The sequence below is a fragment of the Salvelinus namaycush genome, chromosome 21 (assembly GCF_016432855.1).
Source record: "Salvelinus namaycush isolate Seneca chromosome 21, SaNama_1.0, whole genome shotgun sequence".
In the NCBI taxonomy this organism is placed as follows: Eukaryota; Metazoa; Chordata; class Actinopteri; order Salmoniformes; family Salmonidae; genus Salvelinus; species Salvelinus namaycush.
The window spans coordinates 32894073-32966161 of record NC_052327.1 but is presented as its reverse complement, the minus strand read 5'-3'; the positions used below and the strand labels follow the sequence as shown (position 1 = coordinate 32966161).

General features: G+C 41.2%; 7 non-coding genes and 1 pseudogene across 7 annotated transcripts; all 8 read right to left on the bottom strand.

Annotated features, from left to right (window-relative positions):
* Positions 1 to 31116: 31116 nt before the first annotated feature.
* Positions 31117 to 39194, bottom strand: LOC120065862 (annotated as a pseudogene).
* Positions 39195 to 63210: 24016 nt separating this feature from the next.
* Positions 63211 to 63281, bottom strand: trnag-gcc. Its single transcript has one exon. It is a non-coding gene; the product is annotated as a tRNA-Gly (tRNA).
* Positions 63282 to 64489: 1208 nt separating this feature from the next.
* Positions 64490 to 64560, bottom strand: trnag-gcc. The gene has a single exon. It is a non-coding gene; the product is annotated as a tRNA-Gly (tRNA).
* A 1208-nt stretch (positions 64561 to 65768) lies between these two features.
* On the bottom strand, positions 65769 to 65839 carry trnag-gcc. The gene has a single exon. It is a non-coding gene; the product is annotated as a tRNA-Gly (tRNA).
* Positions 65840 to 67047: 1208 nt separating this feature from the next.
* trnag-gcc lies at positions 67048 to 67118 on the bottom strand. The gene has a single exon. It is a non-coding gene; the product is annotated as a tRNA-Gly (tRNA).
* Positions 67119 to 68326: 1208 nt separating this feature from the next.
* trnag-gcc lies at positions 68327 to 68396 on the bottom strand. The gene has a single exon. It is a non-coding gene; the product is annotated as a tRNA-Gly (tRNA).
* Positions 68397 to 69604: 1208 nt separating this feature from the next.
* trnag-gcc lies at positions 69605 to 69675 on the bottom strand. Its single transcript has one exon. It is a non-coding gene; the product is annotated as a tRNA-Gly (tRNA).
* Positions 69676 to 70883: 1208 nt separating this feature from the next.
* trnag-gcc lies at positions 70884 to 70954 on the bottom strand. The gene has a single exon. It is a non-coding gene; the product is annotated as a tRNA-Gly (tRNA).
* Positions 70955 to 72089: the final 1135 nt, after the last annotated feature.

Genomic DNA, 72089 nt, shown 5'->3' with positions numbered 1-72089 from the left:
ATTGTATTTTCTGTATTGTTCCCAGGGCACATTTGCAAATGAGTAAATAAATAAATTAAACATATATACGTACACATCTTTTACAAATATATTTTATTTTATTATTTTCCACTAACCCTACCACCCCTCCCCTAATTGGAGTAAACTAATGAACAACAACACTTAGGCTTCTACCTCCAGCTTATACATACTATATACATTTTACAGAGACAATCTATTTTACAATAGTTATTTTGTTTGTTTTTACTCCTATCCTTCTCTCCTACCCTCAACCCCTCTCATCTATTTTTGAAGACCATCAAGTAAAAGTTTCACCATCAGTCCACCCATCAAGTCCCACCCTTCAGCTCCATTCAACCCTTCCCATCTAGCTCTTAACACCATCCATATTAGATTTCTACTTGCCATATATGTTTCAACTGTCCTGTGATATTTTACAAATGTTCTGAACCTTTCTATTCTCATAGTTTCTACAGATTGTAAATTAAAGATAAACATTTTTGATAAAAGTATTATTATAATATTTATCGATTGACTATGTGTCACGTTCCTGACCTATTTTCCTTTGTTTTGTATTTATTTTAGTTGGTCAGGGCGTGAGTTGGGTGGGTTGTCTATGGTTGATTTTCTATGTTGGGATTTTGTGTTCGGCCTGGTATGATTCTCAATCAGAGACAGCTGTCAATCGTTGTCCCTGATTGAGAATCATACTTAGGCAGCCAGGGTTTCACTTGTGTTTTGTGGGTGTTTGTTCCTGTGGAGGTTTTGTTGCCACACAGGATGGTTTCGGTTTTGTCACGTTGGTTGTTTTGTATTTTGAAGTGTTTTGTTGACTTTCATTAAAAGAATGAACACTAACCACTCTGCGTTTTGGTCCACACCTTCTGTCAGCGAGGACAGCCGTAACACTATGACTTTTCCAATCACCCAGTAGTGTTATCTGCAGAGTTAGCTTCAGGTAAAAACTGCATAGTTAGTTAAGGGCTTGTAAACATTTCACGGTAAGGTCTACACCTGTTATATTTGGCAAATGTGACAAATAACATTTGATTTGTTTCCCCTGGAAGGAAGCCAATGAATTGGTGTCACAGATAGTTCTGCTTACTGTTATTTCTGGCACTCATATCACCTTAGGGCCCTTTAACCCATGTCTTTCTGGCATGCTTATTATTCCCACAATTAAGGTGGCAGTCCACAGATCCCTGTCCACCCACAAACACCGGACAGTACCCTAGCAGCAGGGGAACTAGTGTTTTCATCCATACCTGGCAAATAGATTGTGTTATATTGAGTGTGCCCAGTGTGTCACGATCGTTGTCTTGAAAATGACCGGACCAAGGTGCAGCGTGGTAAGCGTACATTTTTTCTTTATTTATAAATGTCGCCAACAAAACAACAAAAACGAACATGAAGCTCTGTAAGGCTATACATGCATTAAATGAAGACAACAACCCACAAAAGAGAAAAGGGAAAAGGCTGCCTAAGTATGATTCCCAATCAGAGACAACGATAGACAGCTGTCCCTGATTGAGAATCATACCCGGCCAAAAACAAAGAACCAGAAAGCATAGACTTTCCCAACCGAGTCACACCCTGACCAAACAAACCTAGAGAATAAAAGGATCTCTACGGTCAGGGCGTGACACAGTGCCCTTTCAATCATACCATGAGACTATCTGCCTTGACAGAATCTCCAGCCTACCTAAAGTGCAGTCTGGCTGAGGGAAGCTGCAAACTCCCGTCGTGGAGTGTGGAACTGAGGGTGAAATGTAAAATACACAAAAGGTGAATTATTTATGAAGGTAAAATATGTTTGTAGTGACACTGGTTGACTTGCAACAGTTAGGCTACGTTTACAAAGGCAGGCCAATTCTGATATTTTTTACACTAAATTAGTCTTTTGACTAATCACTTCAGATCTTTTCACATCAGATATTTTTCACAGCTGATCTGATTAGTGAAAAAGATCAGAATTGGGCTGACTGTGTAAACAGCGCCATAGAGGCAGATATAGCATGAGAGAGATGAAACCCAGGCTTTGAAGCAACCTCCTTTTGTTTGCAAATGGAGCACAATTATTGCCAAGTGTTGTGAATGAAAGGCAGCTCTTCTAAAATTAGTTATCTAAGCCATGTATGTTTTCAGTGTTTTATCTTCATAGGATAATCAGAAATCAGATACCAAAATAAGTCCTCAGTAAGCCTACAATGGCATAGGCAATGGCCCTGACAAAATTGCCCTGGCAATACACAACACATTTGAAGGCCAAAACCGACACATTTCCAGTCTGATTATTAAATAATCTGCTACATGTTATTCCTAATCATAACATATATGGCAACCAATCATTTGTGTGTGTGGTGTGGGTGTGTGTGCATGGCGTGCATGTGCGAGAGCCTCCTGTGACAGGCCTTGTGGGTAATCCTCAAACATGATGGATAATGATGGTGCTCTGACTGCAGAGAGAGGTGATCCATAGCCGTCAGAGAGAGCTTTAGGACAGATGAACAGAGTGAAATACAATGCCCATTTGGACAGATAAATAAAGCCCTTGATGCTTTCTGATCTCAACAAGATAAGTAATACATTCTACGTAATGATGCCACATCAAAACTTGAGCCATAAGTTTAAAGTCACCTTGGTATTGGCAGGTAGTCTACCGGTTAGAGCATTGGGCCAGTGAACATAAGGTCACTAGTTTGAATCCCTGAGCCAACAAGGTGAAAAATATGTCGATGTGCCCTTGAGCAAGGCACTTAACTTAATTGCTCCAGGGTTGCTATTGATAATGGCTGGCCGTGACCTCACTCTCCGAGGGTATATCAGGGGCAGTTGGGATATGCCAAAAAACACATTTCCAATTCACATGTGTATAATGCTGACTTGTACATGTGTAATATAGGACAAATATTATTATATATTTTTTATTTGTTACCCCTTTTTCTCCCTAATTTTGTGGTATCCAAATTGGCTGTTATAATCTTGTCCCATCGCTGCAACTCTCGTACGGACTCGGAAGAGGCAAAGGTCGAGAGCTGTGCGTCCACCGAAACATAACCCAGCCAAGCCAAACTGTTTCTTGACACAACGCCCGCTTAACCCAGAAGCCAGCCGCACCAATGTGTCAGAGGAAAAACCGTACACCTGGTGACTGTCAGCGTGCATGGCGCCCAGCCTGGCACAGGAGTCGCTAGTACACCGGCTGCGACAGAGCCTGGACTCAAACCAGGATCTCTAGTGGCACAGCTAGCACTGTGATGCAGTGCCGTAGACCACTGAGCCACTCGGGAGGCAATATAGGACAAATATAAGCACCCACCTTATTATTATTATTATTATTATCATATTGGATGTACATCCTTTAACACTCACAACCCTTTACAGTAAGCATAAGGTGATTCTTTGCTCCGCTAAATTAGATCTATGGTGTTTAAGGTCTGACAGTAATACATCATGATTCCTTGCGTTCACACTACATACAATATTGTTCTCTCTTGTAACGTTAAACGGATTTATCAATGGACATTGCCCATTGGACAATCAGAAGAATCTGTCAAATGTTTTAGGATAAACGGCCAAAGATTCTTGCATCGCAAGTTTCTCTGAATACGTTGGTGCTGTTACATTGGCTTCTTTGTAACATATCAATCTAAAAATCTCTCCCTGTAACTGTAGTCTTCTGAAGGATACATTTCCATATCTTTCATCAACCCCAGCCCCGAATGGAAAGCATGAAACAAAGGATAATGAGAGAAGGCAGAGAGATAGGTGACATGTCAATCACAACACCATCAGCACCTTTCAACTTCAAGACAAAAGAGATCCCATGAGCACCTATTTCCCGGTGTGAATAATTTCTACAGAGACCATGAAATGACATTGGGTGTCCTATTCTTATTCTGTACCTGGTTGAATAGAGAGGTGGAAGAGAAATATCTAACCCTCTGGCTGAAACCCTCTTCCCCCTTTTAGACTCTTAACAAATTGTTTTATTATAATCTACACTTAGTGTACAAAACATTAAGAACACCTTCCCTCCATCCTTTTGCCCTCAGAACAGCCGCAATTTGTCGGGGCATGGACTATACAAGGTGTCGAAAGCGTTCCACAGTGATGCTGGCCCATGTTGACTCCAGTGCTTCCGACAGTTGTGTCAAGTTGGTTGGGAGGTGGACCATTCTTGATATACATGGGAAACTGTTGAGTGTGAAAAACCCAGCAGCATTGCAGTTATTGACACAAACCGGTGTGCCTGGCATCTACTACCATATCCCGTTCAAAGGCACTTAAATCTTTTGTCTTCCCCATTCACACTCTGAATGGCACACACACAATCCATGTCTCATCAACAGTGATTGAAGTGGATTTAACAAGTGACATCAATAAGGGATCATAGCTTTCACCTGATTTGATTTGGATTCATCCAGTGTTCATAATGTTTTGTACACTCAGTGTATATACAAACAGATAAGTAAACAAACCCTGTTATTGCATGTGATACATGCAATCATGATGGGAAACCTATGTTAAAGGCCCAGTGCAGTCAAAAACCTGATCTTCCTGTGTTTTATATATATTTCCACACTATGAGGTTGGAATAATACTGTGAACTGTGACAATGATAATAATGCCCTTTTAGTGTAAGATACATTTGAAAAGAATGCCTGAAATCTCAGCCTGTTTTAGTGGGATGGAGTTTTGGCCTGCCTGGTGACATCACAAGGTGGTAAAGTTAATAGTTAATAGACCAATAAGTAAGAGTTCCAAAACTCTCTGCCAACAACAGCTAGTTTTCAGTTTCCCCTCCTCACTCAGACCACTCCCAGACAGTCCTAGCAAAATTCTTGCTTGAGAAATTGCTCTTTACTAAGAATGTATTTTTGTTTCTATTTGACCATTTTAATTGAAAACAATCACAGTAAGGTACTTAACTTTTACTCAGAAATTATTTGATATTGAGATAAAAATGGCTGCATTGGGCCTTTAACATGTTAAGTGATACAGTGATGTATCCCATTTGACCTATAGTAGCCCTAGAGTTCCAATTAAAAGTTAGACCATGGAGAGAGACAGGAGGAGAGGGATTGGTATTTCAACAGAATATTAGTTAGACAGTGAAATAGATTTGGAAAAGAATCCATGAATACGTTAGCATTCGATATACGACATTGCCCTGTTGATCCCGAGTTTACAGGTCGCCATGGCCACCAACTGGAGGCACAAGGTGATCTAATGCCTAGGATGTCTTAGGCATAAATAATTACTGTTCCTTTCTACAGAGTGGAATGTTAGCTAAAGAGATTGGTACTCAGGCTACAGTCTGCCTGGTAAGAAATTACATTGGGCTGCCTAGATGGCTCTGGCGTAGTAAATATAAATGTGCCAGTGAGCCTGAGAAATGATGACAATATGTCAGAAGAATTATTCAGCTGAGTGAAATGTAATAAAGCAATATGAAGGATACCGAGCCACAGCGGACAACCCCTGGCATCTGGCGATGTGTGTATTCTTCATTTTATGGCTCTCAATTCATCATAAGCTTGAATTTATATGAATGTTGTTATTCTGAGCTGTGCCTTGGCCGCCAAGTGTTAATTACCCAAGCACCCACGACTTAACGGTAATTTATTGTTGCAATGGAACACTAAGTCAAAGTTGCTAATTAGTAAGATGGGGATGAAATGCTACTAGATCTACATTTGGATGTCTTCCATTCCAATGTGATGGCTACAATACCTAAACCTAAACCTGAATAAGTTCTGTAAGATAAACTATAAACCCAACAGTTTTGAGTGTGTTTGTGGTGTTTTTCACCTAATCCCGATAGGAGTGGCTACTGGCTACAGCACAGCACTTTGCAAAAGAAAGAAGACAGAAATTATACTAGCAATGCTATCCCTTAATCAGTCGTTAATGTATTTGATTTGGGAGCGCCGAGAGTGTTTCCATCCCTTTAAAACCTCTTGGAAATAGGGGGCGCTGTTTTCACGTTGGGAAAAAATCGTGCCCAAATTAAACGGCCTCGTACTCTGTTCTAGATCATACAATATGCATATTATTATTACTATTGGATAGAAAACACTCTGAAGTTTCTAAAACCGTTTGAATTATATCTGTGAGTAAAACAGAACTCATTTGGCAGCAAACTTCCAAACAGGAAGTGAAAATTCTGAAAGTGGGGCTCTGTGTCAGGGCTTGCCTATTCAATTGCCTTATATTTATGGATCTGTATGCACTTCATACGCCTTCCACTAGATGTCAACAGGCAGTAGAATGTTGAATGGGGTGTCTAGCTTGATGTGAGACCGAATGAGAGCTTTTGGAGTGACAGGTCCTCCCTATTGGCAGTATTCAACTGCGCACCAGGGAACCCCACATTGTCTTCTGAAATGCGCTAGGTATACACGACAAAATGCTCCGGCTCGGACTTTATTGGATACATATGAGAAAAACATCATAAAGATGGATTTTCAACCGAGTTTGACCAGTTTATTCGACGTTTATTGTGAATTTTGGAATGTTTCGTTCCATGCGCCAAGAGTTCTTGGACATGTGTGCTCCACAATGCTAGCCAAAGTTGCTAATTCAACAGAAGAAATGGACATTCTAAAACAAAACAACGATTTATTGTGGAACTAGGACTCCTTGCACTACATTCTGATGGAAGATCATCAAAGGTAAGAGAATATTTATGATGTTATTTCGTATTTTTGTGGTATATGTTGGCTCCAACAAGGCGGAGAATTGGTGGGCGCTGTCTCACAATATTGCATGCTGTACTTTGTACTAAAGTTATTTTTTTTAAATCTAACACAGCGGTTGCATTAAGAACCAGTGTATCTTTCATTTGCTGTACAACATGTATTTTTTAGTAAAGTTTATGATGAGTTTTTTGGTTAGATTACGTGACTGTCCAAAATTTCTCCGGACAATTTGGTGCATTATGGCGACGTATTCACAATGTAAAACCAGGATTTGTAGCTATAAATATGCACATTTTCGAACAAAACATAAATGTAGTGTATAACATGATGTCATAAGACTGTCATCTGATGAAGTTGTTCAAAGGTTAGTGATTAATTTTATCTCTATTTGTGGGTTTTGTGAAAGCTATGTTAGCGGTGAAAAAATGGCGTTGTGTGTTTGGCTATTGTGGTGAGCTAATATAAATATATATTGTGTTTTCACTGTAAAACATTTTAAAAATCGGAAATGATGGCTGGATTCACAAGATGTTTATCAAGTTTATTTTTTTATTTTATATAGCCCTTCGTACATCAGCTAATATCTCGAAGTGCTGTACAGAAACCCAGCCTAAAACCCCAAACAGCAAGCAATGCAGGTGTAGAAGCACGGTGGCTAGGAAAAACTCCCTAGAAAGGCCAAAACCTAGGAAGAAACCTAGAGAGGAACCAGGCACTTTCATTTGCTGTATTGGACTTGTGATTTCATGAAATTTTATTATATGATATCCCTGTGGCGCTAGGCTAGGCTATGCTAGTCAGCTTTTTTGATGAGGATGATCCCGGATCCGGGATGGGGGGTCCGTAGAGGTTTTAATGAGAGAAGAAGTTGTATCTAAAGAAGAGAAGGCCACTGGGCAGACTGTAACAGGAAGAGAAAATGAGACAGTTGGATGTGTCTGTGTGGCTGTCAGGTGCCTAATTTGCTCCTATGTGAATCTTGTGGAAAACTTGGCAGAGCCTCTTACCCCAGTCTTTAATTAAGAGTAAGTGGCCTTGCAGTGCCCTGCATTCACACTCCATGCTTCTGTAGTCTTTCTGAGCATAAATACCAACTCATGTTGCTCTGGCCGGCTGTATTTAAATCATGAGATTTTCACTGGTCTGCTTGACACTTGTCTTGTGCTTCCAAATGTTGAACGGAAATCTCCACAAGCGAAGGTTTTCTGCTGGGATTTAGCTGAACAAAAATTGAAATATTTTTATTTCAGTAAGTTTGCGACTAATACTAGTCCTTAGATGGTTGAGGAGCCTACTGGCACAACGTCAGATAGCAGAGTTGGGATTAGCAAAGATTGTCTATAGATTTTCCAGTGCAGGCAAGAGGATTACTCTGTTCCAAGGACTTCTAGATTGTATCTCCAGAATGAGAAGAACTACTTTTAGTTAAAGATGAGGACACCTGACATAAGGTCTATCCCTACGCAAGTCTAGTCCTGATCAATATCTTGTGTAAGAGTATCCCTCTAGAAAGTAAACATGTTTGTGAATGTGTACATCCAATGCCCATGTTGGACAGTACGATGAATTCAATAAATACAATCTAACAGTGGAAGTCCTTGGCAGTCTGGAACAACTTGCAAAAAGACATCAGCCTTTTAAAAACTTACTTGTAAACACAAACAATCAGATTCTGCTTGACTTGAATTTACTACCCTGCTCTCAATCTCACATTCAGTTTTATCTGTTCATACTTCACTATGCACTAGAGTTCCCATGTTATATTGACTTTGACAGGCCAAATTCCCTTAACTTCTTTGGGCTGCAAGCCCGAAGCCGGGCACAATATGACAACAGCCACTTCAAGTGCAGGGCGTGAAATTCAAAATATATTTTTTAGAAATATTTAACTTTCACACATTAACAAGTCCAATACAGCATATGAAAGATAAACATCTTGTGAATCCAGCCAACATGTCCGATTTTTAAAATGTTTTACAGCGAAAACACCACATATATTTATGTTAGCTCACCACCAAATACAAAAAAGGACAGACATTTTTCACAGCACAGGTAGCATGCACAAAGCCAAACTAACTAACCAAGAACCAACCAAACTAACCAAGAAACAACTTCATCAGATGACAGTCTTATAACATGTTATACAATAAATCTATGTTTTGTTCGAAAAATGTGCATATTTGAGGTATAAATCAGTTTTACATTGCAGCTACCATCACAGCTACCGTCACAAATAGGACCGAAGCAGCCAGAGTAATTACAGACACCAACGTCAAATACCTAAATACTCATCATAAAACATTTCTGAAAAATCGATGGTGTACAACAAATTAAAGACAAACATCTTGTGAATCCAGCCAATATTTCAGATTTTTTAAGTGTTATACAGCGAAAACACAATATAGCATTATATTAGCTTACTACAATAGCCTACCACACTACCGCATTCATTCATCAAGGCACGTTAGCGATAGCAATAGGCACGTTAGCGATAGCGAATAAACCAGCAAAATATATATAATTTTTGACTAACCTTGATAAGCTTCATCAGGTGACAGTCCTATAACATCAGGTTATACATACACTTATGTTTTGTTCGAAAATGTGCATATTTAGAGCTGAAATCAGTGGTTATACATTGTGCTAACGTAGCATCTTTTTCCCACAACGTCCGGATATTTTTCTGACACTCACATATTCTGACCAAATACCTATTCATAAACATAACTAAAAAATACATGTTGTATAGGAAATGATAGATACACTAGTTCTTAATGCAATCGCCGTGTTAGAATTCTAAAAATAACTTCATTACGATATGCAGTTTACGTTATGGCGAGAGCGTGCCCAAAACCTGGCCGCAAACTACTAGTACACATGTACGACAGATATATGAAATAACATCATAAAATGGGTCCTACTTTTGACGATCTTCCATCAGAATGTTGTACAAGGGGTCCTTTGTCCAGAACAATCGTTGTTTGGATTTAGAATGTCCTCTTCTCCAGTCAATTAGCACGGAAAGCTAGCAAAGTGGCGCAAAGCTCTCCTTCCTGAACATACGCAGACAAAGCAACACGCCTAACGTCCCGAAAAAATTTCAATAATCTAATAAAACTATATTGAAAAAACATACTTTACGATGATATTGTCACATGTATCAAATAAAATCAAAGCCGGAGATATTAGTCGTCTATAACGACAGCCTTTCAGAAGGCAATACCAGGTCCCTTCGCGCGCGCTCCAGAAAACAGGAAACTGGTGACACGTCATACAAAGAGCTTTTATTCGACCCCAGATCAAGTTATACACTCCATTTCTTCTCTCACTGCCTGTCGACATCTAGTGGAAGACGTATGAAGTGCATGTATACTGATATATATCAACTTCGCACAGCCATTGAAGAGGAGTGGGACAACATTCCACAGGCCACAATCAACAGCCTGATCAATTCTATGTGAAGGAGATGTGTCGCGCTGCCTGAGGCAAATGTTGATCACACCAGATACTGACTGGTTTTCTGATCCACGCCCCTACCTTTTTTTTTAAAGGTAACTCTGACCAACAGATGCTTATCTGTATTCCCAGTCAAGTCAAGTCAATAGATTAGGGGCTAATTAATTTATTTCAATGGACTGATTTCCTTATATGAACTGTAAACTCAGTAACATTTTTGAAATTGTTGCATAGTGCGTTTATATTTTTGTTCAGTGTATTAACCATAAAGACTTGATATTTCATGATATTTCTGGAGGTACTGTTGTAGGGGAATATCCTGGATCAAACAGCAGCTGTTTGCTGTAATTTGATATTTCATAACTTTTTAGATTACAGTGTATTGATTCAGAAAACAATCCATGAGAAAATAAATTGGTTTAGCTATATGAGCCAGTCAAGTGGGACAAATACTTTACTTGTGATTTGTTGATTAACTTCTCAGAACTGGTTGGGAAAGCCAAGCTTTAGCAAGAGATGTTATTATTTTTTCATTTTACAGAAACTGTCTTTAGTCAGCAATGTGTTCTGTGTGTAATAGCTGTAGGGGATAATATGAGAAACAAAGTGTTACAAAGACAAAAGTGAGCATTTAATTCCTATTTAGTTTAGGGTAAAGTACAGAACAAAAACTGTAATCCCTGTCTATGTAAGTTAGGGTCAGAGAATGATCATACACATGTACTGTATGTCCATGGGACATTTTTCGAGTTATGAAATCAAAAGTATTGCATAAAGTATAGATTGGCAGTGAACCAACTAAAACCATGGACTGTTTAGAGTTCTGTACAATACAGTAAGGATCCAACCAGAGAGGAGGGGAACTAGAAATACTGAATGCGTTCTGTTCTGCCAAAGCAGTGGGCCTTCAGGCTCTGCTTGTACAGCGTACAGGAGGAAAGAGAGCATCTGCACACTGCATATCAAAGCTCCTCACCACACACAATCCATTTTTAATTCCATATCATCAATATCCCGGAGGAAAACATCAGTGTTCACATGAAAAGCGTTTTTCACTCTGACCACATTTGATCAAAGCACAAGAGCATCTGAATGAATAAAGATTTTTCTTGTATTATTAGAACTGCCAAATCTCCTAAAACGAATATCCATGAAATGGAAATGCTTCAGTAACATTGACATACAGTGTTATATCTTCTGGGGTAAGGCAGGTAAGGAGTTGAGAGTATTTGGTTTGAATAATAAAGAGACACGAATGTCAAATAGGATGACACAAAATGTATAAATTAATGGTATATGTTCTATTAAATGCACGAATAACTGCATACAGTTTAAAATAATTTACTGGATCATATTGTATCTCCTCCCACAAGCAGATTTTAAATGCAGGTTTTCATTATAAACTTCACCACCAAAGCTATAAAGTTTAATTAATGAATTCAGCAGGGCTCAAGACTCCAGAGCACCTGTACTCTGATGATTAGATGGCTTAGTTTATTGGAAATGGACCATACAGTATAAATTGCCTAACCTATGTTGGTTCTGTTTTTCTGTGCTCCGTTTTATTTACTTAACAAATAAGGAACACTCAAAATGTGCACTTATAAATCATAACAATTTTAATCAAAATACAGCTGTAGACAGAAGTCAAAGATCAAACATCACACATACAACTGATTTCTCTCATGAGCTGCCCCATAGGAAAAGTCCAAGTTGCTTTTATCATGCTTGTAGTCAACCCCCTGTGATGTCACTGCATACGTCCTTACCTGCTACTCCTCAGACCAAGCCCATGCATACACAGCTATACAAACTTGCAAGAGATACAATAGTTCCAGTGTTTTCTAAGGCCTCAGCAGTAAATGTCCACTCCCCCAAGTTGATTTCTAGAGGTATGTCTGATTAGCCTCCTATCTCTCCTACTCCCCTGCAGGGCTCTATGGTTACCTTTAAAGTGCTTTCTCACTGACCCCATGCAATAATTCACACATTTCTCAGATCATTTCTTTATAAGAGGCAGAGACTTAGAAAAGACTGTGGAACAATTCTAAAACCTTACAATGAATATATATATTGCTAATCTGTAGTCCAGGACCCTATAAATGTAGAGGAGGAGGGATCCCATAGCCCCTCCACTTCTATTAATACAACATAAGCATAATCAATTCTTATAATACATCAAACATTTGGTGCAGCCCCTATCATGACCCCAATTTGACCCCATCACCTATAAGCCAATTAAAGTACCCAGACATTCACTTAACTGGACAACCAGGAGTAAACAATTTTGAGTTCTCATATGCAAAACTTTGAATTGTTCTAAAATCTGTTTGGCATGTTAAACACAGGCAGACAATTAAGATTTTTTCCCTCCACTAATTGATATTTTTTCAAATCAGATATTTTTTAGAAATCAGAATTGGGCTGCCTCTGCGCAGCCTAAGAGCAATGCATAATGTGAAGAAATGGATAGGAAAACACTATGACTGCGTTTACACATGCAGCCCAATTCTGATTTTTTTCTCACTATTTGGTATTTTGACCAATCAGATCGGCTCTGAAACAACTCTGATGTGATTGGTCAAAAGACCAATTACTGGAGAGAAAAGAAAAATCACAATTGGTAGTTTGTAGAACCATTCAAGACATTACTTTTTTCGTGTCTCATCAAAAATTCAGAACAGTAATTGCATCTTAATAATATTTTGTACTCTGGAAACATCTGAACATACTGCTCCAGAGACTTCTCTGCCCTAGTTTCCTCCACCAATCTTTGAAGGATTACCTCAAATGGTTGTACCTGAGTAAATTCCACCTTGCTGGTTTTGATTACCACCAGGTTTAGCTGCTTGACAGGTTTAGCTGTTGACAAATATACTTCCCATGACACCAACCAAATGTTTCTGTCAGCACAATAATCTGTGGTGTTTAACACACATTTTTGGAAGCAGATAACAAAACACCAGCATAGCTTGTGTGCTGCAGCTCATTCAAGATGGCTGTGCCTGTCTACCTTTTAAGGTAACTATGTTTCTATTTTAGTTTTTTCTTCACTTCTAAATTTCAATTTGATAGCCTAGTAATTATTTTGAAGTGATTTCTGTCCTCTTTTGCAGCATGGTTCTGTTTTGCCTGTTCGGTGTAGCAGTAAACTGCATCTTTTCCAAGAGGTATGGGAATGTCCAATTGTCCCAAAACATTTTTTTAAAGCTACAGTCTGGGATTGTCACATCCATGAAAATAATTATTATTCTTGAAGAATATAACCTCAAATGTTTTGTACAACTGTTACCCCCACCTGAACCCAAAATATAATTTATGCTGTTTTGTAAACAATTTGTTTACAATGATATCATGTAAAGCGTTAAAACATGGTTAACTTAAATTATAATTTCGATCTCATGGACTTTCAATCCCTGCATCTAGACTACAGTCTATGAATTTGAGGGATTACATTTTCCTAGCTTCATTCCTCAGCTGATTAATTTTTCAAGTGGTGGAATGGCTTCTTTAGAAAAATGTCATCCCAGGATGAGCCTTTTTAACCACTAGGAGATTGCACATAATCTTAGAACATCTGCATTTATTTGAATCTCCTAGTATGTTATACTAAAAGTATTCATTTATTTCAGGCTGCAATTATGGCTATGCTGAGAGTGGACAGCGTCTTACTGAGGAGCCCCAGTACTACAGAGCTGCACATTACCCCAGCCAGCATGACCAGGTCCACAGTTCCTCAGCCTGGAGTAGCACTTTTCCTGCTGACCTCCGGTCAAAAAGTGCTCCAGTAGATTTCCACCTAGCTATACCCTTCCAACGCCTCTCAAGTCCACCGTCAACCTCTACCAGTAGTCCTGGCTCTAATCAGAAAGGCGGCGCACCTTGTGCTGGTCCTTGTGCTGGTCCCAAACCAAGATGAGTCTGCCCCCAATGGCTCTGACACCCAGAGAGAAGTTTCCCATAGCCCCATTGGAAAGATTCAAGGTGTAAAGGGCTGTTGGGTTTTTATCCCAGATAAGACGGCGCTAACTGATTTGACCAAAACCCAAACTGGAAAGACCAGCTCTGCCATTTACCCTATTCCCTTAGCCACTGGTCCCCCCCAGTATGAGACAAATCCCAGTGGCTATTACTCGCATACCACAACTTTCCCCATGTATTATTCAAACCCAACTTCTTCAGTTTACCCTGTTCCAATGTGGTATGGTCCCACTCAGGATGTTAAGGTTCCCAGTGGTTATAACCCAGGTCAGGTAAAGCCTCCCACCTCTAACTTTGGCAAAGGACAATTTATCCCAAACCAATCACTGCAGCTGGTCCTGCACCGGTTGGCTCAAGAACCCCTCAGCCTGGAAATGTTCCCAGTGGACATTACCAAGGTCTGAAGAACCCCACTACCACCCAAATTGGGACACCCCAGACTGGAGGAGGACAGTCTGATAAGAAATCCTCTCCTGTCCAGACAGGAAGTAAACCTGATTCCTCCAGAATGGAAAGCTCTCAAAACCATAGACATGCACTCCAGAGATATACCCCCAGCTATGGCCCTCCTTATAGTGTAGGTCAATATAAATATAAACCCCCAACTCCAATCAAACCTGACCCTGTGCCCACCAATGTTGGCACAGGAGCTCCTAGTGGTTGGCGACTCCATTACCCGCAGTATTAGACTTAAAACGAATCATCCAGCGATCATACACTGTTTACCAGGGGGCAGGGCTACCGACGTTAAGGCTAATCTGAAGATGGTGCTGGCTAAAGCTAAAACTGGCGAGTGTAGAGAGTATAGAGATATAGTTATCCACGTCGGCACCAACGATGTTAGGATGAAACAGTCAGAGGTCACCAAGCGCAACATAGCTTCAGCGTGTAAATCAGCTAGAAAGATGTGTCGGCATCGAGTAATTGTCTCTGGCCCCCTCCCAGTTAGGGGGAGTGATGAGCTCTACAGCAGAGTCTCACAACTCAATCGCTGGTTGAAAACTGTTTTCTGCCCCTCCCAAAAGATAGAATTTGTAGATAATTGGCCCTCTTTCTGGGACTCACCCACAAACAGGACCAAGCCTGGCCTGCTGAGGAGTGACGGACTCCATCCTAGCTGGAGGGGTGCTCTCATCTTATCTACCAACATAGACAGGGCTCTAACTCCTCTAGCTCCACAATGAAATAGGGTGCAGGCCAGGCAGCAGGCTGTTAGCCAGCCTGCCAGCTTAGTGGAGTCTGCCACTAGCACAGTCAGTGTAGTCAGCTCAGCTATCCCCATTGAGACCGTGTCTGTGCCTCGACCTAGGTTGGGCAAAACTAAACATGGCGGTGTTCGCCTTAGCAATCTCACTAGGATAAGGACCTCCTCCATTCCTGCCATTATTGAAAGAGATCGTGATACCTCACATCTCAAAATAGGGCTACTTAATGTTAGATCCCTCACTTCAAAGGCAGTTATAGTCAATGAACTAATCACTGATCATAATCTTGATGTGATTGGCCTGACTGAAACATGGCTTAAGCCTGATGAATTTATACGAAATGCTTCAGTCTGGTTTTAGACCCCATCATAGCACTGAGACTGCACTTGTGAAGGTGGTAAATTACCTTTTAATGGCGTCAGACCGAGGCTCTGCATCTGTCCTCGTGCTCCTAGACCTTAGTGCTGCTTGTGATACCATCGATCACCACATTCTTCTGGAGAGATTGGAAACCCAAATTGGTCTACACGGACAAGTTCTGGCCTGGTTTAGATCTTATCTGTCGGAAAGATATCAGTTTGTCTCTGTGAATGGTTTGTCCTCTGACAAATCAACTGTAAATTTCGGTGTTCGTCAAGGTTTCGTTTTAGGACCACTATTGTTTTCACTATATACACTGCTGAAAAAAATAAAGGGAACACTTAAACAACACAATGTAACTCCAAGTCAATCACACTTCTGTGAAATCAAACTGTCCACTTAGGAAGCAACACTGATTGACAATAAATTGCACATGCTGTTGTGCAAATGGAATAGACAAAAGATGGAAATTTTAGGCAATTAGCAAGACACCCCCAATAAAGGAGTGGTTCTGCAGGTGGTGACCACAGACCACTTCTCAGTTCCTATGCTTCCTGGCTGATGTTTTGGTCACTTTTGAATGCTGGCGGTGCTCTCACTCTAGTGGTAGCATGAGACGGAGTCTACAACCCACACAAGTGGCTCAGGTAGTGCAGCTCATCCAGGATGGCACATCAATGCGAGCTGTGGCAAGAAGGTTTGCTGTGTCTGTCAGCGTAGTGTCCAGAGCATGGAGGCGCTACCAGGAGACAGGCCAGTACATCAGGAGACGTGGAGGAGGCCGTAGGAGGGCAACAACCCAGCAGCAGGACCGCTACCTCCGCCTTTGTGCAAGGAGGAGCACTGCCAGAGCCCTGCAAAATGACCTCCAGCAGGCCACAAATGTGCATGTATCTGCTCAAACGGTCAGAAACAGACTCTATGAGGGCCCAACGTCCACAGGTGGGGGTTGTGCTTACAGCCCAACACCGTGCAGGACGTTTGGCATTTGCCAGAGAACACCAAGATTGGCAAATTCGCCACTGGCGCCCTGTGCTCTTCACAGATGAAAGCAGGTTCACACTGAGCACATGTGACAGACGTGACAGAGTCTGGAGACGCCGTGGAGAACGTTCTGCACAACAGCATGTGAAATTTATTGTCAATCAGTGTTGCTTCCTAAGTGGACAGTTTGATTTCACAGAAGTGTGATTGACTTGGAGTTACATTGTGTTGTTTAAGTGTTCCCTTTATTTTTTTCAGCAGTGTATTTTACCTCTTGGGGATGTCATTCGAAAATATAATGTTAACATTCACTGCTATGCGGATGACACACAGCTGTACATTTCAATGAAACATGCTGAAGCCCCAAAATTGCCCTCGCTAGAAGCCTGTGTTTCAGACATAAGGAAGTGGATGGCTGCAAACGTTCTACTTTTAAACTCGGACAAAACAGAGATGCTTGTTCTAGGTCCCAAGAAACAAAGAGATCTTCTGTTGAATCCGACAATTAATCTTGATAGTTGTACAGTCGTCTCAAATAAAACTGAAGAACCTCGGCGTTACTCTGGACCCTGATCTCTCTCGACGAACATATCAAGACTGTTTCAATGACAGCTTTTTCCATCTACGTAACATTGCAAAAATCAGAAGCTTTCTGTCCAAAAATTATGCAGAAAAATGTATCCATGCTTTTGTTACTTCTAGGTTAGACTACAACAAAGCTCTACTTTCCGGCTACCTGGATAAAGCACTAAATAAACTTCAGTTAGTGCTAAATACGGCTGCTAGAATCCTGACTAGAACCAAAAAAATGTATCATATTACTCCAGTGCTAGCCTCCCTACACTGGCTTCCTGTTAAGGCAAGGGCTGATTTCAAGGTTTTACTGCTAACCTACAAAGCATTACATGGGCTTGCTCCGACCCATCTTTCCGATTTGGTTCTGCCGTACATACCTACACGTACGCTATGGTCACAAGACGCAGGCCTCCTAATTGTCCCTAGAATTTCTAAGCAAACAGCTGGAGGCAGGGCTTTCTCCTATAGAGCTTCATTTTTATGGAATGGTCTGCCTACCCATGTGAGAGACACAGACTCGGTCTCAACCTTTAAGTCTTTACTGAAGACTCATCTCTTCAGTAGGTCATATGATAGAGTATAGTCGGAAAGGCTCTGAAGCAACGAACCGCCCTTGCTGTCTTTGCCTGGCCAGTTCCCCTCTCTCCACTGGGATTCTCTGCCTCTATCCCTACTACAGGGGCTGAGTCACAGGCTTACTGGTGCTCTTCCATGCCGTCCCTAGGAGGGGTTCGTCACTTGAGTGGGTTGAGTCACTGACGTGGTCTTCCTGTCTGGGTTGGCGCCCCCCCTTGGGTTGTGCCGTGGCGGAGATCTTTGCGGGCTATACTCGGCTTTGTCTCAGGATGGTAAGTTGGTGGTTGAAGATATCCCTCTAGTGGTGTGGGGGCTGTGCTTTGGCAAAATGGGTGGGGTTATATTCTTCCTGTTTGGCCCTGTCTGGGGGTATCATCGGATGGGGCCACAGTGTCTCCTGACCCCTCCTGTCTCAGCCTCCAGTATTTATGCTGCAGTAGTTTATGTGTCGGGGGGCCAGGGTCAGTCTGTTATATCTGGAGTATTTCTCCTGTCTTATCCGGTGTCCTGTGTGAATTTAAGTATGCTCTCTCTAATTCTCTTTCTTTCTCTCGGAGGACCTGAGCCCTAGGACCATGCGTCAGGACTACCTGGCATGATGACTCCTTGCTGTCCCCAGTCCACCTGGCTGTGCTGCTGCTCCAGTTTCAACTGTTCTGCCTGCGGCTATGGAACCCTTTCAACTCTCTAGAGACAGCAGGAGCGGTAGAGATACTCTCAATGATCGGCTATGAAAAGCCAACTGACATTTACTCCTGAGGTGCTGACTTGTTGCACCCTCGACAACCACTGTGATTATTATTATTTGACCATGCTGGTCATTTATGAACATTTGAACATCTTGGCCATGTTCTGTTATAATCTCCACCCGGCACAGCCAGAAGAGGACTGGCCACCCCTCATAGCCTGGTTCCTCTCTAGCTTTCTTCCCAAGTTTTGGCCTTTCTATGGAGTTTTTCCTAGCCACTGTGCTTCTACACCTGCATTGCTTGCTGTTTGGGGTTTTAGGCTGCGTTTCTGTACAGCACTTTGAGATATCAACTGATGTAAAAAGGGCTATATAAATAAATTTGGGAATGGGCCAAGCTGGTAAGAAACCCTCTCCTGCTCCAATGACTGAACCTGTTTCCGTTGACGGCCAGAGATGGTGAATTTGTTTCCTCCAACTTTGAAAGCCCTCAAGACAGCAGACCTGCACCCCTACATTATATCACCAGCTATGGTGTTCCTTATAGTGTGGGTAGCCAATATAACCGCCGAAGGCCAGTCAATCGTGACAAAACAGACTATCATCAAGACCTTGTGCCCTCCAATGTTGGCTATGGCCAAAATGTAGCTCCTAGTAGCTACTACTACTCTGGTCAGGAACAACCCTCTACCAGTTATCTTGATAAAGCACAGACTGGACAAACCAGGCCTCCCTAACGTATCATTGACGCAAAACTTACCCCAGCCAACCTTCCTCGGCACAAAGTACAGCTGACCCAAGTAGAACCTCTGCTGCCTGACCTTCTGCCAGCTCTGCTGGTCAGTATAATTATCAAAGGCCAGTAACACCTGACCAGCATAGAGGAGCTTCTAGTGGCTACTACTTGGGTCAGCAACAACAATCCATCAGTTATTTTAGTCGAGGACAGACAGCCCAAACCACATGTCCCATACCAATCATTGATGCTGACCCTGTCCCCTATGCTTCTAACCTCTATCAAACCCATCAAATCCAGGGCAGACCCAACCTTCCACCACCAATTCAGGAGGAGGCCAGGCTGGTAAGAAACCCTCTCCAGGTCAGCAAGTTACTAAACATGGTTCCCCAGAAGCAGCAGACCTGTGCCCCGTAGTTATAACCCTGGCTATGGTTCACCTTATAGCACAGGTGCCCCAAGGCCAGTAACAGCCCAAACAAACTACTACCCTGTGCCATCCAACATTGGCTATGGCCAGAATGGAGGAGTGTGTCACGGTCGTCATAATGAGGAGACCAAGGCGCAGCGTGTTAAGTGAACATAACTCTTTAAAAGAGAGAACACTGAACAGAACAACAAAACAAACCGTGAAGCAATATGGCTAGTGCAGAACAGTCAACTAAACATAGAATAACAACCCACAAAATATCCAAGGAATATGGCTACCTAAATATGGTACCCAATCAGAGACAACGATAAACAGCTGCCTCTGAGAACCAATCTAGGCAACCATAGACATAAAAACACCTAGACTAGAAAACCCCTAGATATACAAAAAACCCTAGACAATACAAAAACTAAACAAACCACCCTTGTCACACCCTGACCTAACCAAATAATAAAGAAAACAAAGATAACTAAGGTCAGGGCGTGACAGAGTGCCTAGTAGCTACTACTACTCAGGAAAACCCTTCCACCAGTTAGATATATTGAACAAAACATTCCTCCCAAAACGTTCATTAAAGTAAAACCTTACCCCAGCCAACATTCCTCTGCAGAAAGTATAGATGACCCAAGTAGGAACTCTGCTGTCCAACCTCCAGCCACCTTTTCACAGCACTTGGACCACAAACCTGCTTTGGAAGTCAACATGTTTGCACCTTTTCACAGTGGATTAAACCCAAATGCAGCCAACCAGTTCGCCCAGATTACCAGTGATTCAAGCAACATGGATGCTGAGAGTGGTGAAGAGCCTAGTCCTGTCCAACCCACTCCTGAATCAGATGAAGGTACAGGTCCCAGAGGATTTATACCACAAATACTTCCTCAGAGAAACTACGCCCAGTCCTGGAGTGGAGGCTCCCGTGGTGATGTCGTTCCAGGAAGACCTGAATTCAGGATGAATTAAGTTTATTTATTTTAATTTTACCTTTATTTAACTAGGCAAGTCAGTTAAGCTTATTGACATCACAATTTTATTTAATCAATGTTTCTTTCCATGCAGTTTCAAGATTAAGTTAATTTGTCTGTGTATTCCATCGATGGAAAGAGGACTAATATTTGTATCTGTGCCATTACGGTGTCTGTGATGGTACCATTGTGGCCATCTCCATTTTAAAGTAGTGAATTTTCATATTGTTTTAAAATAAACAAAATAAATGTAATGCTAATAAGGTATGCACAGCATGCAGTGCTGGAGTGCTGAGCCAAATCTTGTCATTTATTGTGGTCACTAGATTGTGGTGATGCAGCTTAAAGACATTTACAATTCATGGGCAACCCCATTTTAAAGAATGCTCTGATCATTGGCTAATCACTCCCAACCTATAGGAATCACCAACCCAGTTGACTACTTTAAAGTGGTGGAAGCCCTCAATGGCAATGTCATGCTATGACTGGTTGTATCAATCTAGAGCCTTCTTTCTACCTCTATGGTCTATTCACATGTAATTCTGGACACATTCATAAAGCAGAGTAAGAGTGGTGATCTGGGATTGGTTTTAGATTATAATGAATGGACAATGGGGACCTCATCCTAGATCGGCACTCTTACTCGGAGACACTTGATGAATATGGGATCTGGTTTCTTATGGTCTAAAGGTATTCCAGTTTTGCTGTACCTTATTGTGTACTATATTAACTATACTTTGTATCTGACAGGCTCGGCGATCTCCTGACCATGGACTTCAATTCTCTACAGCACTTTGATTACTAATAAATAATTCTATATTTCACTGGAGGTCCTTTGTCTATTAACTATGTGGGCTATTTGCTCTGATCAGTAAGAAACTTGGTCTCAACATGGCTCTTAAAGCTTTAGGGGATTTGCGTGTCAAGAGTATCCAATATGCGTTACACTCAACCCAAGTTAGAGAAATCTTTCTTTAGTTGGTTTAAATGCATCTGCAGGGGTCTCATTACTTGCTTTGTTCTTTAGTAGTAAATGCACTTAAATTTAATTAAATCTTTCAGATTTGTGCAGCCAAAGCAGTGTTGGGAAAAACTGCATGTTAAAGGCCCAGTGCAATCAAGGTTTTTCTGTGTTCTATATACATTTCCACACTGAGGTTGGAATAATGTGAAAATAATGCAGTTTTGAAAAGAACGCCTGAAATTTCAGCCTGTTTTGGTGGAATTGAGTTTTGGAAGTTAGACCAATTACTTTCAAACCTCTGTCAATAATGGATAGTTTTCAGGTTACAGATCCCTTCAATAAGGCCCTTCACTCAGTCCTAACAAAATTCTTGCTTGAGAAATTGCTCTTTGCCAAGAAGCTTTCAAAAACCCATTTCTGACCATATCAATTGAAGATAACAGTATGAAGGTACTTCATTGTTACCTGAATTATTTTATATAGAGGTAAACTGCTGCATTGGACCTTGAAAGAATGGCATAAGCTTATGAATGCACTAGGTGTGAGGAAATACCATTTGATTTTTGTTCAAACATCCTTAACATTTCTGGGATTACATCTTTATAATGAGGACAAGTAACTCCACAGGGCTTAAGCTAACACTGCAATTACATTCTGTACATATCAACTGGATTTCACAGATTTGTGAAATACAATGGATGTCAAAAGTTGTCATGAGGTGCCTTGCTCTATGGTCCATATCAGCTGCTAGAAACCTTTTGGCACCATTACAAATGAGGATATTGTCTATTCAACCATGTATGATTTTGTCACTCAATGAGTTGTAGCTGTGGGAGGCAGGTGTGGTAATTTGACTTGTCACGTGTATGGCATTTATGTGATAAGATGTCGCACGGCGCAGTTGCCGACATTGCATAGAGGGTGTGTTCAAAAGAACTCCAGATCAAAGAAATGCTCTTTTATTGGGGTGTCTCACAGGAGACACGTTAACTTCAAAGACTAACGAGTTGGAGCTCTTCCTTTGCTTGTTGCTATAGGTCTGGGCGGCATCACTGAAGCACATCAGCTGTAAACAAACCCTGCATATTCATAGGAACTGACATACCATGTCATCATTCTTGTCTAACATGAGCTCCCACCTGTTTGGTCCTGTCCCACTTGTTACTGCTCTGGCTGCTAGCTACTGTATGACAAAACATTGTCAGCTAGCTACATACAGAGTGAGGATAGTGGTATGTTGGCTGTAACTGTTTCAGTGTTTTGTTTTGTGGACCCCAGGAAGAATCGCTTCGGCAAAAGCTAATGGCGATCTGAATAAAACTTGCTTCTAATTCCTTGTATCTTAAATGGGCTAAAAGTGTAGTTGTGTAAATTATTTATTGGGAATCTACATAACACCTGCCACAGATCAATCACTATCCATAAAAGTATGACTGACGCCACCTACTGTTCAGAAACTGATGCATAGAGTATACGAGCTAATGGAAAGTAAAATTATTACACATGGTCCACTTTATTTTTTAAAGATTCACTTGATAAGACATCTGTCTGCAGAAGGGTTGCCCAGAAAGCAGATGTTAGCAATAAGAAGAGGAAGGTAACAAGCGTTTGAAAGAGAAAAAGGCTGTCAGTGAAGGGAAGAGACTGGCTGAAGAGAGGAGTATGAAATTAGAATGTGAGAGAGGGGAAGGATGGATGGATGGATTGGGGGGCAAAAGAGAGGTTTTAACACTGTTCACGAAGAATGACTTGAATTCAGGTGAGGGAGTGTCCAGTTAAGCTTTGAGCAACAGAAAGAGCATAAAACTAGTCTGAGGAGCATAATCGTGCTGTCTCCATCATACAGGGCTTTTGGGACCATTGCGGAATATGAGCTTGCCAAGTAACAAGCCTTTTAAATAGTAAGAAAAAAAGTGTTTGTTTTTACGACAAACGATACAAGCGGTTTCCCCTGCCCTGAATTCAAGTTTGGATTGTCCTCCAGTCACAATAAGGTCCTCTCACTTCTCACAACTAGGGTTGGGTGGGCCTAAACTAATGTCCCAGCAGGGTTAAACAGGAAGGTATGGGGAGTGTCTGCATGAGAGTTTATGTATGCTACTCAACAAAAAACACTTAAAGGGATGCTTCTGGATTTTGGAAAATGAGGCCTTTATATAACTTCCCCAGAGTCAAATGAACTCGTGGATACAATTTTTATGTGTGTGTCCAATATGAAGGAAGTTTTTATTTTTTTTATTTTTTTTTTATTTTTTTTTATTTTTTATTTTTTCTTTTATTGGGGTGGATCAGCTTAATATTGCGGAAAGAATGTTGCTTCCAATGTAATTGTCTGCATCATTTCCAATCCCCCATATTTTTTTGGGTAAATATATATATCCATACACGCATGCATACATATATACATATATACATACACATACCTATATAGACATACATACTTTTTTAAAGAATATACCTTTATTATTATTCCCCGCAACCCTACCACCGCTCCCCCAATTGGAGTAAACTAATAAACACTTCTGCTTTTACCTTCAATTTATACATCTTATACCTATTTTACAGACACAGACTACTTTATAATAGTTCTCTCTTGTTTGTTCTTAGTCCTTCCTCTATTTCTGTTGTCCATCCAATTTTATTTCCACTTGTAACTGTGCTATTTCACAAAAGCTCCGCACCTATACACATTTCACAGATCCCGTATGCCCTACATTGTTTATCTTGTTATTAGTCCCACCCTTCAGTTCTACTCAACCCTTCCCATCTATCTTCCAACATCATCCATTTCGGATTTTTATTTGCCATATATTTTTCAACTGTGCTGTGATGCTTCACAAAAGATTTGAACCTTCCTATTCTCATAGCTTCTACAGATTGTAAATTAAAAATAAACATTTTTGCTAAAATAATTATTATATTATTGATTGATTGACTATGGCTTTTCAAATCCCCCAGTATTGCTATCTGTAGCGTTAGTTCTAGGCAAATGTTGCAATTCTTCAGCCATTCCTGGACCTGTGACCAAAAACGAGCTACATATGGACAATACCAAAATAAATGGTCTAATGACTCTGCCTCCTCACAGCAGAATCTACAGAGCTGGGAAGATTGTATACCCCATATATATAACATTCTATTAGTTGCAAGAATTTTGTACAATAATTTAAATTGAAAAATTCGAAGTTTTGAATCCGGCGTTGTTTTGCGTATCAATTCATAAACCATGTGCCATGGAATGGGTACATCGAACATCTCTTCCCAACTATTTTGCAATTTATATGGCACAGCTGTCAGTTTTTTGGTCCTTAAATGAAATTGGTATATGTTTTTATTTATCACACTTTTCTTTAACCATTTATGTTCTTTAATACAGGGCCGACATACAAGTTCCTTACTTTTTTCCCCTTCTACTTGCCTCTTCCATTTTTGTGGTAATGCTGCAATTAATTGGTTGTAATTTTGGGTAGAGCAGACATTTCCATATGTCTGTGTGAGCTGCATGTGTGACATAACTCCACCAGTCCTATTTATGATATCATTCACAAAAATTATACCTTTTTTAAACATTTCTTCGATAAATACAGTTTTTTTATCAATTACTATATTTGAATTTAACCACAATATTTGTTGTACTATTTGTTCCGTCCTTTCAGGTGGATTAAACTGAAATTGCAACCAACTTTCTAAGGCTTGTTTAAAAAATAAGGATATTTTGGAGATTATTTCCTTTTCAAACAACCGAAAGTGAGCAGGTGTAATCTGAATAAAGGGAAAAAGGCCCTTCTTGAACATAGGATGAGACATTCGTACCAATTTACTAGAGAACCAGTTTGGATTTAAGTATAACTTTTGTATGACTGATGCCTTTAGTGAGAGGTCTAATGCTTTAATATTTAATAATTTCTGCCCTCCGAATTCATATTCGTTATATAAATAGGCCCTTTTAATTTTATCTGGCTTGCCGTTCCAAATAAAATGGAATATTTTTTGTTCATATAATTTAAAAAGCAGGTCACTAGGTGTAGGCAAAACCATAAGCAAATAGGTAAACTGTGATATGACTAAAGAGTTAATCAGGGTGATTTTTCCACAAATAGACAAGTATTTTCCTTTCCATGGTAGCAAGATCTTATCTATTTTTGCTAACTTTCTATAAAAATTTATTGGAGTGAGATCATTTCTTTCTTTTGGGATTTTTATACCGAGTATATCCACATCTCCGTCAGACCATTTAATTGGTAAACTACATGGCAATATAAAATGTGTATTTTTTAGTGATCCAATACGTAATATGGTACATTTATCATAATTTGGTTTTAATCCAGAGAGGATAGCAAAGGTATCTAGATCCTCTATGAGGCCGTGGAGAGACTCTAGTTGTGGTTTTAAAAGAAAACATGAATCATCAGCGTACAATGACACCTTAGTTTTTAAGCCACGGATTTCTAATCCATTAATATTAATGTTTGATCTAATTTTAACAGCTAACATTTCGATGGCAATAATAAATAGATATGCCGATAGTGGACAACCTTGTTTTACTCCTCTAGATAGTTTAAAACTTTCTGAGATGTAGCCATTATTTACTATTTTACACCTAGGGTTACTATACATAATTTTAACCCATTTTATAAGAGATTCCCCAAAATTGAAATATTCTAGGCATTTATATATAAACTCCAGTCGTACTTTATCAAAAGCCTTTTCAAAATCAGCTATGAAAACCAGACCTGGTGTCCCCGATATTTCATAGTGTTCTATTGTTTCCAGTACTTGCCTTATATTATCTCCAATGTATCGTCCATGTAAAAAACCTGTCTGATTAGGATGAATAATATCTGACAAAACTTTTTTTATTCTATGCGCCAAGCATTTTGCTAGGATTTTTGCATCACAACACTGAAGTGTAAGAGGTCTCCAATTTTTTAATTGGACTGGATCTTTATATATACCACTTGGGTCCTGTTTCAGTAATAACGATATCAGACCTTCTTGTTGCGTGTCTGATAATCTACCATTTATATAGGAGTGGTTAAAACAAGCTAATAATGGTCCTTTGAGTATATCAAAAAAAGTTTTGTATACTTCCACTGGTATGCCATCCAGCCCTGGAGTTTTCCCATCCTTAAAGGCCCCAATTGCATCAAGCAGTTCCTCCTCTGTAATTTGGCCTTCACATGAGTCTTTCTGTACAGATGTTAATTTTACATTATTAATAGGAAAAAAATCCATACAATTAGTTTCAGTTAGTGGAGATGGAGGAGCCTGAAACGAAAACATATTCTTAAAGTACTTTACTTCCTCTTTCAAAATATCATTTGGTGAATCATGCGTGACTCCATCATTTGTAACAAGTTTTAATACATTTTTTTTGGTAGCATTTCTATATTGAAGATTGAAAAAGAATTTGGTGCATTTTTCCCCATATTCCATCCAGTTCGCTTTATTTTTATAATGTATTACACTGGATCTTTCTTGAATAAGTTCCTCCATTTCTTTTTGTTTTTCCTCTAACTTATTCTGTGCCTCTATGGTACCGTTTTTATTGCTATCTAACTGTACTGTTAGTCCTTCAATTTCCTTTGTTAATATGGACTCTTTTGATCTAAATTGCTTTTGTTTTATAGATGAGTACTGAATTGCATGGCCTCTAAAGGCACACTTAAAAGTGTCCCATACAATAAGGGGATCTGCTGTACCTATGTTATGTCTGAAAAAGTCAGTTATAAAATCTTCTGTCCTAGTTCTAAACAATTTATCATCTAGTAGACTTTGATTAAATTTCCAATATCCTCGCCCACGTGGAAATTCTGTAAGAGAAATATATATGCCAATTATGTGATGATCCGACCGCATTCTGTCCCCTATCAACACTTTTTTAACTTTTGGTGCCAGAGAGAATGGTATAAGAAAGTAGTCAAGACGACTAGCTTGATTCAGCCTCCGCCATGTATATCTCACTAAATCAGGGTATTTAAGTCTCCATATATCCACTAATTCCAATATATCCATGACATTCATGATTTCCTTAAGTGCCTGAGGGTGATAGTTTGTAGTGTGATTTCCTTTCCGGTCTATAGAGGTATTTAAGACCGTATTAAAATCTCCCACTATAATAATAGAGTCTAGTGTTGCTTGTAGAGTTGATAAATTCTTATATATATTTTCAAAGAAGCTTGGATCATCATTATTCGGACCGTATAGGTTAACAAGCCATATTTGTTTATTGTCCAATAACATATTTAAAATAATCCATCTACCTTGAGGATCTGTTTGGACAATTTGCACATTTGGATCAAAATTATTGTTAATTAAAACCATCACCCCTTTTGAATTTCTTTGCCCATGGGAGAAATATATTTTTCCCCCCCAGTTCTTTTTCCACAAAACTTCATCTAAAACTGTTGAATGGGTTTCCTGTAAACAATAGATATTATAATCCTTCTCTTTTAGCCAGGTAAATACTGATCGTCTTTTCTTATTATCTGCTAAGCCATTACAATTGTAACTGGCTATACTTATTTCACCACTTACCATAATGAGACACACCTTTCATTCTTTTAATCAGAATATATTTTTGTAAACGTACTATTAAAAAGTAACATAATGATTGAGTGTCTATATAGTTGTACCATGATATTTGCATTTCTACTAAGTAAACCTCCAATTGGTCCCTACTATTCCACCCGCTAAAAGGCCTCATCTCGAGATGGCTTGTCATCCCAATGCCCGGTAGACCACCCTCGACCCCCTGTATCCCATAGCCCTGAACCGACTGGGATCCATTCTTTGAAAAGAGCATACAGTGCCATTTACCGAATTGAAGAAGATCAATTACCATATGCATTTCCATTGCCCTCACCTCGATTTGTATTATATATATCTGTGGATCATCCTCTATTGTCCCTAACATCTTTTACTTCTTCCTTCGCAACAGTTGTGGGATACACACATACACCCACACACACTCAGCCCTTACCCCCACACAACCATAAGCTCACTTTCTCAACAATTGCACCATCCCAGAGCCCAACTCAAGATGGGTCATGATTTACAAATGCACTTGCAGTTGCAGCTGCATGAGAAGGCCTGCAAGACCGCACAAAAAATTAGCAAAAATTGAGAGATTTATTTACCATTGTCATATCCTAGATAATGGAGGTCAAATGTACACCTTATTCCTGAAACACCCACAATACGGCCACCCGTCATGACCATGTCCCCACGCATCTCCATGCAGTCCGACTTTGATTTTGTGCCGCCAGGGCCACAATAATATACCCCCTCTCTGAATGTCCGAGTGTGACCCCCTCCCCATGGGTTACTGCAGCTAGTGTTGCCAGCACTGCCACTGCCTGGGTGGGGGCACCCCACCGGAATCCCCACCGGCTAGGTACAAGGTCGTCAAGGTTCTCATTAGCAGCTTTGAGAATTTCCTTGTATATTATGCTCTCCCTTATTGGGGCTTTGGCTTTGCAGGACCAACCCTGCCAAGCAGGCTCAGAATCTTGAGGGGGCAGTGCTGCTCTTGGTCTCTGACCTCATTTTAGCTGCATACAGACCGCTTACAGCGGGCACATAAAACAGTTAGGGACTTCTCCTTAGTATCTGGGTCATTCAGGTGGGTGTCTAGGGTATAGTGCCATGGACCGTACCATTAAAATAGGATAATAAATAATTAGATATAATTTATAAAAAATAAATAAAAAATGTAGTTCTCCATGATAGGACAATAAATAAATAAGACGTATAATTCATTATAAAAGTATATCCATCATCTGAACAACATTGAAAGCCCTCTCATACCCGGCTCACAGCAATACATTGGCTCTGGGATATGCAACCATTTCATTACTCACTCACTCAACTTTCCAAACATAACAAATAAAATAAAAAATAAACACAAACCATACCATCCACACATACTGTGCCTTCTGTTTACTTAGTTTTTATCTTCACTATGTTGAATTAGTGCTTGTGTGTTCAATTAGTTATATGTGAAGATTTATAGAAAAGCTATATTTTTTATTGTATTGTTACAATCAGTAACCGGGCTTGAATTGTGTTTATTTCCCTCGTCTATGAGAACTTTGTAATTTTTAAAATAACCATGGAGTAGTCTTTGTGTCTCTGAACAACTGGTTATCAATATATAGTTTATCAACGACGAGAGCTACTCGTTTCGCTTTTAATCTATTTTCTTTGAAAATTGGATACAGAACTTTGCGCCGTTCTGCAATTTCCTTCGGAAACTGATCATTCATGCCAATTTTGGTCCCAGCAAGTCTTTTACCCAGGCTTTTAACCATTATTTTATCTTTAAATGAAGCAAATTTGGCAACGATTGGGCGTTCGTACCTCTGCCCTCTCTGTCCGAAGCGGTGAACGCGTTCAAGTTGGATTTTGTCGATAACTTCGCGTGGAATCTGAAGCGCTGTAAGGAGGAACTCTCTAACTATAGATTCAGGAACTTCTCCTTCTTTTTCTTGGATACCTGTAAGTACCAAATTCTCTCTCATGGATCTAGTTTGTATGTCTAGTAAGGTTTCCTTCAGAACGGTGTTCTCCTTTTTAATTCCATTCATTTCGGTTTCAATCTTATTGACTGTCCCTTTTAGCGCGTGTGTTTGCTTCTCCAATGTCGCAGCTTTTTCATCACTCATCTCTAGGCTTGCCTTCAACTCTTTTATATCCTTACTAACTAATTCAAGTATACCCAGTTTGTCATTTATTGATTTTAACAGATCGGTTTCGACCTTTACCATTCCGGGTGGTGAGAATATTAAATCATCAGTGTCTGTAGAAGAGTCACGTTTTCGTTTTGTAATCGGTTCCCCTGTCTTACTCTCCGTCATGTTTGGTTGTTGCCTGTTTTCGTAATATTTGTCGATAAATGTCTCTAGTTTTAGGATTTGTTTTGTGTTATTGTCCAGATTGAAGGTTATCACTCACCAGATTAAGTAGTGCTAATATTTTAGTCTAATTTAGCAGATATTTCGAATATTATGTTTTATCTTGAGGTGCTCTACATAAATCCCTTCAGTCCGCCATTACCCTTACGTTACCTTTACGTCATACGTCACCCACCACTTCACACACCACCTATGATGAAGGAAGTTAGCGGTAGTTTTGCGAGCCAATGCTAACTAGCATTAGCGCAATGACTGAAAGTCTATAGTTATCTACTAGCATGCTTACAATTCTTAAATGGTATCCACGAGTTTATCTGACTCTGGGGAAGTAGATAAAGGGCCTCATTGTCAAAATCCCAAAGTATCCCTTTAAAAAAACGATTGTTTAAAAAAGAAAATCCACTCAATGTTCTTCATGCCTACAGTATTTTCAAAGGCACAAGGTGCTCCTATATGAGTGGTGAGCAGTTTTCAATCAGTCCTTTAAGTTAGCGGTTGGTTGGGGTGTTTGCGTCTCCATCCGTGGGTGAAGGCTTGACGCAGTGCCCTGCCTCAGGGGTCAAAGTCTGTCCCACCATGTCACAGCACCAACTTCCTGTCTGGGTGATTGGCACGACTTGAGCGCTGGTGGCGCACCTCCAGATGTTTGCTCTGCAGCCGGTCAAAGTGGTGCAACAGGTCATTGTAATCCATGTAAGCGTATGCCGGAAGCTTGATGCTAACAGACTTAGACTCAATGTACTTCGAATTATCCCTGAAACCAAAAACATGGGGATGAAATAAATAACTGTATAGGGAATAATATTGTAGTGGCAGTGGCCATGGGAATGGAATGCTGCACACTGTAGGCACACCACATTAACACAATCATTAGTACTACTCACACTGTCCTCATGAGCTCTGGGTTAGGCATACAGCGCAGGCGGTGAGAGAGAAGCTGGAAGTCTCTGAAGCAGCAGCATCAGCAGGCCGTACAGGGCCTTGATCAGGTACGGATTGTTCTCCACATCCAGCAGCTGAAGATGTAAATCTAGACAAACACAGAAAGATGAGAGACAGGTGTGTGTGTAGTGCTGTGTGATGCGGTTCGTGTGATGCGGTTCAGTGTGTGTGTTCAGGTCTAATATTGGTGCTGTGAGACTCACAGGTAAAGATGGAGCTCTTGATCAACTGAACGAGCTTGTCCACTTCCATGAGGAATTCCACAGTCACCTCCAAGTCACCACTACATGGCTAACATAAAGGAAATATAGTAGAATATACACACCAATAGACATACACTATGAGGTGCAATAATACTGATATGCAAAATGTATATCAAAGACAAGCAGAAAGGATACAACTTCCGGATGAGGTCGTAGGCATGGCGATAGTTCTTTGTCAGGAAGCAGTGGGACAAGGTGGCCACAGGGTTGTGACACCAGGAGCGGTACAGACAGCAGAACAGGGCATTGCTCTCCTGCAGGGGGCGCCAGACACACACATGGGCACCAGACACACATTACAACTCAATTCATTCAATAAATTCACTGAAATTCAAGTCCTCTGTCACTTTTAACCAATTCTTAATTTGTTTAATTTGGAGACTTCCTGAATTGAAAATGATCCAGATCCAGGTGGCCAGCCATACAGTATCATCCCCTCAGATATTACAGCTCTGCTTTCAACACCATAGTGCCCTCAAAGCTCATCCCTAAGCTAAGGCACTAAACACCTCCCTCTGCAACTTGATCCTGGACTTCCTGATGGGCTGCCCCCAGGTGGTAAGTGTAGGTAATAACACATCTGCCACACTGATCCTCAACACTGGGGCCCCTCATGGGTGTGTGCTCAGTCCCGACCTCTACTCTCTGTTCACCCATAACTGCATAGCCAAGCACGACTCCAACACCATCATTAAGTTTGCCGACGACACAACAGTGGTAGGCCTGATCACCGACAACGATGAGACGGCCTATAGGGAACAGGTCAGAGACCCGGCAGTGTGGTCCCAGGATAACAACCTCTCCCTCAACGTGATCAAGACAAAGGAGATTATTGTGGACTACAAGAAAAGGAGGGCCGAGCATCTCATCGACGGGACTGTATTTTGTATTTATTATGGATCCCCATTAGCTGCTGCCAAAGCAGAAGCTACTCTTCCTGGGGTCCAGCAAAATTAAGGCAGTTTTAAAAACATTACAATACATTCACAGATTTCACAATACTCTGTGTGCCCTCAGGCCCCTACTCCACCACTACCACATATCTAGAGTACTAAATCCATGTGTATGTATGGTGCGTATGTTATCGTGTGTGTGTGTGTGTGTGTGTGTGTGTGTATGCCTGTGTCAATGTTTGTGTTGCTTCACAGTCTCCGCTGTTCCATAAGGTGTTTTTTAATCTGTTTTTTAAATCTAATTTTACTGCTTGCGTCAGTTACTTGATGTGGAATAGAGCTCCATGTAGTCATTGCTCAATGTAGTACTGTGTACCTCCCATAGTCTGTTCTGGACTTGGGACCTGTGAAGAGACCTCTTGTGGCATGTCTTGTGGGGTATGCATTGGTGTCCGAGCTGTGTGCCAGCAGTTTAGACAGACAGCTCGGTGCATTCAACAACCTCTCATAAATAAAAGTAGGGATGAAGTCAATCTCTCCTCCACTTTCAGCCAGGAGAGATTGACATGCATATTATTAATATTAGCTCTCTGTGTACATCCAAGGGCCAGCCGTGCTGCCCTGTTCTGAGCCAATTGCAATTTTCTTTTTTGTGGCACCTGACCACACGACTGAACAGTAGTCAAGGTGCGACAAAACTAGGACCTGTAGGACCAGCCTTGTTGATAGTGTTGTTAAGAAGGCAGAGCATTGCTTTATTATAGACAGACTTCTCCCCATCTTAGCTACTACTGCATCAATATGTTTTGACCATGACAGTTTACAATCTAGGGTTACTCCAAGCAGTTTAGTCATCTCAATTTATAAGATTTAGTTGAGGTTTAGGGTTGCGTGAGTGTTTTGTTCCAAATACAATGCTTTTAGTTTTAGAAATATTTAGGGCTAACTTATTCCTTGCCACCCACTCTGAAACGAACTGCAGCTCTTTGTTGAGTGTTGCAGTCATTTCAGTTGCTGTAGTAGCTGACGTGTATAGTGTTGAGTCATCCGAAATACATAGACACTCTGGCTTTACTCAAAGTCAGTGGCATGTCATTAGTAAAAATTGAAAAAAGCAAGGGGCCTAAACAGCTACCCTGGGGAATTCCTGATTCTAACTGGATTATATTTGAGAGGCTTCCATTAAAGATCACCCTCTGTGTTCTGTTAGACAAGTAACTCTTTATCCACATTATAGCAGGGGGTGTAAAGCCATAACACATACGTTTTTCCAGCAGCAGACTATGATCGATAATGTCAGAAGCTGCACTGAAGTCAAACAAGACAGCCCCCACAATAATTTTATCATTAATTTCTCTCTGCCAATCGTCAGTCATTTGTGTAAATGCTGTGCTTGTTGAGTGTCCCTCCCTATAAGCATGCTGAAATTCTGTTGTCAATTTGTTTACTGTGAAATAGCATTGTATCTGTAGTGGAGCAGGTTGAGAGCTTCAAGATCCTTGGTGTCCACATCACCAACGAACTGTCATTGACCAAACACACCAAGACAGTTGTGAAGAGGGCACGACAACGCCTATTCCCCCTCAGGAGATTGAAAATATTTGGCATGGGTCCTCAGATCCTCCAAATGTTCTACAGTTGCACCATCAAGAGCATCCGGACTGGTTGCATCACCGCCTGGTATGGCAACTGCTCGACCTCCGACTGCAAGGTACTACAGAGGGTAGTGCGTACGGCCCAGTACATCACTGGGGACAAGCTTCCTGCCATCCAGGACCTCTATACCAGGTGATGTCAGAGGAAGGTCCTAAAAATTGCCAAAGACTCCAGCCACCCTAGTTTGTAAGTAACCATTTCACTGTAAGTGTACACCTGTTGTATTCGGCGCATGTGACAAATACAATTTGATATTACCTGAGTGCGCAGGTGTTTGAGCTGGTTGTGCAGCTGAAAGAGCTATGCGGAGGTGAGCAGGATGGTGTTGAGCGTCTGCACCATGGTGGAGGCAAACTTCAGGTCCTCCTCCTTCAGCAGGATGTCTGCCATGGAGTGGAAGATGTTCTCCGCGTGCAGGAGCAGACACAGCTGCCTGGAGGGACGGAGAGCAAGGAGAGAGCGGTAATGGGAAACAAACTACAAACAACCCCAGAAGAGAGAGAGGTAATGGGTAACAAACTACAAACAATCCCAGTGTCGAGAAAGGTAAGGGGTAACAAACTACAAACAATCCCAAAGTAATGGGTAACAAACTACAAACAATCCCAAGGGGTGGAACATTTGTGTGTCTTTAGTTGAAAGTTTATTACATTTTTAGATATGTCTGTAATGTCTATGTTGTTTTTAAATGTATGTTAATTGTAAAGTATTTTTGTCTGTATTGTCTTCTTCAGACAATCTGGACCCTCTCTTTCTAAAATTATCCGCCGCCATTGTTGCAACCCCTATTACTAGTCTGTTCAACCTCTCCTTCGTATCGTCCGAGATTCCTAAAGACTGGAAAGCTGCCGCGGTCATCCCCCTCTTCAAAGGGGGAGACACGCTAGACCGAAACTGTTACAGACCTATATCCATCCTGCCCTGCCTTTCTAAAGAATTCGAAAGCCAAGTTAACAAACAGATCACTGACCATTTCGAATCCCACCGTACCTTCTCCGCTGTGCAATCCGGTTTCCGAGCTGGTCATGGGTGCACCTCAGCCACGCTCAAGGTACTAAACGATATCATAACCGCCATCGATAAAAGACAGTACTGTGCAGCCGTCTTCATCGACCTGGCCAAGGCTTTCGACTCTGTCAATCACGTATTCTTATCGGCAGACTCAACAGCCTTGGTTTCTCAAATGACTGCCTCTCCTGGTTCACCAACTACTTCTCAGATAGAGGTCAGTGTGTCAAATCGAAGGGACTGTTGTCCGGACCTCTGGCATTCTCTATGGGGGTACCACAGGGTTCAAATCTCGGGCCGACACTTTTCTCTGTATATATCAATCATGTCTCTCTTGCTGCGGGTGATTCCTTGATCCACCTCTATGCATACGACACCATTCTGTATACATCTGGCCCTTCTTTGGACACTGTGTTAACAAACCTCCAAACAAGCTTCAATGTCATATAATACTCCTTCTGTGGCCTCCAACTGCTCTTAAATGCAAGTAAAACTAAATGCATGCTCTTCAACCGATCGCTGCCCGCACCCGCCCGCCTGACTAGCATCACTACTCTGGACGATTCTGACTTAGAATATGTGGACAACTACAAATACCTAGGTGTCTGGCTAAACTGTAAACTCTCCTTCCAGACTCACATTAAGCATCTCCAATCCAAAATTAAATCTAGAATCGGCTTCCTATTTCGCAACAAAGCCTCCTTCACTCATGCTGCCAAACATACCCTCGTAAAACGGACTATCCTACCGATCCTTGACTTTGGCGATGTCATTTACAAAATAGCCTCCAACACTCTACTCAGCAAACTGGATGCAGTCTATCACAGTGCCATCCGTTTTGTCACCAAAGGCCCTTATACCACCCACCACTGCGACCTGTATGTTCTCATCGGCTGGCCCTCGCTACATATTCGTCGCCAGACCCACTGGCTCCAGGTTATCTATACGTCTTTGCTAGGTAAAGCTCCGCCTTATCTCAGCTCACTGGTCAACATAACAACACCCACCCGTAGCACGCGCTCCAGCAAGTATATCTCACTGGTCATCCCAAAAGCCAACACCCACTTTTGCCACGTTTCCTTCCAGTTCTCTGCTGCCAATGACTGGAACGAATTACAAAAATCGCTGAATTTGGAGACTTATATCTCCCTCACTAACTTTAAGCATCAGCTATCTGAGCAGCTTAAAGATCGCTGCAGCTCTACATAGCCCATCTGTAAATAGCCCACCCAACTACCTACCTCATCCCCATATTGTTTTTATTTACTTTTTTGCTCTTTTGCACACCAGTATTTGTACTTGCAGATCATCATCTGCACATCTATCACTTCAGTGATAATTTGCTCAATTGTAATTACTTCGCTACTACGTGCTATTTATTGCCTTACCTCCTTACTCCATTTGCACACACTGTATATAGATATTTATATTGTGTTATTGACTGCACTTTTGTTTATCCTATGTGTAACTCTGTGTTGTTTTTTGTCACACTGCTTTGCTTTATCTTGGCCAGGTCGCAGTTGTAAATGAGAACTTGTTCTCAAGTGGCCTACCTGGTTAAATAAAGGTGAAATAAAAAATGTAAAAATGTATTTAAAAATTATGTGTTGTACCCCAGGAAGACTAGCTGTTGCCATTAGCGCCGGCTAATGGTGATCCTAACAAAATCATAGATTCCAAAACAATTTTATCAGTGTTCTCTTGAGAAGCTTGGTGTTTCAGCCAATTTTGTTTCACAGGAAACGGTGTCGCTGCTTGATTATGCGAGCAGTCGAACACACGTTGCTACCTGATTATGAAGGCTCCCCTGTTCTCCAGCAGCTTTCTCTCCAGACTGAAGCACTTCAGCAGGTTGATCATGAACTTGTAGAAAGAGGAGTTCATGCTGGGGGTGGAGGGGGACGAGTCGCCTACTTTGGAACCTGAGTTACAGGACAGATGGTGGGTGAGAATTATTGTTTGTGTATTATGCATTTTACTACTGTTCCAGAACCATTTCCTATTCACCTAGGACCGACTGTGGACCTGCCTTGGCCCCCTCAGGAATCTGCAGCTCCAGTTTACTGTCAGAGCTATCACAAGAGCCTAAGGAATCGGTTTGTCCTGCTGGGGATGATGCAATCTCAGTATTAAGATATTCTGCCAAAGACTGAGGGGGACAATAACGGTAAATTACCACTATTGATGCATGGTTTAATTTGTGTCCAAATTGGCCTGGATGACAAGTATAGTATGGTCCTTAAAACCTCTCTAGGGTATGTGGGATGGTAGCGTCCCACCTCGTCAACAGCCAGTGAAACTGCAGGGCGCCAAATTCAAAACAACAGAAATCCCATAATTTAAATTCCTCAAGCATACGAGTATTTTACACCATTTTAAAGCTACACTTGTTGTAAATCCAGCCAAAGTGTCCGATTTCAAAAAGGTTTTACGACGAAAGCACACCAAACGATTATGTTAGGTATGAGCCAAGTCACAGAAAAAGACAGCCATTTTTCCAGCTAAAGAGAGCATTAACAAAAAGCAGAAATAGAGATAAAATTAATCACTAACCTTTGATAATCTTCATCAGATGACACTCATAGGACTTCATGTTACACAATACATGTATTTTTTGTTCGGTAAAGTTCATACTTATATCCAAAAATCTGAGTTTAGGCAAGACGCTACTGTATCACTTGGCAAAAAGCCTGAGAAAATGCAGAGCGCCAAATTAAAATTATTTACTATGAAAATTACTATAAAATCAAACTTTCATTAAATCACACATGAAAGATACCAAATTAAAGCTACACTGGTTGTGAATCCAGCCAACATGTCAGAATTCAAATAGGCTTTTCAGCGAAAGCATACGATGCTATTATCTGAGCATAGCACTTATAGTAAACAAAAGAGAGAAAACATTTCAACCCAGCAGGCGCGACACAAAACGCAGAAATAAAAATATAATTTATACCTTACCTTTGACGAGTTTCTGTTGTTGGCACTCCAATATGTCCCATAAAAATCACAAATGGTCATTTTGTTCGATTAATTCCGTCGATATATATCCAAAATGTCAATTTATTTGGCGCGTTTGATCCAGAAAAACACCGGTTCCAACTTGCTCAAACATGACGAAAAAATATCTCAAAGGTTACCTGTAAACTTTGCCAAAAAATGTCAAACTACTTTTGTAATATAACTTTAGGTCTTTTTTAACGTTAATAATCGATAAAATTGAAGACGGGATGATCTGTGTTCAATACAGGACTAAAACGAAATGTTGCATGCCTTCTGTTTGATTGAAGCCCATGTACAGGACACCTGGAGTGCCTCGACTTCAAGATGGCCGTATTTCTTCATTACACAAAGGAATAACCTCAACCTATTTCTCATGACTGTTGACATCTAGTGGAATCCGTAGGAACTGCAAGCAATTTGCTTAGAAATCTGGTTTCCCAATGAAAAATCATTGAAAAGACAGTGACCTCAAAAAAAACAACATCTGAATGGTTTGTCCTCGGGGTTTCGGCTGCTAAATAAATTCCGTTATACTCACAGACATGATTCAAACAGTTTTAGAAACTTCACAGTGTTTTCTATCCAAATCTACTAATAATATGCATATCTTATCTCCTGGGGATGAGTAACTGGCAGTTGAATTTGGGTATGCTTTTCATCCAAACGTGAAAATGCTGCCCCCTACCCTAGAGAAGTTAATTCCAAGGTGAACAGGGAGGAGAATTTAATCAAGGCAATGTTATTCCCAAATCCTGTCATTGGTCACCGCAGCTCGCTATGACTCAATTTGAAAAAGTGGGACCATTTATTTTTAGGTCTTGGCTGAGTCAAAATGTTGAACTTTTTATATTCTGATTACCCTGCTCATCTTGTTAATTTTGTAGTCATTCATTTTTACATGTTTCATTGTAAAATGTGTCATGGCCAGTCCTGACACTAATCGGCACCAATCCTGGGATCTCCTGAAATGCATAATGGTTCATGTCTACATACACTCCAAAGGTAGCCCATGGAAGGGCGTATAAATGGTCTGATGGGTAAACTCTGTCGGGAAGTGAGCTGGCAAATCTTAGGGTTGCTGGTGTCAAATGCCATCGCCTGCCATTGTGGTCTTGCTCAAGACACTTAACCCCCCCGTAAGTTTCCAGCAAGGCGGCAAATTCCGTTTGGACCTTATGTACAACGTAGTGTTGCACAGTCTACCGAAACGTTGTTACTTTTTCAATACTAGAAAACATTTGTGGTACGTATACATAGTTGCTGTTTTATTATTCTTAAAACTTCTTAACTTCTTAGGGCTAGGCCCCTTTTTTCTCCACTTCCTGTCTGAATGAAGTGCCCAAAGTAAACTGCCTGTAGCTCAGGCCCTGAAGTCAGGATATGCATATAATTGGCACCATTGGAAAGAAAACTCTGCACATGTGCCCCTGCATCTCCTTCACATACCTTAAGGGACTTCTGAGACGGGAGCCGTATGGTCGGTGAAGAAAGTCCCATTGCGAATGTACGGTCCCTTACCTGACGTCCGGAGACGTTTCAGAAAATCGCGGACGGCGTCGGGCCGGAGGTGGGGGAGAGATCTTTCGGGAAGTCATCGAAGAAAGCGTCTCGGACGTTCGGTTTCCTTTTTATAAAAATGACAAATTTTGGTCATTTTTCCGCATTCTCGAAAATTCCCACAAGAGGGAAAATAAATCATATTGCAAGCGCACGAGCACGTGGCAAACGCGCGCGGCCTTTTCTCCTAAACGGAAAATATTTCGAAGACGAAACTCGGCGAGCGTAGGTTTGGAGTAATGGGCAGTTGGCCCCGAACGAGATGGCGTCGAGGCCTCGGCGCTTTTTGAGTTATGGCCATTTTTCTGGGATTAAAGGTCAAAAACGCAAGTAGGGTGCTAACTTGACCGCTTCACGTCAAAGTACATAAGCATACGGTGTCAGGAAAAAAAGAACCAGCCATTTATCTATCGTAATTTAAGAGAAATCGTACATTGACCGTTTGGTGATGTTCACAAAGAGGATTTTTTTTCTCCAAAAAATTCACAGATCCAGTTGCAGTTTGTTCAGATGAACATTTTTAAAGTGGGTCTCGAAGCTCTGCGAGAATTCTGTGATTTTATGTGATTTTATGAAATAACACACACTCATTTAACCCTCTTTAAATAAGTCAGTTCTTAACATAAAGACTTAAAACTCAATATTATATAAGAGCCTACCCCAAGGAGGGTATGTGTTCACTTTCAGCTTCCTATGTCAACTGGAAGTACCTTAAAATGGTGCCATAGGGTCAGGTTTGAAGGGTAATAAGGTCAGATCTTTTCAAAACTTCACTTGTGTGATTAGACAACCCTCATGAACTGTAATCAGTCATTTCTCCCAACAGATGTCAAAGAAAAGCTCTCTCACACAAACACACACACAAAAAAAGGAAGGATGGAGTGAAAAAGTGACACACAAAGCCTGCAATGGCATTACTATTATCTCCAGGCCGTGCCGAGTTCAACGAGATGCCCCGCTTGACCGTAGCTCACTCGGTCTGAGCGCAGTGACAGTGACAAGAAGACAGAGCAAAATGACCCTTTGACCTCAATGTCAATTTTATTTGCTTTTGGGAGACAGAGAGAGAACCGTTAAGGTTAGAAGCACAATTTGACCTCAGGAATGTTCTTACGGTTCTCCCGATCTGTGCAAGCCCAACCTTGACCTTGTGGCATTAACCCTTAACAGTTAAAAGAAGGTGTTTACATCAAACAGTTTACAATGACATGTCTCCCCATTGGAATACATTGACTGCACCTCTAAATTCAACCTGAAGCCTATGTGGGTTATGAATGTCTTATGAACCTGTCTTCAATGACAATCCATCAAGCCACTATGAGGTCTACCTGTGTTGATTCTAAGCTTCCTGGAGCAACCGGAAGTGATAAAATCACCCTAAAAGTGTTTTGCCATACCCAACCAGCAGTTTGTGATATATAGTGCATTCAACCCTGTGTAAATCAGTCAGTTCTTAACGTATAGACTTAAAACTCAGGATTCTGTAAAAGCATACCCCGATCAGGATAGGTATTTACTTATAGCTTCCTGTGCCAACCGGAAGTGCCTTAAAATGGGGTCATAGGTGCTGTTTCAAAGGGTTAAAAAAGTCAGATCTTTCCAAAACTTTATGTGTGTGATTAGGCAACCCTCATCAATCAATCAATCAATCAAGTTTATTTTATATAGCCCTTCGTACATCAGCTAATATCTCGAAGTGCTGTACAGAAACCCAGCCTAAAACCCCAAACAGCAAGCAATGCAGGTGTAGAAGCACGGTGGCTAGGAAAAACTCCCTAGAAAGGCCAAAACCTAGGGAGAAACCTAGAGAGGAACCAGGCTATGAGGAGTGGCCAGTCCTCTTCTGGCTGTGCCGGGTGGAGATTATAACAGAACTATGCCAAGATGTTCAAAATGTTCATAAGTGACAAGCATGGTCAAATAATAATCATGAATAATTTTCAGTTGGCTTTTCATAGCCGATCATTAAGAGTTGAAAACAGCAGGTCTGGGACAGGTGGCGGTTCCATAACCGCAGGCAGAACAGTTGAAACTGGAATAGCAGCAAGGCCAGGTGGACTGGGGACAGCATGAAGTGTAAATCAGTCATTTCTCTAAACAGATGTCAAAGAAAAGCTCACACACACACACAGACATACACAGCAAGGATGGAATGAAAAAGTATGGTGCTTAAAGACACACAGAGCCTTAAATGCTTTTAGGGGGGATCCAGACTTCCATACCCGCTCTGGGAGCACTATTCTACGGCCAAAAATCAATGGGTGCTGGCCTGGGTGATTTATGGAGGTTTTCAAAAAAAGTCAGAAAATATTCTGTTTTTTTTTCTGGAAAATATTTTATGTTTTTTCTTCTCGAGTCAATGGCCTGAGTGATTTATGGAGTTTTTCCAAAAAACTCTAAAAATATTCTAAGTCCAAACTTTTCGTGCACCTGGTATTTTTTTTGGGTTACCAGGTGCCATGGTTGAAATTGCTTTTAGGGGGCATCCAGACTTCCATACCCGCTCTGGGAGCACTATTCTACGGCCAAAAATCAATGTGTGCTGGCCTGAGTGATTTATGGAGGTTTTCAAAAAAAGTCAAAAAATATTATATGTTTCATGTTTTGGGTTACCAGGCGTCATTTTTCAAAACGGTTTTAAATGCTTTTAGGTGTCATCCAGACGTCCATGCCCGCTATGGGAGCACTATACAAATGCACAAAACATATTCCTTAAGTACAAGTAAACATTTCAAAAAAAATTATGATAATAAAATGTGACTAAAGTATTTTCATACAGTTCTTATACATGTGTAATTGACCTAAAAATTGAAAGAATTTCAAAAAACGGTCCAGAAAGCACTTTTTTAAAGGGGGTGATACGTTTTTTCCACATTTTTAACATTTGACTTTTGACTTCCTATGAAATCACATTCCAAATGCACAAAACATATTCCATAAGTACAAGTAAACACTTATAAAAAATGATGATAATAAAATGTGACTAAAGTATTTTCATACAGTTCTTATACATGTGTAATTGACATAAAAATCGAAAGAATTTCGAAAAACGGTCCAGAAAGCACTTTTTTAAAGGGGGTGATACGTTTTTTCCACATTTTTAACATTTGACTTTTGACTTCCTATGAAATCACATTCCAAATGCACAAAACATATTCCATAAGTACAAGTAAACACTTATAAAAAATGATGATAATAAAATGTGACTAAAGTATTTTCATACAGTTCTTATACATGTGTAATTGACATAAAAATCGAAAGAATTTCGAAAAACGGTCCAGAAAGCACTTTTTTAAAGGGGGTGATGAGTTTTTTCCAAATTTTTGACATTTTTGACTTTTGACTTTTGACTTCCTATGAAATCACATTCCAAATGCACAAAACATATTCCTTAAGTACAAATAAAATTTCCAAAAAATTTATGTTAATAAAATTTGACAAAAGTATTTTCATACAGTTCTTACACATGTGTAATTGACATAAAACTCGAAAGAATTTCGAAAAACGGTCCAGAAAGCACTTTTTTAAGGGGGTGATAAGTTTTTGCCAAAACTTTCAAAATTTCAAAATTTTACTCTTGGGTCTTGACTTGCGTTACAATAAGCCTATGAAAAATTAGGATAGAACGCACTCGCCCACTATAGGATTTTTGGAGTGTTACACAGCTCATTTGCAAGATGGCATTTGCCATCAACTTTGGATGAAACACCGCCAGAAGTAGTGTATTTGTCCATCGTGTATATGCTGCGCCCGGTGCCAATAACTTGCCATGTTATTTTGTACAATTGGGGGGGGAGTTCCCTTACATCACAGGAGGGGTGAAATGAACATAAATAGAATCTAGAGCCTAGTGTTAACGATTTAGTGACTGTCGCTATATTTGTCATGTCTTCAGACCTCGCCAGAGACTATTACTTGTAAAAGATGCTAGCGACAAATTCTGCTTCCAGTTGTCTCGAGTTTTATAGTATTTAGCGTCTTTTCTCACTCAATTCTGCAAATGAAGCTGTCTGTGCAACAGTCACAGCAACTGCGCACACAGGCAGAGAAGCACAAGGGGAGGGGGTAAAATGGAATCTAGCAACATTTTTCACACTCACGAGAGTGGGAGAAGCTACAGCAACGGATTGGAATGAGGAAGAAGAAGTTTGAAGGGTAAAACGGGCACAACAGAGTTTGAGAAATTCCTTGTTCCCTGACTCCAACACAGCTAATAATTAAAAGCTATCAGCAGATACTAAAAATCCACACTTAAAGGGAGATCAAACACTGTAGAGGCCTTTGAGGCATCGTAAGGTGTAACAGAAAGCAGTAGTCCCACACACGAGACATGCAGGTGTACTAAGCTATATGCAGTGGTGTAAAGAACTTAAGTAGTACTTTAAAGTACTTTTTATATTTTTGATGACTTTTCCTTTTACTTCACTACATTCCTAAAGATAACAATGTACTTTTTATTCCATACATTTTACCTGACACCCAAAAGTACTCGTTACATTTTGAATGCTTTGCAGGACAGTAAAATTGACCAATTCAGGCACTTATCAAGACAACTCATGGTCATCCCTTCTGCCTCTGATCTGGCGGACTCACTAAACACAAATGCATCTTTTGTAAAGGATGTGTGTTGTGTGCCCCTGGCTATCCATACATTTTAAAAACAAGAAAATGGTGCCGTCTGCTTTGCTTAAAAGAAGAAATTTGAAATGATTTATACTTCTACTTTTACTTTTGATACTTAAGTATATTTTAGCAATTACATTTACTTTTGATACTTAAGTATATTTAGAACCAAAAACTTTTACTCAAGTAGTATTTTACTGGGTGACTTTAATTTTACTTGAGTAACTTCCTATTAAGGTATCTATACTTTTACTCAAGTATGACAATTGGGTACTTTTTGCACCACTGGCTATATGGAATTGTTATAAGGTCCCCTTGAAGTATAAAAAAAACATCATTTGGACTTACTGCTACAGTATTAGCCCATACAAACACATTGAATATCAGATTCTCTACATGGAACAACAGATAGTCCTCCCCAAAAATCTGTGTCTGTCCTATATTAGAGATATAAGAAAGATCGGGATTTAACCCCTTATTTTTGGGACTAAACATATATACTTCCATACATTTCTTCAACTGGTACTGAGGACCTTCAGACAAGTCCTGTGAGTCCTAGAGCAAAACGGAGAACACCATCGTATTCATGAGAGGTGTCATAATAGTTTTAGGTCAAAATCACAGATGATTTTGTGAGAAGACCGATTTTCGGGATGTCTCATGATCTGACAAACACTGCTCTAGCTCTGTCACCTTTCACTGTACATGCAGAAGTGAGACATCGGCAGATGCGGTGAATTGAGATGCATCTAATGCAAAAATACAGATATCTATAGCTTAACCTCTTGGAAATAGGGGGCGCCATTTCCACTTTGGGAAAAAATAGTGCCCAAATTAAACGGTCTCGTACTCTGTTCTAGATCATATGATATGCATATTATTATTATTGTTGGATAGAAAACACTCTGAAGTTTCTAAAACTGTTTGAATTATATCTGTGAGTAAAACAGAACTCATTTGGCAGGCAAAGTTCCAAACAGGAAGTGAAAATTCTCTGTGACAGGCCTCGCCTATTCAATTGCCTTGAATTTATGGATATGTATGCACTTCATACGCCTTCCACTAGATGTCAACAGGCAGTAGAACGTTGAATGAGGTGTCTAGCCTGATGTGTGACCGAATGAGAGCTTTTGGAGTGACAGGTCAGCCATATTGGCAGTATTTTGCTGCGCACCTGGGAGCACCATATCATTTTCTGCAATGCGTTAGGTAGACACGAAGAAATGCTCCGTCTGGGACGTTATTGGATACATATGAGAAAAACATCATAAAGATGGATTTTCAACTGAGTTTGACCAGTTTATTCGACTTTTATTATGACTTTTGGAATTTTTCGTTCCATGCGCCAAAAGTTCATGGACACGTAAGCACCATTATGCTAGCCAAAGTTGCTAATTCGACAGAAGAAATTGACATTCTAAAACAAAACAACGATTTATTGTGGAACTAGGACTCCTGGAGCTGCATTCTGATGAAAGTTCATCAAAGGTAAGAGAATATTTATGATGTTATTTCGTATTTTTGTTGAATATGTGGACTCCAACATGGCGGAGAATGGCTGAGCGCTGTCTCAGATTATTGTATGCTGTGCTTTTTACTAAAGTTATTTTTTTAAATCTAACACAGCGGTTGCATTAAGAACCAGTGTATCTTTAATTATCTGTCCAACATGTATTTTTCAGCAAAGTTTATGATGAGTTTTTCTGTTAGATTACGTGACTCTCCAAAATTTCTCCGGACATTTTGGTGCTATTTGTGACGATGGCTGCGTTGTAAAACCCAGATTTGTAGCTATAAATATGCACATTTTCGAACAAAACATAAATGTATTGTATAACATGATGTCATAAGACTGTCATCTGATGAAGTTGTTCAAAGGTTAGTGATTAATTTTATCTCTATTTGTGGGTTTTGTGAAAGATATCTTTACGGTGAAAAAATGGCGTTGTGTTTTGGGCTATTGTGGTGAGCTAACATAAATATATGTTGTGTTTTCGCTGTAAAACACTTAAAAAATCGGAAATATTGTCTGGATTCACAAGATGTTTATCTTTCATTTGCTGTACAACATGTATTTTTCAGCAAAGTTTTATGATGAGTATTTATGTATTTCACGTTGCTCTCTGTAATTATTCTGGCTGTTTTGGTGCCATTTGTGACTATGGCAGCAATGTAAAACTACGATTTATACCTATAAATATGCACATTTTCGAACAAAACATAAATGTATTGTATAACATGATGTCATAAGACTGTCATCTGATGAAGTTGTTCAAAGGTTAGTGATTAATTTTATCTCTTATTTGTGGGTTTTGTGAAAGCTATCTTTGCGGTGAAAAAATGGCGTTGTGTGTTTGGCTATTGTGGTGAGCTAACATAAATATATATTGTGTTTTCGCTGTAAAACATTTAAAAAATCGGAAATGTTGGCTGGATTCACAAGATGTTTATCTTTCATTTGCTGTATTGGACTTGTGATTTCATGAAATTATATTATATGATATCCCTGTGGCGCTAGGCTAGGCTATGCTAGTCAGCTTTTCTGATGAGGATGATCCCGGATGGGGGGTCCGTATTAAACTGACAGATTTTATGGGGATTTTTGTATTATGCTAATTCGATTTCCGCGGGGCACAGACATCAACTTAATATATATTTTTTAAAGGGGTACACACAAATACAAAAATGACTAAGGAACTATGAAAATAGTTCAAATAAACCCTATTTAATCTATAAAAACATCTGTTACAGAAAATAGATGATTTGCAGTATATGGATCAGATGAGATTGAGGTCATTATCACTAAACAAATGAATAGGGCCTATTTAGGAGTGCCATACATTTCTTTTAACCCATCAAGGTTGAAAACTGTTCTAGAGCAGGGTTTCTCGAGCTCGGTCCTGGGGTCCCCTCTCGGTGCACGTTTATTTCAGTTCCCAACGTCTGAGAGCACAGCCAAACAGCCTCTAGCCTCTCTCTCTGCAGGTCTACTCGTTCATTCCACCAAACTAACTTCTGCAGCTGCCTGCCTCCCTTTTCCACAAACCCCTCCCCCCTTTCCAACCCTGCTGCGATGTGGCATTCTTCTCTTGTTCAGAAACAGAGGGACCCTTTTTCTCCACAGCTAAGCATTGGTGGTTCAGTCTTTTTGGAGCATCCACTAAAAATAAACCTCTCAAGCTATCAGTGTTGTAGAAGTGACTCACTGAGTGGAGAAAAGAGGATAAAGCAATTTGTGTGTATTTAGCAAATGTATAGCCTTGCATATCTGTTAATATGTAAACGGCTGAACATCTTAAGACTTAAATCACAAAATGTTACAAATACATGGGGCCAGCCATGGGGCTTGGCATGAGCATGACATGCTTACTTACGAGCCCCTAACCAACACTGCAGTTTCCAAAAAATATATGGATAAGAATAAGAGATAAAAGTAACAAGTAATTACAGAGCAGCAGTAAAAAATAACAATATATATACAGGGGGGTGCCGGTACAGAGTCAATGTGCGGGGACACCGGTTAGTTGAGGTAATATGTACATGTAGGTAGAGTTATGAAAGTGACTATGCATAGATGATAACAACAGAGAGTAGCAGCGGTGTAAAAGAGGGGGTGGGGGGACAATGCAAATAGTCTAGGTGGCCATTTGATTAGGTGTTCAGGAGTCTTATGGCTTGGGGGTAGAAGCTGTTCATAAGCCTCTTGGACCTAGACTTGGTGCTCCGGTACCGCTTGCCGTGCGGTAGCAGAGAGTACAGTCTATGACAAGGGTGGCTGGAGTCTTTGACAATTTTTAGGGACCTTCCTCTGACACCGCCTGGTATAGAGGTCCTAGATGGCAAAAAGCTTGGCCCCAGTGATGTACTGGGCCGTTCGGATGCAACCAGTCAGGATGCTCTCGATGGTGCAGCTGTAGAACCTTTTGAGGATTTGAGGACAATTGCCAAATATTTTCAGTCTCCTGAGGGGGAATAGGTTTTGTCGTGCCCGCTTCACAACTGTCTTGGTGTGCTTGGACCATGTTAGTTTGTTGGTGATGTGGACACCAAGGAACTTGAAGCTCTCAATCTGCTCCACTACATCCCCGTCGATGAGAATGGGGGCGTGCTCGGTCCTCTTTTTCCTGTAGTCCACAATCATCTCCTTTGTCTTGATCACATTGAGGGAGAGGTTGTTGTCCTGGCACCAAACGGCCAGGTCTCTGACCTCCTCCCTATAGGCTGTCTCATCGTTGTCGGTGATCAGGCCTACCACTGTTGTGTCATCGGCAAACTTAATGATGGTGTTGAGTCGTGTCTGGCCGTGCAGTCATGAGTGAATAAGGAGTACAGGAGGGGACTGAGCACGCACCCCTGAGGGGCCCCTGTGTTGAGGATCAGCATGGCGGATGTGTTGCTACCTAACCTTACCACCTGAGGGCGGCTCGTCAGGAATCCAGGATCCAGTAGCAGAGGGAGGTGTTTAGTCCCAGGGTACTTAGCTTAGTAATGAGCTTTGAGGGCACTATGGTGTTGAACGCTGAGGTGTAGTCAATGAATAGCATTCTCACAGAGGTGTTCCTTTTGTCCAGGTGGGAAAGGGTAGTGTGGAGTGCAATAGAGATTGCATCATCTGTGGATCTGTTGGGGCGGTATGCAAATTGGAGTGGGTCTAGAGTTTCTTGGATAATGGTGTTGATGTGAGCCATGACCAGCCTTTCGATGCACTTTACAGCTACAGATGTGAGTGCTACGGGTCGGTAGTCGTCACATACACATATTTAGCAGATGTTATTATGGGTGTAGTGCAATGCTTGTGTTCCTAGCTCCAACAGTGCAGTAGTATCTAACAGTGGAGTAGTATCTAAAAAATAATTCACAACAATACACACAAATCTAAAAGTAAAAAAATGGAATTAAGAAATATATAAATATTAGATTGAGTAATGCCGGAGAGGCATTGACTAAAATACAGTAGAATAGAATACAGTATATACATATGAGATGAGTAAAGCAGTATGTAAACATTATTGAAGTGACTAGTGTTCCATTTTTAAAGTGGCCAGTGATTCCAAGTCTGTGTATATAGGACAGCAACTTCTAAGGTGCAGGGTTGCGTAACCAGGTGGAAGCCGGCTAGTGGTGGCTATTTAAGTCTGATGGCGTTGAGATATAAGCTGTTTTTCAGTCTCTCTGTCCCAGCTTTGATGCACCTGTACTGACCTCGCCTTCTGGATGATAGTGGGGTGAACAGGCTGTGGTTCAGGCGGTTGATGTCCTCGATGATCTTTTTGGCCTTTCTGTGACATCGGGTGCGTTAGGTGTCGTGTAGGGCAGGTAGTTTGTCCCAGGTGATGTGTTGGGCAGACCGCACCACTCTCTGGAGAGCCCTGCGGTTGCGGGCGGTGCCGTTGTAGTACCAGGCGGTGATGCAGCCTGACAGGATGCTCTCAATTGTGCATCTGTAAAAGCTTGTGAGGGCTTTAGGGGCCAAGCCAAATTTCTTCAACCTCCTGAGGTTGAAGAGGCGCTGTTGCGCCTTCTTCACCACACTGTCTGTATGGATGTACCATTTCAGATCGTCAGTGATGTGTATGCCGGGGAACTTGAAGCTTTCCACCTTCTCCACTGCGGTCCCGTCGATGTGGATAGGGGTGTGCTCCCTCTGCTGTTTCCTGAAGTCCACTTTGTTTTGTTGATGTTGAGTGAGAGGTTATTTTCCTGGCACCACTCTCCTAGAGCCCTCACTTCCTCTCTGTAGGCTGTCTCGTCATTGTAGATAATCAGGCCTACTAATGTTGTGTCGTCTGCAAACGTGATGATTGAGTTGGAGGCGTGCGTTGCCACGCAGTCATGGGTAAACAGGGACTACAGGTGGGGGCTGAGCATGCACCCTTGGGGGGACCCTGTGTTGAGGATCAGCGAAGTGGAAGTCTTGTTTCCTGCCTTCACCACCTAGGGGCAGCCGATCAGGAAGTCTAGGACCCAGTGGCACAGGGTGGGTTTCAGACCCAGGGCCCCTTTCTTAATGATGAGCTTGGAGGGTACTATGGTGTTGAATGCTAAGCTATAGCCAATGAAGAGCATTCTTACATAGTTATTCCTTTTGTCCAGAGGAGATAGGGATAGGGCAGTGTGCAGTGCGATTGCATCGTCTGTGGATCTATTTGGGCGGTAAGAAAATTGAAGTGGGTCGAGTGTGTCAGGTATGGTAGAGGTGATATGATCCTTAACTAGCCTCTCAAAGCACTTCATGATGACAAAAGTGAGTGCTACGGGCGATAGTCATTTAGTTCAGTTACCTTTGCTTTCTTGGGTCCAGGAACAATGGTGGACATCTTGAAGCAAGTGGGGACAGCAGACTTGGATAGGGAGGGATTGAACATGTTTGTAAACAGTCCAGCCAGCTGGTCTGCCCATGCTCTGAGGATGAGGCTAAGGATGCCGTCTGGGCCGGCAGCCTTGCGAGGGTTAACACGCTTAAATGTCTTACTCACGTCGGCCACGGGAAAGGAGAGGCCACAGTCCTTGGTAGCGGGCAGCGTCGGTGGCACTGTGTTATCCTCAAAGCGGGCAAACAAGTTGTTTAGCTTGTCCGGTGATTGCGACTTGGCTGGTTTTCCATTTGTAGTCCTTTCATTGTCTGTAGACCCTGCCACATACGTCTCGTGTCTGAGCCGTTGAATTGCGACTCCACTTTGAATCGGTACAGACTTCTTGCCTGTTTAATTGCCTTACGGAGGGAATAACTACACTGTTTGTATTCGTCCATATTCCCAGTCACCTTGCCATGGTTAAACACGGTGCTTTCAGTTTGCCACGAATGCTGCCATCTATCCACGGTTTCTGGTTTGGGTAGGTTTTAATAGTCACAGTAGGTACAACATCTCCTATACACTTCCTGATGAACTCAGTCACCGTATCCGTGTATTCGTCGATGTTATTCTCAGAGGCTACCCAGAACATATCCCAGTCCGCATGATCAAAACAATCTTGAAGCATGGATTCCGATTGGTCAGACCAGCGCTGAATAGACCTTAGCACAGGTACTTCCTGTTTGAGTTTCTGCCTATAGGAAGGGAGGAGCAAAATGGAGTCATGATCAGATTTGCCGAAGGGAGGACGGGGGAGGGCCTTGTAGGCATTTCGAAAAGTTGACTAGCAGTGGTCCAATGTTTTACCAGTGTGAGTACTACAGTCAATGTGTTGATAAAACTTCTGTCGCGTTTTCCTCAAATTTGCTTTGTTAAAATCCCCAGCTACAATAAATGCGGCTTCAGGATATGTGATTTCCAGTTTGCATAAAGTCCAGCGTAGTTCTTTGATGGCCGTCGTGGTATCGGCTTGAGGGGGAATATACACGGCTGTGACTATAACCAAAGAGAATTTTCTTAGGAGGTAATACGGTCAGCATTTGATTGTGAGGTATTCTAGGTCTAGTGAACAAAGGGACTTGAGTTTCTTTTTTTTTTAAGGGGTGGATCACCTTAAAACCTCTTGGCGCACGGATCCCTTTAACGGGATCATTTTCGTAAACAACCGCTGAATTGCAGAGCGCCAAATTCAAAAAAAAAAATACTAAAAATATTTATTTTCACAAGTGAAATATACCAATTTTGAAAATATGCTTTACAGCGAAAGAATTCCAAGCGTTTGTGAGTTTATCGATCACTAGACAAAACATTACGAACAGCTAGCAGCAATGTAGATTGGTCACGAAAGTCAGAAAAGCAATAAAATTCATCGCTTACCTTAGATGATCTTCGGATGTTTGCACTCACGAGACTCCCAGTTACACAATAAATGTTCCTTTTGTTCGATAAATATTATTTTTATATCCAAAAACCTCCATTTGGTTGGTGCGTTATGTTCAGAAATCAACAGGCTCGAGCGGTCATGAAGGGCAGACGAAAATTCCAAATAGTATCCGTAAAGTTCGTAGAAACATGTCAAACTTTTTTTATAATCAATCATCAGGTTGTTTTTAACATAAATAATCGATAATATTTCAACCGGACGGTAAACTTTTCAATAAAAGAGATAAAGAAAATGTCGAGCTACAACTTTCGCGCGCATGAACTAATTGAAGGACATTCAGCTATGCACTGACGCGGTTTGATAAATCTCGCTCATTTTTCAGAATAAAAGCTTGAAACTATGTCTAAAGACTGTTCACACCCTGAGGAAGCCATAGGAAAAGGAATCTGGTTGATATCCCTTTAAATGAAGGAAAGGCAGGCAATGGAACAGGGATTTTTCAAAATAAGAGGCACTTCCGGGTTGGATTTCCTCAGGTTTTCGCCTGCAAAATCAGTTCTGTTATGCTCACAGACAATATTTTGACCGTTTTGGAAACTTTAGAGTGTTTTCTATCCTAATCTGTCAATTATATGCATATTCTAGCATCTGGGCCTGAGAAATAGGCAGCTTACATTGGGAACGTAATTTTTTCCAAACATAAAAATTCTGCCCCCTAGCTTCAAGAGGTTTAATTAGGCTTCTACCTTCAGTTTATATATCTTATACACATTTTACAGACACAATCTATTTTACAATAGTTATATTTTGTTTGTTTTTAGTCTTTCCTCTATTTCTGATGTCCATCCAGTTTGATTTCTATTTGTAACTGTGCTACTTCACAAAAGTTCTGAACCTATATACATTTTACAGACCCTGTATGTTTTACATTAGTTATCTTGTTATTAGTCCCACCCTTCAGCTCCATTCAACCCCTTCCATCTATCTCTCAACATCATCCATTTTGGATTTCTATTTGCCATATATTTTTCAACTATGCAATGACGCTTCACAAAAGTATTGAACCTTTCTATTCTCATAGCTTCTACAGATTGTAAATTAAAAATATTTTTTTTTTGCTAAAATAATTATTATATTATTGATTGATTGACTATGGCTTTTCAAATCACCCAGTATTGCTATCTGCAGCGTTAGTTCTAGGCAAATGTTGCAATTCTTCAGCCATTCCTGGACCTGTGACCAAAATCGAACTACATATGGACAATACCAAAATAAATGATCTAATGACAGCAGAATCTGCAGAGCTGGGAAGATTGTATCCCCCATATATATAACATTGTATTGGTTGCAGGAATTTTGTATAGTAATTTAAATTGAAAAATTCAAAGTTTTGAATCTGACGTTGTTTTGCGTATCAATTCATAAACCATGTGCCATGGAATGGGTACATCAAAAATGTCTTCCCAACTATTTTGCAATTTATATGGCACAGCTGTCAGTTTTTTGATCCTTAAATGAAATTGGTATATGTTTTTATTTATCACACTTTTCTTTAACCATTTATGTTCTTTAATACAGGGCCGACATACAAGTTCCTTACTTTTTTCCCCTTCCACTTGCCTCTTCCATTTTTGTGGTAATACTGCAATCAATTGGTTGTACTTTTGGGTAGAGCAGACATTTCCATATGTCTGTGTTAGCTGTATGTGTGACATAACTCCCCCAGTCCTATTTATGATATCATTCACTAAAATTATTCATTTTTTAAACATTTCTTCGAAAAATACGTTTTTTTTATCAATTAGTATATTTGAGTTTAACCACAATATTTGTGATAGTATTTGTTCTGTCTTTTCAGGTGGATTAAACTGAAATTGCAACCAACTTTCTAAGGCTTGTTTAAAACAGAACGATATTTTGGATATTATTTCCTTTTCAAACAACTGAAAGTGAGTAGGTGTAATCTGAATAAAGGGAAAAAGGCCCTTCTTGAACATAGGATGAGACATTCTTACCAATTTACTAGAGAACCAGTTTGGATTTAAGTATAACTTTTGTATGACTGATGCCTTTAGTGAGAGGTCTAATGCTTTAATATTTAATAATTTCTGCCCTCCGAATTCTTATTCATTATATAAATAGGCCCTTTTAATTTTGTCTGGCTTGCCGTTCCAAATAAAATGGAATATTTTTTGTTCATATAATTTAAAAAAGCAGGTCACTAGGTGTAGGAAAAACCATAAGAAAATAGGTAAACTGTGATATGACTAAAGAGTTAATCAGGGTGATTTTTCCACAAATAGACAGGTATTTTCCTTTCTATGGTAGCAAGATCTTATCTATTTTTGCTAACTTTCTATAAAAATGTATTGGAGGCCTCCCGGGTGGCGCAGTGGTCTAGGGCACTGCATCGCAGCGCTAGCTGCGCCACCAGAGTCTCTGGGTTAGCGCCCAGGCTCTGTCGCAGCCGGCCGCGCCCGGGAGGTCCGTGGGGCGACGCACAATTGGCCTAGCGTCGTCCGGGTTAGGGAGGGTTTGGCCGGTAGGGATATCCTTGTCTCATCGCGCTCCAGCGACTCCTGTGGCGGACCGGGCGCAGTGCGCGCTAACCGAGGGGGCCAGGTGCACGGTGTTTCCTCCGACGCATTGGTGGGGCTGGCTTCCGGGTTGGAGGCGCGCTGTGTTAAGAAGCAGTGCGGCTTGGTTGGGTTGTGCTTCGGAGGACGCATGGCTTTCGACCTTCGTCTCTCCCGAGCCCGTACGGGAGTTGTAGCGATGAGACAAAATAGTAATTACTAGCGATTGGATACCACGAAAAGGGGGTAACATTAAAAAAAAAAAGAAAAAAAAAAAAAGAATGTATTGGAGTGAGTTAATTTCTTTCTTTTGGGATTTGTATACCGAGTATGTCCACATCTCCGTCAGACCATTTAATTTGTGATCCAATACATATATATATAGTACACTTATCATAATTTGGTTTTAATCCAGAGAGGATAGCAAAAGTATCTAGATCCTCTATGAGGCCGTGGAGAGATTCTAATTGTGGTTTTAAAAGAAAACATGAATCATCAGCGTACAATGACACCTTAGTTTTTAAGCCACAGATTTGTAATCCCTTAATTTGATCTAATTTTAACAGCTAACATTTCGATGGCAATAATAAATAGATATGCCGATAGTGGACAACCTTGTTTTACTCCTCTAAATAGTTTTAAACTTTCTGAGATGTAGCCATTATTTACTATTTTACACCTAGGGTTACTATACATAATTTTAACCCATTTTATAAGAGATTCCCCAAAATTTAAATATTCTAGCCATTTATATATAAACTCCAGTCGTATCAAATGCATTTTCAAAATCAGCTATGAAAACCAGGCCTGGTGTCCCCGATATTTTCTAGTATTCCATTGTTTCCAGTACTTGTCTTATATTATCTCCAATGTATCGTCCATGTAAAAAACCTGTCTGATTAGGATGAATAATATCTGACAATACTTTTTTAATTCTATGCGCCAAGCATTTTTCTAGGATTTTTGCATCACAACACTGAAGTGTAAGAGGTCTCCAATTTTTTTAATGGACTGGATCTTTATATATACCATTTGGGTTCTGTTTCTGTAATAATGATATCAGACCTTCTTGTTGCGTGTCTGATAATCTACCATTTATATAGAAGTGGTTAAAACATGCTAATAATGGTCCTCTGAGTATATCAAAAAAGGTTTTGTATACTTCCACTGGTATGCCATCCAGCCCTGGAGTTTTCCCATCCTTAAAGGCCCCAATTGCATCAAGAAGTTCCTCCTCTGTAATTTGGCCTTCACATGAGTCTTTCTGTACAGATGTTAATTTTACATTATTATTAGGAAATCCATACAATTAGACTGAAATGAAAACATGAAAATGAAAACATTCTTAAAGTACTTTACTTCCTCTTTCAAAATATAATTCGATGAATCATGCGTGACTCCATCAATGCATTGTTTTTGGTAGCAATTCTATATTGAAGATTGAAAAGGAATTTGATGCATTTTCCCCCCATATCCCATCCAGTTCGCTTTATTTTTATAATATATTACACTGGATCTTTCTTGAATAAGTTGAGTTTCTGTATGTTATCACAATCACACCATGAGTAGTTAATCATGAAACATACACCCCTGCCTTTCTTCTTCCTGGAGAGTTCTTTATTCCTGTCTGTGCGATGTACTGAGAACCCAGATGGCTGTATGGAGGACAAGTACATTAGTGTCTAGTTTGAGAAACAGACGCCTCATAAGTCCTCAACTGGCAGCTTCATTAAATAGTACCCGCAAAACACCAGTCTCAACATCAACAGCAAAGAGGCAACTCCGGGATGCTGGCCTTCTAGGCAGTGTCTGTGTTCTTTTGCCCATCTTAAAATGGCCAGAAACAAAGAACTTCCTTCTGAAACTCGTCAGTTTATTTTTGTTCTGAGAAATGAAGGCAATTGCCAAGAAACTGAAGATCTCGTACAACACGGTATACTACTCCCTTCACAGAACAGCGCAAACTGGCTCTAGCTAGAATAGAAAGAGGAGTGAACATCTTGACAATGTCTGTCTGTTTCTCAAACTACACACTCGAATGTACTTGTCCTCTTGCTCAGTTGTGCACCGGGGCCTCCCACTCCTCTTTCTATTCTAGTTAGAGCCAGTTTACACTGTTCTGTGAAGGGAGTAGTACAATTTTTTTGTTTCTTAATGAAACTGATCTAATGACTAGATGCACCATTCAATCACTTAGCACTTACCTTGTGGGAGTGAAGAAGCAGATGTTGCTGAAACCCACAGACTCCTGTGATGCAGAGCAAATCTGAAATCAAACAGAGGTTGTTTAAAATCAGAGCTATCAGAAAACCCTTTCAAGCAAAATAGTATCTAATGTTAGAGCTGGGTGCAACTCTAGGTGTAAATGATGAATTGATAGGTTGTAAATGATCTCATTGAATGAACCAGAGCAATGTGATTACTGTAAATATTGTGCCCTGGAAAACCATCAGAGGACAATAAATGTTGATAATGGGATATGGAGAAGGGTGAGCCGGTCAAGGATCGATTCAGACAAGGTGGTAAATTGTATGACAAGCGACAGTTTAATTTAAGAGTAAAGATATCTGGTACAAGCGTATACGGACTCGTTCATTTAGCTCATAAGGAACCTCCAGAAAAAGCCCAGATAACAGAGTGCATAGACATTTTATACAGCACAGAATGTAGGTTGAGTCTAGTAGGTCTGGTCTTCTGATTGGTCCTGTCGATCTGGGTGTCGTCCTTCAGGGCCTGGTAGGAGAGTTCTGTGTTTCCAAATGTTCAGCTAAAACAGGAGATTTTGTGTGTGCGTAGATGTTCCTATTTTGATCAGTGTTTATGAAAGGTTTACGTCAGCCCTCTGTCCTTGGGTGTGTGTGTGTCTCAGTATCTCGTGAAATGCAGACCCAGGCACCCCTTTGATCAAGGCCTTTCCGGCCTTATCAGTGTTTATGAAAGGTCTGTGCCAGCCCTCTGTCCTTGGGTGTGTGTGGGTCTCAGTATCTGCTTATGAGTTTGTGAGAAACCCTGTTTTGAAAGAAGTTAGTTATAACAACGTAATAGCAATATGCTTGTGTTATTTTAAATGGTATTTATTACATAAACTAAAATAGAACATTTTGGGGGGGGGGGGGGGGGGGGATACAGTAAAAACCTTTATTGAATATGTTCATGGTACAAGACACAGCAATGCCAAATGTGTAATCCATGTATACAAATCCAGTACCAGAGCAAAAGGTGTGCATGCATTTGCCGTGAATCAAACCCTAACCTCACGTGGCCACTACACTCTGTAAACAGGAATAGGTGATTCACTGGTCACTGAGCTGGCAAGCTAAAGTTAGCTAGTTAGTCACAGAAATGTACGTTCAGCCTGTTCATTATTTCAGTCCGATTAGATTTATTTTACGAAGTCAGCATGGCATAGTTTCTTTCGTTTTTGACCTTGACATAGTTGCTGGATAGATGCTTTCATTTCTGGCATACTGGCGCTGCTAGCTAGCTAATGCTAACGACGCCAGCTAACCTCATATCTGGATGCCTCACTCTAGTTCCCGAGAGAGCAGCATACTGGTAAGTCAACTTTGCTTTCAAACTTTGTAATCATCTGTAAAGTTGTTTTACATGCAATTATACAAGCTAGATATATATTTTGTTTAAAAGCCTGTTGTCATTCATTGGTTGTTTCTTTGGAGCTAGCTAAGCTATCACTAGCTAGCTAGCTAGGTGGGTAATAATGTGATGTACAGATAGAATTGTGTGATTTGTTGGCAGATTTTCAAAATAAAATAGACATGCAGTATATCAGCAATTCTCAATTAGATGAGATACACAGCTAACTCATATTGAATTTCATTCATTCATAAATGTGGACACTAATTATTGTTAATATTCCAATTCTCTAGGCCCTCCATTCCCAAACCCCTGTCCCCAGCAGGAAAGACCAGGAAAAAGTGTTGGCTTAAGGTACAACTTCCTATTGAGGAAATGTAAGACAGCTCACTGTCATATTTAGATATAGAGTTACTGACATGAATAGAAGCATATACAAGCAATCTATCAAATGTATTTTATAAAGCCCCTTTTACATCAGCAGCTGTCACAAAGTGCTTATACAGATACCCAGCTTAAAACCCCAAAGAGCAAGCAATGCAGACAAAGAAGCACAGTGGCTAGGAAAAACTCCCTAGGAAGAAACCTAGAGGAACCAGGCTCAGAGGGGTGGCCAGTCCTCTTCTGGCTGTGCTGGTGGAGATTATAAAAGAGTACAGCCATTTAGCCAGATTATTCTTCAAGACGTTTAAACGTTCATAGATGACCAGCAGTGTCAAATTATAGAGGGTGCAATAGTTCAGCACCTCAAGAGTAAATGCCAGTTGGCTCTTCATAGCTGAGCATTTAGAGGTTGAGACAGTAGGTCTGGTAGAGAGACAGGATCAAACAGCGGGTTTGGGACGAGTTAGTACCTCCGGTGAGCCTTGAGCAGGTCAGGGTTCCATAGCTGCAGACAGAAACAGCAGAGACTGGATAAGCAGCACAACTAGGTGGACTAGAGACAGGGACAGCCAGGAGTCGTCATGCCAGGTAGTCCTGAGGCATGGTCCTCGAGCTCATGTCTTGCATCCTTTATTTAACTTGAGTGTAGACTAATCCCTAGAGGTTTATAACTTCACATGCTTTAGCCTAGTTGTCAATCCAGATTTGAATATTTGATATCCTTTTTACTGAACACTGTTGATAGTAATTTTTCCCTAGCTAATTAATCACTGATTTCCTTCTACAAGGATGTGGTCAGGTTGACACTTCTAAGTCATAACACAACACACACATCAGATTGCAAGGGCAAGTACAATGAGCAGTTGGGAAAATGAAGTCTGCTACGTGGGTTGCCAGATACACACACACAAACTTAATTAATTTGTTGTATTTATTATGGATCCCCATTAGCTGCTGCCAAGACAGCAGTTACTCTTCTTCAGGTCCAGCAAAATTAAGGCAGTTATACAATTTTTAAAAACATTACAATACATTCACAACACGTTAAATGTGTGCCCTCAGGCCACTACTCTACTACCACATATCTACAACACAAAATCTGTGTGTACTCGTGTGTATGCATGTGTCTTCACAGTCCCTGCTGTTCCATAAGGTGTATTTTTATCTGTTTTTTAAATCTAATTTTACTGCTTGCATTTGTTACTTGATGTGGAATAGAGTTCCATCTAGTCATGGCTCTATGTACAACTGTGCACTTCCCATAGTTTGTTCTGTTTAGGTTAGTGTGTAGTCGAGGCTTTGTCATTAAAATGATATTGTGCCTATTTTTCGGATCTTCCAACCTGCTCGGTGGGTGACTGGTAACCGTCTTTCCACCAAGCTGTTCCAGGCATGGAGTGGCACGCTGGAACTTCCAGATGCTTGGAGGCTGAAGCAGTGTGATGTGGTCCAGGTATTTATCAAACACACATATACACACTCACTCAATCACTCACTCTGTTTTGTATAATTATTTTAATTTAAGAAAATTGTTCCTCTTTTAGATCTGACAACCCTATTAGCTCAACCACAGTCTTCACAGCTGCAGTCGTTTGCCCCTGCATCTGCTACACCGGCATGTATACACACATGCACACTCTCACTTACTTGGGGCTCTATTCAATCACGTCTGCTTTAGCCGACATCCACATAGAGGTCGTTTTGGCGGTGTCTGAGGTGGAATTGTGTTAGAGTTGTCAAAATCACAAGCGGCTCCTGGCATTATACCTAACAGAGTCGCATTAACAGAAATCTCATGCAGCCCTGTTTACAAGTTAGAACACTGGAATTTGAGATGTAATCTACACCTTGATTAGGCTGATTGAAATCCTCGTTATTTAGTTGAATGATTTTGAATTTGAGCATCATTGTTTCTATATAACCTATACTTTCTAGTTTTGAACTTAATGCGAGGAGGACTGGTGTAGTTTTGTGACAATGATCAAGAACTACAGATTTGACAGATCCAACGCAGTTACACCTCAGACACCGCCAAAACGTGTTGGTGTTGGTTATCGCCGGTTAACGCTTGATCTGATTGAATCTAGGCCTTACACTCATTCAGTCTATTTAGTTGTATGATTATTGTCAGTTAAGAAAATTGTTCCTTTCTCTTTTAGATCTGCCATGCCCAGCAGTTCAGCTGCAGTCACAGCAGTCCACTGCTGTGGTATTTAGTTTACCGGCTGCACCAGTTCCTACTACACTGGCCGTGAAGGGAGAAACTTTTAAGGATTTCCAGATGGATACAGGTAATTCAGAATTATATTGCATATGCTCACCCACACCAACAGATGTACACACAGACATGTTGTTGAGCTGTATACTTACTGTCACTTTGTGCATCTGTCTTTCAGATCTGCCATGCTCTCCACCACTGCCTGACAGCTTCACCCAGAAGAGCATACACTGGGCCTATCAAGACTGACAAAGCAGAGATGGGTGGCTGACAAGGGAAAAAAAAAAAAACATGCACACCCTCACACACATTATCCACAATGTAAATAATTTGTAATTACTTGTTTATTTAATATTAGCTTTATTTTAGCATTGGAGATATCTACTCCTATATATCCATTATCAATATCTGAATAATTGCTCTAAATATCTATCAAATCAACGTGTGATTGATAATATTGTAAAAGACTGTACAGTTTTAGGAAATTCTGTGTACTTTTTTCTGAGTTGAAAAACATGCCTCCCTCACACACACACTAGACCCAATGTAAATAAATTGTAATGTTTGTTTATCTTGTTTATTTTATGTATGCTTCATTTTATTTGAGGAAAATATCTTCAATAAAGTACATTTACAGTTAAAGCAATGTCTTTGGTTTATTGGATATTTCTCCTAATACAATGTGTGACCAGAAGGAAGTCGGCAGACCTGCAACCCTTGGACTGTGTCCAGATTTTGTCATCTGGAGCTTAAAAATAGAGAGATAGGGAAGAATGGGAGGAAGAGTGCAGTTTAAAGGTTTATCATTAAAAACTGACACAATTCTATAATGAATACATATTATAATTGACCAATAGTCACTATATTGTGATTGTTTAGTGTTTTATTTACTCAATCGAGTAGTGCCCCAAGGAGGGATCGACTCGTGTCTCAAAAGCAGCAGAAAAGCTCAAATATACATGACTGGCCCCGCGCTGGGAGGTGAAAATTTTACCACTGAACCACCAATGCTTAGACAGAGATTTAGAGGGGGTTCCCGGTCTCAAACAATACGAGTCGATGGAGTGACTAAACGAAAGAGAAGAATACCACTATCAGGGAACAAGGAATTTCTCAAACTCCGTTGGGCCGTTTTACCCTTCAAACTTCTTCCTCCTCATTCCAGCCTATGTTGCCAACTATGTTTCAGCGATCTGTCACTAAAGTTGCTAGATTCCATCTTACCCCCTCCCCTTGTGCTTCTCTGCCTCTGTGCGCCGTTACTGTAGCTTCTCCCACTCTCGTTTGCAGAATTTAGTGTGAAAAATGTTGCTAGATTCCATCTTACCCCCTCCCCTTGTGCTTCTCTGCCTGTGTGCGCAGTTGCTGTGACTGTTGCAGGGACTGTGAAGAGACCTCTTGTGGCTTGTCTTGTGGGGTATGTATGCGTGTCCGAGCTGTGTGCTAGTAGTTTAGACAGACAGCTCGGTGCGTTCGACATGTCAATACCTCTCATAAATAAAACTAGTGACGAAGTCAATCTCTCCTCCACTTTCAGCCAGGAGAGATTGACATGCATATTATTAATATTAGCTCTCTGTGTACATCCAAGGGCCAGCCGTGCTGCCCTGTTCTGAGCCAATTGCAATTTTCCTAAGTCATTTTTGTGGCACCTGACCACACGACTGAACAGTAGTCAAGGTGCGACAAAAATAGGACCTGTAGGACCTGCCTTGTTGATAGTGTTGTTAAGAAGGCAGAGCATCGCTTTATTATAGACAGACTTCTCCCCATCTTAGCTACTACTGAGTCAATATGTTTAGAGAGTTTACAATCTAGGGTTACTCCAAGCAGTTTAGTCATCTCAACTTGCTCAATTTCCACATGACTTATTACAAGATTTAGTTGAGGTTTAGGGTTTAGTGAGTGTTTTGCTCCAAATACAATGCTTTTAGTTTTATAAATATTTAGGGCTAACTTACTCCTTGCCACCCACTCTGAAACGAACTGCAGCTCTTTGTTGAGTGTTGCAGTCATTTCAGTCGCTGCAGTAGCTGACGTGTATAGTGTAGAGTCATCCGCATACACATGGCTTTACTCAAAGTCAGTGGCATGTCGTGAGTAAAAATGTACACAAGGTCCAAAAGGAATTTGGCTTCCGCTCTAGCCCGAAGACTCTTTTACAAGTAACAGTCACTGGCGAGGTCTGAAAACACTACCTGCCGCCCTAAAATGGAACATGCATTGGCCGGGAATCGAACCCGGGCCTCCCGCGTGGCAGGCGAGAATTCTACCACTGAACCACCAATGCTTAGACAGAGATTTAGAGGGGGTTCCCGGTCTCAAACAATACGAGTCGATGGAGTGACTAAACGAAAGAGAAGAATACCACTATCAGGGAACAAGGAATTTCTCAAACTCCGTTGGGCCGTTTTACCCTTCAAACTTCTTCCTCCTCATTCCAGCCTATGTTGCCAACTATGTTTCAGCGATCTGTCACTAAAGTTGCTAGATTCCATCTTACCCCCTCCCCTTGTGCTTCTCTGCCTCTGTGCGCCGTTACTGTAGCTTCTCCCACTCTCGTTTGCAGAATTTAGTGTGAAAAATGTTGCTAGATTCCATCTTACCCCCTCCCCTTGTGCTTCTCTGCCTGTGTGCGCAGTTGCTGTGACTGTTGCAGGGACTGTGAAGAGACCTCTTGTGGCTTGTCTTGTGGGGTATGTATGCGTGTCCGAGCTGTGTGCTAGTAGTTTAGACAGACAGCTCGGTGCGTTCGACATGTCAATACCTCTCATAAATAAAACTAGTGACGAAGTCAATCTCTCCTCCACTTTCAGCCAGGAGAGATTGACATGCATATTATTAATATTAGCTCTCTGTGTACATCCAAGGGCCAGCCGTGCTGCCCTGTTCTGAGCCAATTGCAATTTTCCTAAGTCATTTTTGTGGCACCTGACCACACGACTGAACAGTAGTCAAGGTGCGACAAAAATAGGACCTGTAGGACCTGCCTTGTTGATAGTGTTGTTAAGAAGGCAGAGCATCGCTTTATTATAGACAGACTTCTCCCCATCTTAGCTACTACTGAGTCAATATGTTTAGAGAGTTTACAATCTAGGGTTACTCCAAGCAGTTTAGTCATCTCAACTTGCTCAATTTCCACATGACTTATTACAAGATTTAGTTGAGGTTTAGGGTTTAGTGAGTGTTTTGCTCCAAATACAATGCTTTTAGTTTTATAAATATTTAGGGCTAACTTACTCCTTGCCACCCACTCTGAAACGAACTGCAGCTCTTTGTTGAGTGTTGCAGTCATTTCAGTCGCTGCAGTAGCTGACGTGTATAGTGTAGAGTCATCCGCATACACATGGCTTTACTCAAAGTCAGTGGCATGTCGTGAGTAAAAATGTACACAAGGTCCAAAAGGAATTTGGCTTCCGCTCTAGCCCGAAGACTCTTTTACAAGTAACAGTCACTGGCGAGGTCTGAAAACACTACCTGCCGCCCTAAAATGGAACATGCATTGGCCGGGAATCGAACCCGGGCCTCCCGCGTGGCAGGCGAGAATTCTACCACTGAACCACCAATGCTTAGACAGAGATTTAGAGGGGGTTCCCGGTCTCAAACAATACGAGTCGATGGAGTGACTAAACGAAAGAGAAGAATACCACTATCAGGGAACAAGGAATTTCTCAAACTCCGTTGGGCCGTTTTACCCTTCAAACTTCTTCCTCCTCATTCCAGCCTATGTTGCCAACTATGTTTCAGCGATCTGTCACTAAAGTTGCTAGATTCCATCTTACCCCCTCCCCTTGTGCTTCTCTGCCTCTGTGCGCCGTTACTGTAGCTTCTCCCACTCTCGTTTGCAGAATTTAGTGTGAAAAATGTTGCTAGATTCCATCTTACCCCCTCCCCTTGTGCTTCTCTGCCTGTGTGCGCAGTTGCTGTGACTGTTGCAGGGACTGTGAAGAGACCTCTTGTGGCTTGTCTTGTGGGGTATGTATGCGTGTCCGAGCTGTGTGCTAGTAGTTTAGACAGACAGCTCGGTGCGTTCGACATGTCAATACCTCTCATAAATAAAACTAGTGACGAAGTCAATCTCTCCTCCACTTTCAGTCAGGAGAGATTGACATGCATATTATTAATATTAGCTCTCTGTGTACATCCAAGGGCCAGCCGTGCTGCCCTGTTCTGAGCCAATTGCAATTTTCCTAAGTCATTTTTGTGGCACCTGACCACACGACTGAACAGTAGTCAAGGTGCGACAAAAATAGGACCTGTAGGACCTGCCTTGTTGATAGTGTTGTTAAGAAGGCAGAGCATCGCTTTATTATAGACAGACTTCTCCCCATCTTAGCTACTACTGAGTCAATATGTTTAGAGAGTTTACAATCTAGGGTTACTCCAAGCAGTTTAGTCATCTCAACTTGCTCAATTTCCACATGACTTATTACAAGATTTAGTTGAGGTTTAGGGTTTAGTGAGTGTTTTGCTCCAAATACAATGCTTTTAGTTTTATAAATATTTAGGGCTAACTTACTCCTTGCCACCCACTCTGAAACGAACTGCAGCTCTTTGTTGAGTGTTGCAGTCATTTCAGTCGCTGCAGTAGCTGACGTGTATAGTGTAGAGTCATCCGCATACACATGGCTTTACTCAAAGTCAGTGGCATGTCGTGAGTAAAAATGTACACAAGGTCCAAAAGGAATTTGGCTTCCGCTCTAGCCCGAAGACTCTTTTACAAGTAACAGTCACTGGCGAGGTCTGAAAACACTACCTGCCGCCCTAAAATGGAACATGCATTGGCCGGGAATCGAACCCGGGCCTCCCGCGTGGCAGGCGAGAATTCTACCACTGAACCACCAATGCTTAGACAGAGATTTAGAGGGGGTTCCCGGTCTCAAACAATACGAGTCGATGGAGTGACTAAACGAAAGAGAAGAATACCACTATCAGGGAACAAGGAATTTCTCAAACTCCGTTGGGCCGTTTTACCCTTCAAACTTCTTCCTCCTCATTCCAGCCTATGTTGCCAACTATGTTTCAGCGATCTGTCACTAAAGTTGCTAGATTCCATCTTACCCCCTCCCCTTGTGCTTCTCTGCCTCTGTGCGCCGTTACTGTAGCTTCTCCCACTCTCGTTTGCAGAATTTAGTGTGAAAAATGTTGCTAGATTCCATCTTACCCCCTCCCCTTGTGCTTCTCTGCCTGTGTGCGCAGTTGCTGTGACTGTTGCAGGGACTGTGAAGAGACCTCTTGTGGCTTGTCTTGTGGGGTATGTATGCGTGTCCGAGCTGTGTGCTAGTAGTTTAGACAGACAGCTCGGTGCGTTCGACATGTCAATACCTCTCATAAATAAAACTAGTGACGAAGTCAATCTCTCCTCCACTTTCAGCCAGGAGAGATTGACATGCATATTATTAATATTAGCTCTCTGTGTACATCCAAGGGCCAGCCGTGCTGCCCTGTTCTGAGCCAATTGCAATTTTCCTAAGTCATTTTTGTGGCACCTGACCACACGACTGAACAGTAGTCAAGGTGCGACAAAAATAGGACCTGTAGGACCTGCCTTGTTGATAGTGTTGTTAAGAAGGCAGAGCATCGCTTTATTATAGACAGACTTCTCCCCATCTTAGCTACTACTGAGTCAATATGTTTAGAGAGTTTACAATCTAGGGTTACTCCAAGCAGTTTAGTCATCTCAACTTGCTCAATTTCCACATGACTTATTACAAGATTTAGTTGAGGTTTAGGGTTTAGTGAGTGTTTTGCTCCAAATACAATGCTTTTAGTTTTATAAATATTTAGGGCTAACTTACTCCTTGCCACCCACTCTGAAACGAACTGCAGCTCTTTGTTGAGTGTTGCAGTCATTTCAGTCGCTGCAGTAGCTGACGTGTATAGTGTAGAGTCATCCGCATACACATGGCTTTACTCAAAGTCAGTGGCATGTCGTGAGTAAAAATGTACACAAGGTCCAAAAGGAATTTGGCTTCCGCTCTAGCCCGAAGACTCTTTTACAAGTAACAGTCACTGGCGAGGTCTGAAAACACTACCTGCCGCCCTAAAATGGAACATGCATTGGCCGGGAATCGAACCCGGGCCTCCCGCGTGGCAGGCGAGAATTCTACCACTGAACCACCAATGCTTAGACAGAGATTTAGAGGGGGTTCCCGGTCTCAAACAATACGAGTCGATGGAGTGACTAAACGAAAGAGAAGAATACCACTATCAGGGAACAAGGAATTTCTCAAACTCCGTTGGGCCGTTTTACCCTTCAAACTTCTTCCTCCTCATTCCAGCCTATGTTGCCAACTATGTTTCAGCAATCTGTCACTAAAGTTGCTAGATTCCATCTTACCCCCTCCCCTTGTGCTTCTCTGCCTCTGTGCGCCGTTACTGTAGCTTCTCCCACTCTCGTTTGCAGAATTTAGTGTGAAAAATGTTGCTAGATTCCATCTTACCCCCTCCCCTTGTGCTTCTCTGCCTGTGTGCGCAGTTGCTGTGACTGTTGCAGGGACTGTGAAGAGACCTCTTGTGGCTTGTCTTGTGGGGTATGTATGCGTGTCCGAGCTGTGTGCTAGTAGTTTAGACAGACAGCTCGGTGCGTTCGACATGTCAATACCTCTCATAAATAAAACTAGTGACGAAGTCAATCTCTCCTCCACTTTCAGTCAGGAGAGATTGACATGCATATTATTAATATTAGCTCTCTGTGTACATCCAAGGGCCAGCCGTGCTGCCCTGTTCTGAGCCAATTGCAATTTTCCTAAGTCATTTTTGTGGCACCTGACCACACGACTGAACAGTAGTCAAGGTGCGACAAAAATAGGACCTGTAGGACCTGCCTTGTTGATAGTGTTGTTAAGAAGGCAGAGCATCGCTTTATTATAGACAGACTTCTCCCCATCTTAGCTACTACTGAGTCAATATGTTTAGAGAGTTTACAATCTAGGGTTACTCCAAGCAGTTTAGTCATCTCAACTTGCTCAATTTCCACATGACTTATTACAAGATTTAGTTGAGGTTTAGGGTTTAGTGAGTGTTTTGCTCCAAATACAATGCTTTTAGTTTTATAAATATTTAGGGCTAACTTACTCCTTGCCACCCACTCTGAAACGAACTGCAGCTCTTTGTTGAGTGTTGCAGTCATTTCAGTCGCTGCAGTAGCTGACGTGTATAGTGTAGAGTCATCCGCATACACATGGCTTTACTCAAAGTCAGTGGCATGTCGTGAGTAAAAATGTACACAAGGTCCAAAAGGAATTTGGCTTCCGCTCTAGCCCGAAGACTCTTTTACAAGTAACAGTCACTGGCGAGGTCTGAAAACACTACCTGCCGCCCTAAAATGGAACATGCATTGGCCGGAATCGAACCCGGGCCTCCCGCGTGGCAGGCGAGAATTCTACCACTGAACCACCAATGCTTAGACAGAGATTTAGAGGGGGTTCCCGGTCTCAAACAATACGAGTCGATGGAGTGACTAAACGAAAGAGAAGAATACCACTATCAGGGAACAAGGAATTTCTCAAACTCCGTTGGGCCGTTTTACCCTTCAAACTTCTTCCTCCTCATTCCAGCCTATGTTGCCAACTATGTTTCAGCGATCTGTCACTAAAGTTGCTAGATTCCATCTTACCCCCTCCCCTTGTGCTTCTCTGCCTCTGTGCGCCGTTACTGTAGCTTCTCCCACTCTCGTTTGCAGAATTTAGTGTGAAAAATGTTGCTAGATTCCATCTTACCCCCTCCCCTTGTGCTTCTCTGCCTGTGTGCGCAGTTGCTGTGACTGTTGCAGGGACTGTGAAGAGACCTCTTGTGGCTTGTCTTGTGGGGTATGTATGCGTGTCCGAGCTGTGTGCTAGTAGTTTAGACAGACAGCTCGGTGCGTTCGACATGTCAATACCTCTCATAAATAAAACTAGTGACGAAGTCAATCTCTCCTCCACTTTCAGTCAGGAGAGATTGACATGCATATTATTAATATTAGCTCTCTGTGTACATCCAAGGGCCAGCCGTGCTGCCCTGTTCTGAGCCAATTGCAATTTTCCTAAGTCATTTTTGTGGCACCTGACCACACGACTGAACAGTAGTCAAGGTGCGACAAAAATAGGACCTGTAGGACCTGCCTTGTTGATAGTGTTGTTAAGAAGGCAGAGCATCGCTTTATTATAGACAGACTTCTCCCCATCTTAGCTACTACTGAGTCAATATGTTTAGAGAGTTTACAATCTAGGGTTACTCCAAGCAGTTTAGTCATCTCAACTTGCTCAATTTCCACATGACTTATTACAAGATTTAGTTGAGGTTTAGGGTTTAGTGAGTGTTTTGCTCCAAATACAATGCTTTTAGTTTTATAAATATTTAGGGCTAACTTACTCCTTGCCACCCACTCTGAAACGAACTGCAGCTCTTTGTTGAGTGTTGCAGTCATTTCAGTCGCTGCAGTAGCTGACGTGTATAGTGTAGAGTCATCCGCATACACATGGCTTTACTCAAAGTCAGTGGCATGTCGTGAGTAAAAATGTACACAAGGTCCAAAAGGAATTTGGCTTCCGCTCTAGCCCGAAGACTCTTTTACAAGTAACAGTCACTGGCGAGGTCTGAAAACACTACCTGCCGCCCTAAAATGGAACATGCATTGGCCCGGAATCGAACCCGGGCCTCCCGCGTGGCAGGAGAGAATTCTACCACTGAACCACCAATGCTTAGACAGAGATTTAGAGGGGGTTCCCGGTCTCAAACAATACGAGTCGATGGAGTGACTAAACGAAAGAGAAGAATACCACTATCAGGGAACAAGGAATTTCTCAAACTCCGTTGGGCCGTTTTACCCTTCAAACTTCTTCCTCCTCATTCCAGCCTATGTTGCCAACTATGTTTCAGCAATCTGTCACTAAAGTTGCTAGATTCCATCTTACCCCCTCCCCTTGTGCTTCTCTGCCTCTGTGCGCCGTTACTGTAGCTTCTCCCACTCTCGTTTGCAGAATTTAGTGTGAAAAATGTTGCTAGATTCCATCTTACCCCCTCCCCTTGTGCTTCTCTGCCTGTGTGCGCAGTTGCTGTGACTGTTGCAGGGACTGTGAAGAGACCTCTTGTGGCTTGTCTTGTGGGGTATGTATGCGTGTCCGAGCTGTGTGCTAGTAGTTTAGACAGACAGCTCGGTGCGTTCGACATGTCAATACCTCTCATAAATAAAACTAGTGACGAAGTCAATCTCTCCTCCACTTTCAGTCAGGAGAGATTGACATGCATATTATTAATATTAGCTCTCTGTGTACATCCAAGGGCCAGCCGTGCTGCCCTGTTCTGAGCCAATTGCAATTTTCCTAAGTCATTTTTGTGGCACCTGACCACACGACTGAACAGTAGTCAAGGTGCGACAAAAATAGGACCTGTAGGACCTGCCTTGTTGATAGTGTTGTTAAGAAGGCAGAGCATCGCTTTATTATAGACAGACTTCTCCCCATCTTAGCTACTACTGAGTCAATATGTTTAGAGAGTTTACAATCTAGGGTTACTCCAAGCAGTTTAGTCATCTCAACTTGCTCAATTTCCACATGACTTATTACAAGATTTAGTTGAGGTTTAGGGTTTAGTGAGTGTTTTGCTCCAAATACAATGCTTTTAGTTTTATAAATATTTAGGGCTAACTTACTCCTTGCCACCCACTCTGAAACGAACTGCAGCTCTTTGTTGAGTGTTGCAGTCATTTCAGTCGCTGCAGTAGCTGACGTGTATAGTGTAGAGTCATCCGCATACACATGGCTTTACTCAAAGTCAGTGGCATGTCGTGAGTAAAAATGTACACAAGGTCCAAAAGGAATTTGGCTTCCGCTCTAGCCCGAAGACTCTTTTACAAGTAACAGTCACTGGCGAGGTCTGAAAACACTACCTGCCGCCCTAAAATGGAACATGCATTGGCCCGGAATCGAACCCGGGCCTCCCGCGTGGCAGGAGAGAATTCTACCACTGAACCACCAATGCTTAGACAGAGATTTAGAGGGGGTTCCCGGTCTCAAACAATACGAGTCGATGGAGTGACTAAACGAAAGAGAAGAATACCACTATCAGGGAACAAGGAATTTCTCAAACTCCGTTGGGCCGTTTTACCCTTCAAACTTCTTCCTCCTCATTCCAGCCTATGTTGCCAACTATGTTTCAGCAATCTGTCACTAAAGTTGCTAGATTCCATCTTACCCCCTCCCCTTGTGCTTCTCTGCCTCTGTGCGCCGTTACTGTAGCTTCTCCCACTCTCGTTTGCAGAATTTAGTGTGAAAAATGTTGCTAGATTCCATCTTACCCCCTCCCCTTGTGCTTCTCTGCCTGTGTGCGCAGTTGCTGTGACTGTTGCAGGGACTGTGAAGAGACCTCTTGTGGCTTGTCTTGTGGGGTATGTATGCGTGTCCGAGCTGTGTGCTAGTAGTTTAGACAGACAGCTCGGTGCGTTCGACATGTCAATACCTCTCATAAATAAAACTAGTGACGAAGTCAATCTCTCCTCCACTTTCAGTCAGGAGAGATTGACATGCATATTATTAATATTAGCTCTCTGTGTACATCCAAGGGCCAGCCGTGCTGCCCTGTTCTGAGCCAATTGCAATTTTCCTAAGTCATTTTTGTGGCACCTGACCACACGACTGAACAGTAGTCAAGGTGCGACAAAAATAGGACCTGTAGGACCTGCCTTGTTGATAGTGTTGTTAAGAAGGCAGAGCATCGCTTTATTATAGACAGACTTCTCCCCATCTTAGCTACTACTGAGTCAATATGTTTAGAGAGTTTACAATCTAGGGTTACTCCAAGCAGTTTAGTCATCTCAACTTGCTCAATTTCCACATGACTTATTACAAGATTTAGTTGAGGTTTAGGGTTTAGTGAGTGTTTTGCTCCAAATACAATGCTTTTAGTTTTATAAATATTTAGGGCTAACTTACTCCTTGCCACCCACTCTGAAACGAACTGCAGCTCTTTGTTGAGTGTTGCAGTCATTTCAGTCGCTGCAGTAGCTGACGTGTATAGTGTAGAGTCATCCGCATACACATGGCTTTACTCAAAGTCAGTGGCATGTCGTGAGTAAAAATGTACACAAGGTCCAAAAGGAATTTGGCTTCCGCTCTAG